Here is a 72,089-nt window from a genome sequence, read left to right as displayed (position 1 = left end):
ACGCTCGCGCATCTCTCCCTAGGAGGAGATCGATCCCGCGGACAAGTTCAGGAGCCACGAGCGCGCGCCATCTTTGAGGGCCATGGGAAACCAGTTCGCCATGACCTTCTCGTCGCCGTTGGCTACCTCGATGCTTAGCTTGTAGAGCTGCAAGAACTCAGTAGGGTCGGGGGTGCCGTCATAGCACGGAGGTAGGTCGGGCTTGAACTTGCCGGGCCAGACGACGCTGCGTAGCTCGGGAGTGAAGGCACGACAGCCTGCTGTGGTCACTGGAGCCCGTCGCGGAGGAGGAGCTTGATCCTGATATCCCATGCCGCCGCCGCAGGCGGCACGCGGTCTTGACGCAGTGGTGCTGGGAGTGCAGGAGCGTTTTCTTGCGGCCTAGGGACTTCTTGGCAGCTTCCTTCTTCATGCGCGGGCGCCCTGCGCGGCGGGTCGCGCCGCAGGGCTGCGCGTCTTGGTGCGAGGGCGGCGTCTTGATGTGGAGGTGGTGGAGGCGCTCCGTGGGCTACGTCGCCCGCGGCTGGAGGTGGGCAAGGTAGCGAGAGGGACGGTGCAGGAGAGCCCCCAGCGGCGCTGACGAGCTCGGCGATGCGGTCCAGCCAGTCGTCGTAGAGGTCGTCGACCGGGCGGTAACGTAAGAGCTTGCTGCTCGTTCCCTGCCGGGCCAGTGGTGGCGTTGGCAGCGGGTGATGGGGAACAGCGGGGAGGTCCGCCAATGGGCGCCGTCTGAGCGATGCGGGCGACGAGGGTGGCCCGGCGCTCAGCACGGGCTCGGCAAGCGTCAGCCATGGATACGATGGAGCAGTGGAGCGTGGATCGATGGAAGAAAGGCTTTAGCGCACCCCTACCTGGCGCGCCAAATGTCGGATTACGGGTTTCGGCAAACCCTTGAGGTTGGAACTCTAGGGTGCACACAAAGATCTCTCTCTCTTCCTAGCTCGCTCTCGCAACGATCTCAAGGCATAGCTCGACGAACCCAAAGAACAAGAGACGCGAGGGGTTATACTGGTTCGGGCCACCGTTGTGGTGTAATACCCTACTCCAGTGTGGTGTGGTGGATTGCCTTATGGACTAAGGATGAACCAGTACAGTGGATGAACAACCTCCTGAGGAGAGGTGTTCTTGCGCTCGATGAGCTGGTGAGATGGCTTTGGTGGAATGGATCCGATCCCTGACTATGGTGGTGGCTAGTCCTATTTATAGAGGCCCTGGTCCCCTTCCCAAATGTTAGGCGGGAAGGGATCCCACAACGGACAATTTCAAAGGGAGACAACTAGTACAAGTTATCCTGACAAAAGGTGGTCTTCGCCTGCCAAAGGCTCTAGTGGTGATGCAATTGTGGGCTCCGCGGCGACTTCCATCCTGCCGTCCTGCTGGTCTTGGTCTTGTTGCACCGATATGGAAACCTTTGCCTGATGTCTCAGGACTCCTCGCCTGCTCCTGCCTCTTTAGCACCAAAGAGGAAACTGGCACTCTGCGCCCGCTGGTGCCCGCCTGGCTTCGGTCGTCACAGCTCACGTCACGCGAACCTCCCGAGGTGCCCCCTGCCTTGATATCTCCGCTCCTCAGGAGCCAGCCTAGCGAGGCTGCCCCTGAGGAGGTCTTGTGTCGTCCGCCTCGCGAGGCTTGGCCCCTCGCGAGGGTCTTGAGTGGTTGCTGATGAAGATGGGCCGTACCAGGCCGCCGGTAGAGCCACGGCGTGGGCCGCAGGCAGGCAAGTCTGGGTACCCCCGTTCCAAGGACGCCGACAGATACAAATTCACTCGGCATACCGAGGCAAATGGATAAAGCTTAATTTTTTTTTCTCACGCATTAGTGGGACTGGACGGCTCGACGAAGGTGTCCAGATCGATGTCGTCTGCAATCCGAGTGGCCGCCTTGATGAATGTCTCCGTGAAGTCTTCAAACTTGATCTTCTTCATGTTGGCGACTTGGAGGGACTTCAGCTTTTCCTCCTTAGCATCCTTGTAGTGGACACGGACAAGGGAGATCGCCACATCAGCCGCGCAATGGGTGGCGTACTTCGTTCATGCTTGCACTCGGCGGGGAATCTTGTTAAGGAAAGCCATCATCGTCTCCAGATCATTCTGGAGCGTTTCTTCTGGCCACAGCTCCTTGTCGATTCTTCCCATCGTGTCCCGCAGACGGATGATATACCCCAGAGCACCGTCAAGGCGAGCTTCGAGCCACAGAATGCCCAGGGTTGCCTTGTCCCTGACGAGCGACCTGGTGGAATTCAAGTCCCTCTCAATCCTATCAGTCTCCAACTCGAAGTCGGGGCAATATTCTGCAAACAAACATAAGACCAGAGTCAGCATATGCAAAGTTCAGTTGGAAATAAGAAAGAGTTCACCCGGACAGCAAAGGTACCTGCGAGTTTGGTGTACATCTCCTCCGTGGAGTCTTCTATGTATTGCTCCAGAGAGTCCCTTTTCTGAGTGATCTCAACGACCCTCTCGCTCAAAGTTTTCTTCTCTTGCTCAAAAGCACTCGCCTGGGTCTTGAGCCTATTGACCTATTCGGCTTGTTGTTTTTTGAGCTCGGAAATCTCCGCCTTCACTTCCTCAGCAGCAGACCTCAGTGATTTGTTCTCCTCTTCAAGTTTTGCGACTGAAGCCAACTTCTCTTTAGCGGCCTTGGTCTTCTCCCTCTCCACCTTCTACGCTCCAGCCAGTTCATTGTCCTTGTCAACGAGTGCCTGCTTCATAGTTTCTAAAGAAATAGAGGTCCTGAGCCGCACTTGGAGTTGATAGTTTTCACTATGCACATCTGTTCAAGTGAAGTCACTCGGTTCAAAGAAGGGAAGAAAGTGAAAGCAAAATGCTCGGTTGCCGAGACTTACCTCCCATGGTCTTCAATTCCGCTTGCGCGCGAGCTGTGTTCCTCTTCTCCGTGTCCAGATCCAGTCAAAGCTAGTTCGTCTCCTTATCCAGCGACACGTACTGAGCCTTGAGCTCACAAGTTTTCTAGTGCACGGGAAAAGGAAATGAGTCAGTCGAGGATAAAAAGTACGTCGAGTGTATGAAGACTAGCACTCCCGGGAGGAACAAGATCGATTAGTGCCAGATCCTGAAGTACCTTCTAACCCCCAACTCAGCAAGGAATCCCAAGTACCCTAGGATCAACACCCCCGGAAGGAACAAGCTCGATCAGTACCAGATCCTGAAATACCCTCTAACACGAGTTGCTAGTGCAACCCACTCAGCAAGCCGAGGAAAGCAAAGTTCTATCAAACTCCCGTCGACTGCCTGCAGTCGGTTGCAGTCTCGGGGACTACACCCAGCGGGTGCACTCAGCATGCCCCCACTGGAAAGTGACTCATGTTGAGGAACAAAAAAAAATGCATGTGTGTTCTATAAGACTCCCACCGATTGCCTTCAATCGACCACAGTCTCGGGGACTACACCCAGTGGGTGCACTTAGCGTGCCCCCACTGGAAAGGTATCCACTCAGAATGGTCCGCCTAATTCGAGTGACGACCAAAACTGGAAATGCAAGAAGCTCTAAGACTCCCGCGGATTGCGAGCAATCGACGACAGTCTCGAGGCCTACACCCTGTGGGTGCACTCCGCGTGCCCCCACAGGACACGCACCCCCAGTGGGTGTACCGAAAATCTACCGACCGAAACTCTTACAACAGACGAATCACACTTATGATAGCACTTAATCGAATATTCGCTTGGAGAGCTACACTGGCATCATACGCCATCTTGCTGGTATCGCACACCTCCTTTAGACGTTGGGTCATCAACTCTGCTTGGATCATCGCCTCTTTGCTGGCTCCAGTTTGGTCCTCTAGCACTCTATGCAGATTGAATATATTGACGGGAGGAGTCGGTGTCGAGGCCGGGGCAGTCGACGCAGCCACGACAAGGTCAGCACCGGCCTGGGAAGAGCCTTGCCCCGGAGGCGCGGTAGCGTCGGACACAGGTGGAGCCCGAGGTGTCTTTCTTGGTGGCGTCTTCTGAGCAGTGGCCCGTGAGGCAGTCGGAGCTTTGCTCCCCTTCTTGGCATCCCTCCGCCGTGGTTCTTCGTTGTCGTCCGCGATGTGGATGATCTCTGCAGGCACTGCGTTCACCCGACATTGTCAGCCACAGTTCACAATTTAGTCGAATCATAGAAAAAAGGCAAAAAGAAACCGTCAATACCTTTCTGGGAGGTGGCCGCATCCGCTGACTCAGCCTCGGCATGGTCTCCGTCAACCTGCATGGGTGACATCGTCGAAGTAGCGGCCCTGGTTCATAGATTCACTCGGTCGGAAGAGTCAAAAAGTTCACAGAGACAAAAGGAAAAGGTGCAACACTCACGTCGATGTGATGGGCACGGTGACCTTGATCTTGGGCAGAGCTTTCCGAGGCTTGGGTGAGGCAACCTTGAGCTGCTTGGCGGTCTTCTCCATCGGCTCCAACGTCGATGTCCGAGTGCGCTTTGAGTTCCTAGCACTCGAGACCGCAGTCTTGCTCTGGCAGGCACTCGGGTCTTGTGTCTGCTTGGAACGGCGTTCCGCACGCACCTCTGCAGAAGGAGAAGACTCAGCCTCATCACTCCCCTCTGAGTCATCGCTTTCCTCCTCACTGTCTTTCGCATAGCTGTCCTCAACACTACCATGGCCACTCTCCACATTCCCGACGAGGTGGCCTCCGTTTGGCACAAGCGAGAACAACCTCTACAACTCCTGTAAAGCACAAAGAACAAAGACAATCGGATCAGTCAGTTCAGTCAGATAATTTGCACGGAAATGATTCACTCGAAAATGCATATCACACCTCCATTGGCGGGTGCGCGTCGTCGAAGGGCGGGATCCGCCTCGATCCTCGAAGATTGTCGTGAGCGCTAGTGATACCTCTGAGCCAGTGCTCTACAGTCTCCTCGTCGACGTCCTCCAGGTGTACTCGAGTCGAGTCACTAGCCTCGGCGTACTGCCACATGGGGTGAGCCCGCTCCTGCAGCGGCTCGCCGACTGAGGAAGACCTCCAGCAGATTCAGGCTTGTCACTCCGCCCTGAATCAGACCGACTACAGAAGCTACAAGAATCCCCTCTTCCGTCTTTTCCTCCTTGTCCACCATCAGCGATGGAGGTGCATTGACCCTCTCGGGCATGTAAGGAGGGAGGCCAGTCGGTGAACCAGCACAAGGAATGTCATCGCAGTAGAACCAAGTTGACTGCCAACCTCTAACCGACTCGGGAAAGGTCATTATAGGTAGAGCGCTCCTACCCCTCATCTGGATGCATAAGCCACCACACAATTGGATAACATGGATTTTTCCCCCTCAGGGTCAGCCTTTTTGACCGACTGGGAACGACATGTGAAGATGTGTTTGAATAGCCCCCAGTGCGGTTGGCAACCTAAGAAGTTTTCGCACATGGAAATGAGCGCACCAAGGTATGATATGGCATTCGGAGGGAGATGGTGAAGTCGGGCACCAAAAAAGTCCAAGAAACCATGGAGGAAAGGATGGGGCGGCATAGAAAAACCTCTCTCCACGTGAGTGACGAGGAGCACGCGCTCCGCCAGACGCAGCGCAGGCTTAATCTCCCCCTCCTCCGGTAGCCTCCAGCTCCCTTCCTGCACCTGTCCGTCGATGACGAGCCCGCCAATGTCCTCCACCGTGGTGGTCGGCAGGAGCTTGACCCTGGAACTCGACACCTTCTTCGCCTTCTTCACCCTCTCCAGCTTCATTTTCTTGGCCTTTGCCATCGCGGCGGAGTGCTCTGGCATCGAGCAGACTCGCGCGGAGTGGAGGCAGAGAGAAATATTGGAAGACTGAAGGCAAGGGAGAAAAGGGGATCTGGCTCTCTCTCTCCCTCACCGACGCGACAACCTTCTTATACTACTTCCCTCTCCCCCTGCCGATCCTCACTGCTGGATTACGGGCCCCCAAATCTCTATATTTCGCTGGCGGATATCCGGAGATGTGTGGCGAAAAGTGGGGCGAAAATCAAGGCGTCATGCCCCACTTCCCCCACTCACCACGTCGCAACCGTTCGCGCGCGCATCTTTGATTTCAAATCCCGCAAAATCCGAAATCGGGAAATCCGAAATTGGGAAATCCGATTGCTCGCTCTTTAAAATCCTTCCAAAAATGCTCGAGTCTGGTCTACCACCCGATGCACGAAGACACGTTTCACTCGGAAAGAGACATCCCTCGTCTGACTTAGGACTGTAACGCAGATCTCACTCGGGAGTCGCATGATCCAGAATTTGTCAAGGCATCGTGCGAAGATGAGGTCGTCGAATGACCAACGGGAGCTCTTGAGTGCCTCTGTAGTACTCAGCTCGCTTGGAGATTCGTTCCGACTCGGCCTGACTAACCTTGACCGATTCGGGGGCTAATGATGGGGACATGTGATGTCTACTATGCAACTTTATCCTTGTAGACGTTGTTGGGCCTCCAAGTGCAGAGTTTTGTAGGACAGTAGCAAATTTCCCTCAAGTGGATGACCTAAGGTTTACCAATCCGTGGGAGGCGTAGGATGAAGATGGTCTCTCTCAAACAACCCTGCAACCAAATAACAAAGAGTCTCTTGTGTCCCCAACACACCCAAATACAATGGTAAATTATATAGGTGCACTAGTTCGGTGAAGAGATGGTGATACAAATGCAATATGGATGGTAGATATAGGTTGTTGTAATCTGAAAATATAAAAACAGCAAGGTAGCAAGTGATAAAAGTGAGCGAAAACGGTATTGCAATACTTAGAAACAAGGCCTAGGGTTCATACTTTCACTAGTGCAAGTTCTCTCAACAATGATAACATAATTAGATCATATAACAATCCCTCAACGTGCAACAAAGAGTCACTCCAAAGTTACTAATAGCGGAGAACAAACGAAGAGATTATTGTATGGTACGAAACATCCTCAAAGTTATTCTTTCTGATCGATCTATTCGGCTATTCCTATAAGTGTCACAAACAGCCCTAGAGTTCGTACTAAAATAACACCTTAAGATACATATCAACCAAAACCTTAATGTCACCTAGATACTCCAATGTCACCACAAGTATCCGCGGGTTTGATTATATGATATGCATCACACAATCTCAGATTCATCTATTCAAACCAACACAAAGAACTTCAAAGAGTGCCCCAAAGTTTCTACCGGAGAGTCAAGACGAAAACGTGTGCCAACCCCTATGCATAAGTTCACAAGGTCACAAAACCCTCAAGTTGATCACCAAAACATACATCAAGTAGATCACGTGAATATCCCATTGTCACCACAGATAAGCACATGCAAGACATACATCAAGTGTTCTCAAATCCTTAAAGACTCAATCCGATAAGATAACTTCAAAGGGAAAACTCAATCCATTACAAGAAGGTAGAGAGGGGAGAAACATCATAAATCCAACTATAATAGCAAAGCTCGCAGTACATCAAGATCGTGCCAAATCAAGAACACGAGAGAGAGAGAGATCAAACACATAGCTGCCCGAGGTTGAACTACTCCCTCCTCGTTATGGAGAGCGCCGGGATGATGAAGATGGCCATCGGTGATGATTCCCCCCTCTGGCAGGGTGCCGGAATAGGGTCCCGATTGGTTTTTGGTGGCTACAGGGGCTTGCGGCGGCGGAACTCCCGATCTGGGTTTATTTCTGTTTTTTATATTTATAGGAATTTTTGGCGTCGAGAACAAGTCAAGGGGTCCACGAGGAGCCCACAAGGATGGAGGGCGTGCCCAGGGGGGTAGGGCGCGCCCTCCACCCTTGTGGAGGCCTCGTGGCTCTTCTGGCCCAACTCTTTTGCTCCGGGGGCTTCTTTTGGTCCATAAAAAATCACCGTAGTTTTTCAGCTCATTTGGACTCCGCTTGATATTCCTTTTCTGCGAAACTCAAAAACAAGGAAAAAAACAAAAAATGGGTAGGTTAATAGGTTAGTCCCAAAAATCATATAAAATAGCATATAAATGCATATAAAACATCCAAGATGGATAATATAATAGCATGGAACAATAAAAAATTATAGATACATTGGAGACGTATCAAGCATCCCCAAGCTTAATTCCTGCTCGTCCTCGAGTAGGTAAATGATAAAAGCATAATTTTTGATGTGGAATTCTACCTAACATATTTATCCATGTAATTTTCTTTATTGTGGCAACAATATTCAGATCCATAAGATTCGAAACAAAAGTTTAATATTGACATAAAAACAATAATACTTCAAGCATACTAATAAAGCAATCATGTCTTCTTAAAATATCATGGCCAAAGAAAGTTATCCCTACAAAATCATATAGTATGGCTATGCTCCATCTTCATCACACAAAATATTCAAATCATGCACAACCCCGATGACAAGCCAAGCAATTGTTTCATACTTTTGATGTTCTCAAACCTTTTCAACTTTCATGCAATATATGAGCGTGAGCCATCGACATAGCACCATAGGAGGAATAGACGGTGGTTGTGGAGAAGACAAAAAGAAGGAGATAGTCTCACATCAACTAGGCGTATTAATGGGCTATGGAGATACCCATCAATAGATATCAATGTGGCTGAGTAGGGATTGCCATGCAACGGATGCACTAGAGCTATAAGTTTATGAAAACTCAAAAAGAAACTAAGTGGGTGTGCATCCAACTCGCTTGCTCACGAAGACCTAGGGCAATTTGAGGAAGCCCATCATTGGAATATACAAGCCAAGTTCTATAATGAAAAATTCCCACTAGTACATGAAAGTGACAACATAGGAGACTCTCTATCATGAAGATCATGGTGCTACTTTGAAGCACAAGTGTGGTAAAAGGATAGTAGCATTGCCCCTTCTCTCTTTTTCTCTCATTTTTTTTTTTGTTTTTTGGGCCCTCTCTTTTTTGGCCTCCTTTTTTATTTTTTTTCGTCCAGAGTCTCATCCCGACTTGTGGGGGAATCATAGTCTCCATCATCCTTTCCTCACATGGGACAATACTCTAATAATGAAGATCATCACACTTTTATTTACTTACAACTCAAGAATTACAACTCGATACTTAGAACACAATATGACTCTATATGAATGCCTCCGGCGGTGTACCGGGATGTGCAATGAATCAAGAGTGACATGTATGAAAGAATTATGAACGATGGCTTTGCCACAAATACGATGTCAACTACATGATCATGCAAAGCAATATGACAATGATGGAACATGTCATAGTAAACGGAACGGTGGAAAGTTGCATGGCAATATATCTCGAAATGGCTATGGAAATGCCATAATAGGTAGGTATGGTGGCTGTTTTGAGGAAGGTAAATGGTGGGTTTATGGTACCGGCGAAAGTTGCGCGGCACAAGAGAGGCTAGAAATGGTGGAAGGGTGAGAGTGCGTATAATCCATAGACTCAACATTAGTCATAAAGAACTCACATACTTATTGCAAAAGTCTATTAGTTATCAAAACGAAGTACTACGCGCATGCTCCTAGGGGATAGATTGGTAGGAAAAGACCATCACTCGTCCCCGACCGCCACTCATAAGGAAGACAATCAATAAATAAATCATACTCTGACTTCATCACATAACGGTTCACCATACGTGCATGCTACGGGAATCACAAACTTCAACACAAGTATTTCTACAATCCACAATTACTCACTAGCATGACTCTAATATCATCATCCTCATATCTCAAAACAATCATAAGGAATCAAACTTCTCATAGTATTCAATGCACTTTATATGGAAGTTTTTATTATATCCCTCTTGGATGCCCATCATATTAGGACTAAATTCATAACCGAAGCAAAGTACCATGTTGTTTAAATACTCTCAAAATAATATAAGTGAAGCATGAGAGTTCATCAATTTCTTCAAAATAAAACTATCGCCGTGCTCTAAAAAGATATGAGTGAAGCACTAGAGCAAACAACAAACTACTCCAAAATATATAAGTGAAGATCAATGAGTAGTCGAATAATTATGTAACTATGTGAAGACTCCTTCTCATAAATAAAATTTTAGATCTTAAGTAATTTATTCAAACAGCAAGCGAAACAAAATAAAATGACATTGCAAGGATAGCACATATCATGTGAAGAAGCAAAAAAACTTAGGCTCAACCAAAACTGACCGATAGTTGTTGAAGAAGAAAGGTGGGATGCCAACCGGGGCATCCCCAAGCTTAGATGCTTGAGACTTCTTGAAATATTGACTAGGGATGCCTTGGGCATCCCCAAGCTTGAGCTTTTGTGTCTCATCATGGTTTCCCTAATTCTTAAAAACTTCATCCACACAAAACTCAACAAGAACTCGTGAGATAGGTTAGCATAAATCCATGCAAAACTTTATCATTCTCTACTGTAGAAAATCACTAAAATTATAATTTGACATTGCATACTAAATGCCTTTGCATATTTAAAACTCCTATCCTCAAATAGAATTAAACAAGCAAACATATGCAATCAATGCAAACATAACAACAATCTGTCTAAACAGGATAGTCTGTAAAGAATGCAAGAGGAATCATACTTTCCTAACTCCAAAAATTCTGAAAAATTACCACACTGTAGAGAATTTGTTGTTACTCATTGTGTAAAAATTTCAAGATTTTATCATGTTCTGAATATTCACAAATATTCAAAACATAACAGCACACTTTCCGTTTTTAAAACAGCAACATATGGACTTGCAAAATAAGCATGGTAAAGGCTATACTTGACCTTATTATAGAACTAAAAGATGCAAAACATTATTACAAATAACAGCAAGCAAATCCTAGTAAAAAAATGATGCTCCAAGCAAAACTCATATCATGTGGTGAATAAAAATATAGCTCCAAGTAAGGTTACCGATGAACAAAGACGAAAGAGGGGATGCCATCCGGGGCATCCCCAAGCTTAGATGCTTGGTTGTCCTTGAATATTACCTTGGGGTGCCTTGGGCATCCCCAAGCTTAGGCTCTTGCCACTCCTTATTCCGTAGTCCATCAAAACTTTACCCAAAACTTGAAAACTTCACAACACAAAACTCAACAGAAAATTTGTAAGCTCCGTTAGTATAAGAAAGCAAATCACCACTTAGGTACTGTCAAGACAAGATTCATATTTTTTTCTCACATGATGCCTACTGTACCTATCATTTCTACAATTTATATTAAGCAATATAAGCCATAGAAACTAGAAAACAAGCAAACCATGCATCGAAAACAGAATCTGTTAAAAACAGAACAGTCTGTAGTAATTTGTAACTCTCGAATACTTCTGTAACTCCAAAAATTCCGAAAAATTAGGACAACCTGAGCAATTTGTTTATTAATCTTCTACAAAAATAATCAATATTTTATCACACTTCTGCTAAAAATGAGAATTGTTTTCCTGAGCGCAAAAGTTCCTGTTTTTCAGCAAGATCAAATCAACTATCACCATAGATCATCCCAAAGGTCTTACTTGGCACTTTATTGAAACAAAAGATATAAAAATGATTAATACAGTACCATAATCATGTGAACACACAAAAACAGTAGGTATAAATGTTGGGTTGTCTCCCAACAAGTGCTTTTCTTTAATGCCTTTTCAGCTAGGCATGATGATTTCAATGGTGCTCATATCAAAGATAAGAATTGAAACATAACGGGAGCATCATGAAGCATATGACAAGCACATTTAAGTCTAACCCACTTCCTATGCATAGGGATTTTGTGAGCAAACAACTTATGGGAACAAGAATCAACTAGTATAAGAAGGTAAAACAAGCATAACTTCAAGATTTTCAACACATAGAGAGGAAACTTGATATTATTGCAACTCCTACAAGCATATATTCCTCCCTCATAATAATTTTCAGTAGCATCATGAATGAATTCAACAATATAACCATCACATAAAGCATTCTTTTCATGATCTACAAGCATAGAAATTTTACTACTCTCCACATAAGCAAAATTCTTCTTATTCATAGTAGTGGGAGCAAACTCAATAAAATAACTATCATGTGAGGCATAATCCAATTAAAAATTAAAATCATGATGACAAGCTTCATGGTTATCATTATTCTTTATAGCATACATGTCATCATAATAATCATCATAAATAGGAGGCATGCTTTCATCATAATAAATTCGCTCATCAAAACTTGGGGGACAAAAAATATCATCTTCATCAAACATAGCATCCCCAAGCTTGTGGCTTTGCATATCATTAGCATCATTGATATTCAAAGAATTAATACTAACAACATTCCAATCATGCTCATCATTCAAAGATTTAGTGCCAAACATTTTAATGCATTCTTCTTGTAACACTTCGGCACAATTATCGGAATCCTTATTTTCACGAAAGACATTAAAAAGATGAAGCATATGAGGCAACCTCAATTACATTTTTTTGTAGTTTTCTTTTATAGACTAAACTAGTGATAAAACAAGAAACTAAAAGATTCTATTACAAGATCTAAAGATATACCTTGAAGCGCTAACCTCCCCGGCAACGGCGCCAGAAAAGAGCTTGATGTCTACTACGCAACTTTATCCTTGTAGACGTTGTTGGGCCTCCAAGTGCAGAGTTTTGTAGGACAGTAGAAAATTTCCCTCAAGTGGATGACCTAAGGTTTACCAATCCGTGGGAGGCGTAGGATGAATATGGTCTCTCTCAAACAACCCTGCAACCAAATAACAAAGAGTCTCTTGTGTCCCCAACACACCCAAATACAATGGTAAATTATATAGGTGCACTAGTTCGGTGAAGAGATGGTGATACAAATGCAATATGGATGGTAGATATAGGTTTTTGTAATCTGAAAATATAAAAACAGCAAGGTAGCAAGTGATAAAAGTGAGCGAAAACGGTATTGCAATGCTTAGAAACAAGGCCTAGGGTTCATACTTTCACTAGTGCAAGTTCTCTCAACAATGATAATATAATTAGATCATATAACAATCCCTCAACGTGCAACAAAGAGTCACTCCAAAGTTACTAATAGCGGAGAACAAACGAAGAGATTTGTGACGCCCCCGATTTGACCGTACACTAATCATGCACGCAAATGTGTACGATCAAGATCAGGGACTCACGGGAAGATATCACAACACAACTCTACAACATAAATAAGTCATACAAGCATCATAATACAAGCCAGGGGCCTCGAGGGCTCGAATACAAGTGCTCGATCATAGAAGAGTCAGCGGAAGCAACAATATCTGAGTATAGACATAAGTTAAACAAGTTTGCCTTAAGAAGGCTAGCACAAAAGTAGCAACGATCGAAAAGGCCGTTTTGTTTGAATGAGGACGACTCCATTGCTAAGGTTCTTACTGCAACTGACCCTTCCATGATTTTAAGTCTACCTCTCTTGACCCAGGCGAGAGAAGAAATCAAAGAGATCCAAGAGGGGTTGCCACAAAACCGGCTGGCCGCCGGTAACTGTGATGTCTGGGAATGCTTGCTCGGGCGTTTTTCGTCCAAGAAGTTCTATAATCACTGCTACAAACAGGTTGTGGCAGATGAGGCGTTTGGATGGCTCTGGAAAGCTAAAAGCCCGATCAAGTTCAAGATGTTTGGGTGGCTACTCCTAGTTGATCGTCTGAATACCAGGAATATGCTCAAACGCAGGCACTTTGTTGTCGTGGGGGGCAACTATGGATGCATGTTCTGTCAAAACCCTCCAGAGGAAACGGTGGAACATCTGTTCTTCAATTGCCCCTTTAGTCAACACTGTTGGGATGTAGTTGGAGTGACATGGCCGATAGCTGACAACAGACTGGCTCTTTTGCATGGAGGTAGGGGTAATTGGAGACAACCTCTCTTCATGGATATCTTTCTCTTGGCTGCTTGGAGTCTGTGGATGGAGAGAAACAATCAACACTTTAGAGGGATTCAGCACTCCCATGGAGCATGGCTAGCTAGATTCAAACATCTCTTGGAGCTGCTATCACATAACTGCCGGGAGGATCTTCATCCTTTCCTGTCTAATTACATTGTAAACTTGGGTCGCTAAGACCATGGATAGCTAGCATGGCCGGGGGGCCACAAAACCCTTTGTAACACCTATGTAATTGTTCCTTTGTGAGTAATACAAAGTCAGTGGGAGCCTCTCCCACTGTCGTTCTCCCTAAAAAACGATCGAAAAGGCAAGGCCTCCTGCTTGGGACCTCCTAACTACTCCTCGAAGCCGAACTCCATGTAGAATCATCCTCGGGATCTCTAGCTCCTGGACTCCAGCATCTGGTTGCGGCAATCCGGTATAGAAAAGGGGAAAAGAGGGAGAAAAGCAACCGTGAGTACTCATCCAAAGTACTCGCAAGCAAGGAGCTACACTACATATGCATGGGTATATGTGTAAAGGGCCATATCAGTGGACTGAACTGCAGAATGCCAGAATAAAAGGGGGATAGCTAGTCCTGTCGAAGACTACGCTTCTGGACATCTCCATCTTGCAGCATGTAGAAGAGAGTAGATTGAAGTCCTCCAAGTAGCATCGCATAGCATAATCCTACCCGGCGATCCCCTCCTCGTCGCCCTGTTAGAGAGCGATCACCGGGTTGTATCTGGCACTTGGAAGGGTGTATTTTATTCAGTATCCGGTTCTAGTTGTCATAAGGTCAAGGTACAACTCCGGGTCGTCCTTTTACCGAGGGACACGGCTATTCGAATAGATAAACTTCCCTGCAGGGGTGCACCACATAACCCAACACGCTCGATCCCATTTGGCCGGACACATTTTTCTGGGTCATGCCCGGCCTCGTAAGATCAACACGTCGCAACCCCACCTAGGCTCAACAGAGAGGTCAGCACGCCGGTCTAAACCTATGCGCACAGGGGTCTGGGCCCATCGCCCTATGCACACCTGCACGTTGCGTACGCGGCCGGAAGCAGACCTAGCCCCCTTAATACAAGCGCGAGCTTACGGTCCAATGCGGCGCGCGCCACTTAGTTGCTGACGTCAAAAGAGCTTCGGCTGATACCACGACGTCGGGATACCCATAACTACTCCCACGTAGATGGTTAGTGCGTATAGACCAAATGGCCAGACTCAGATCAAATACCAAGATCTCGTTAAGCGTGTTAAGTAACCGCGAACGCCGACCAGGGCCAGGCCCACCTCTCACCTAGGTGGTCTCAACCTGCCCTGTCGCCCCGCCATAAAGTAACAGTCGGGTGCCGTCAGGAACCCAGGCCCACCTCTACCGGGATGGAGCCACCTGTCCTTTCAGCCCCCTCATCAGAATCACTTGCGGGTACTCAACGAGCCGACCCGACTTTAGTCACCACATGTGTCATGTATATAATGTATATAGTATATACCCGTGATCACCTCCCGAAGTGATCACGGCCCAGTAGTATAGCATGGCAGACGGACAAGAGTGTAGGGCCACTGATGGAACACTAGCATCCTATACTAAGCAGTAGGATAGCAGGTAAGGGTAACAATTGTAGTAACAAAGACAGGCTATGCATCAGGATAGGATTAACGGAAAGCAGTAACATGCTACACTACTCTAATGCAAGCAGTATAGAGAAGAATAGGCGATATCTGGTGATCAAGGGGGGGGGCTTGCCTGGTTGCTCTGGCAAGTAGGAGGGGTCGTCAACTCCGTAGTCGAACTGGGCAGCAGCAGTGTCGGTCTCGTAGTCTACCGGAGAGAAGAGGGGGAAGAAACAGTAAATACAATGCAAACATAAACATGACGATGCGTGACATGACAATGAGCAGTGCGAGGTGTGTCCTAACGCGACAGTAGGTGGTACCGGCGAAGGGGGGGAACATCCGGAAAAGTATCCCCGGTGTTTCGCGTTTTCGGACAGATGGACCGGAGGGGGAAAGTTGCGAGTTCGATAGGTTAGGGAGGTGTGGTGGACGAACGGACTGCGTATCCGGATTCGTCTCGTCGTTCTGGGCAACTTTCATGTAGAAAGTATTTTCATCTGAGCTACGGTTTATTTTATATGATTTTCTAAAGTTTTAAATCATTTTAGAATTTATTTAATTAATTTAATTCAACATTATCCAGAATAGTATTTGCTGACGTCATCATGACGTCAGCACGACATCAGCAGCCAACAGAGGTGTTGACTGGGTCGCTGACGTGTGGGTCCCACTGGTCATTGACTTAGTTAACTAAACAGGTTTAGTTAAATTAATTAAAGTGATTAGGTTAATTTATTAGTCTTATTTAGATTAATTAACAGGATTAATTAATTAATTCAATTATTTTAATTTTTTTTATTCATTTCATTTTTTTAACGTTCTTGGCTGCGGGCCCCGGCTGTCATTGGCCAATGGGCCACTGGAACGGGCGCGCTGGTTCGGGCAGAACCGGGTGACGGGCGCCAGCCCATCGGGGCTCTTGCCAAGGGCAGCAGCAGGGCGCCGACGGCAAAGGGCGGCGCTAGGCGAGGCCGCGACCGGTGCGAGGAGTAGGGCAGGCGCGGCGGTTGCCGAGGTCGGGCGCGGGTGGAGGGGGCCGCGGACGGCCGTGGCGGAGCGGCAAGCACGCATCGGGGCGGCGGGGGTCGCGCAGGCGCAGGTGGGCGCACGCGGGGTGCAGCGGGACGATGGTGGTCGTGTGCGAGCGACGTAGAGGCTGGGGCGCGAGGCACCCGTGGGCGCGGCCTGCGGTGCGGGTGGCCGCGGAGGGGTCTGCGCGGGCGAGGACTTGGCGCGGGCGGGGCGCGGGTGAGCGCGCACCAGCGCGGTGTACGACGAAGCGCGACCGGAGCGAGGTGAACCGGACGGGGCGGCAGGGGCGCGTGTGCAAGGGAGGCACAGAGGAGGAGAGGGGGAGGTTCGCTCACCCCCGTTGCAGGGGTACTCTGGCGAGGCTCGATGCAGCCGACGAGGTAGCGGTGGGGAGGCGAGGCGACGGCGGCGGGCCACGTCGGGGATGTGCGCCGGCGCCGGGGGGAGGGGGGGCAGGGCGTCGATTGCCCCCGGCCGGATCCACGCAGAAGGGAGGGTTGAGGAGGCGGGCGATGCGGGGCAGCACCGGGCGGCGTCGGCGAGGTGGCGGCGTGGTCAGCGCGGCGGGGTGGCCTAGCGAGCGGCGACGAGGCGCCTGCGCCCGATCCAGAACGAGGGGAGGCAGAGGGGGAGTGGGGGCGAGCGACGTGGGAGTGGGTGGACCGATCTAGGTCACCGGGGGAGTGGGGTGGGTTGTAGGCGCGGTTGGGCCGGGGGAGGGAGTTGGGTCGGCCTGGCTGGGCCATGGCCCAGTTGGGCCGAGCGGGAGTTCTTTCTATTTTTTGGTTTTTGTTGTTTTTTTTAATTATTTCTTTTCTATTATATTTTGTTCCTCCTATTATTTTAGTTTTATAAAATGCCAAATGAGCACCTAAATTAGTATTACTAATTAGTCCACTGCCACAATTAACTTGGCACCTAAAATAAAATACTTTGTAAGTTTTTTAGTATTTAAAGTATTTAAATAATAGTTTTGCTACTGTTTTATTACCATTTGAATATTTGAACATTTTATAAAAGTGTGGTTCTCCACCATAATTACCTGCGCATTATTTGACACAACCCGAACATTTTAGTTTTAAAGTTTGAAAACTTTTGTTTGTTTGCCTTTTATTAAATTTTGAATTTGAATTGGTTTTTGAACTAACGCGTGATTATCAACACTAACAGAGGTGACGTGGCATCATCAACGTAGGTTTACTGTAGCATAATTATCCGGGCGTCACAAGATTATTGTATGGTACGAAACCACCTCAAAGTTATTCTTTCTGATCGATCTATTCGGCTATTCCTATAAGTGTCACAAACAGCCCTAGAGTTCATACTAAAATAACACCTTAAGATACATATCAACCAAAACCTTAATGTCACCTAGATACTCCAATGTCACCACAAGTATCCGCGGGTTTGATTATACGACATGCTTCACACAATCTCAGATTCATCTATTCAAACCAACACAAAGAACTTCAAAGAGTGCCCCAAAGTTTCTACCGGAGAGTCAAGACGAAAACGTGTGCCAACCCCTATGCATAAGTTCACAAGGTCACAGAACCCGCAAGTTGATCACCAAAACATACATCAAGTTGATCACGTGAATATCCCATTGTCACCATAGATAAGCACATGCAAGACATACATCAAGTGTTCTCAAATCCTTAAAGACTCAATCTGATAAGATAACTTCAAAGGGAAAACTCAATCCATTACAAGAAGGTAGAGGGGTAGAGGGGGGAGAAACATCATAAGATCCAACTATAATAGCAAAGATCGCAGTACATCAAGATCGTGCCAAATCAAGAACACGAGAGAAAGAGAGAGAGATCAAACACATAGCTATTGGTACATACCCTCAGCCCCCGAGGGTGAACTACTCCCTCCTCATCATGGAGAGCACCGGGATGATGAAGATGGCCATCGGTGATGATTCCCCCCTCCAACAGGGTGCCGGAATAGGGTCCCGATTGGTTTTTGGTGGCTACAAAGGCTTGCGGCGGAACTCCCGATCTAGGTTTATTTCTGGGGGTTTCTATATTTATAGGAATTTTTGGCATCGAGAACAAGTCAGGGGGTCCACGAGGAGCCCACAAGGACGGAGGGCGCGCCCAGGGGGGGTAGGGCGCGCCCTCCACCCGTGTGGAGGCCTCGTGGCTCTTCTGGCCCAACTCTTTTGCTTCGTGAGCTTCTTTTGGTCCATAAAAAATCGCCGTAATTTTTTAGCTCATTTGGACTTCGTTTGATATTCCTTTTCTGCGAAACTCAAAATCAAGGAAAAACAGAAACTGGCACTGGGCTCTAGGTTAATAGGTTAGTCCCAAAAATCATATAAAATAACATATAAATGCACATTAAACATCCAAGATGGATAATATAATAGCATGGAACAATAAAAAATTATAGATACGTTGGAGACGTATCAACATGTACTAAGGGTAGGGTAACAGGCCTGACCTACAGACCCTACCCTAGGACACCACACACCTTACACTGGGCCCCAGGGCCAAACCAGCATTCAAATACTCTGCAACCTGACGGTCACTGGAAGTCACTAATCACTCGGAAGATAGCACTCCACTCGACCGGACCACTTCACTTGGAGAACCTGTCAACACTCGGATAGAGAAGACCAGGAGGCTCCCCGGGATCATAACGGTCAGGACGTGCGTCTGCCCTCATCAAATGTATTTAGTGCGCCCATTACCAGTAACTGGCGCCCTTAAACTCCTCCTTAAACCCTTGGTAACGACAACATTCATGGGCGAGGGCGAACTCTATATAAGCCTCCCCCTGCTCCGTGACAAGGGTTCACATCTTCTGTAAACCATACACTGCATCAAAACAGCTCTAGAGCACCGAGACGTAGGGCTATTACCTACACATGAGGGGCCTGAACTCGTAAATCCGAGTGTAACAACTGCACCCTAGCTAGGCTCTGCCCTCTAATTCGTACCCCTATACACTATTGTCAGACTTACACCCATGACAGTCGCGCCGCCGCTCCGGTTAATGGCGGTTTAACGCCGCAACCCACCACTTTCCGTGCCATAATGGTGGGTCTTTGCTCAATTCTGAGAACTTTTATTTTCGCACAAAAAACAACACCATGATAATTCTGCTGAAAACAGCAAGTGTCCTATAGCGAGTGTCCTATACCCCGTGCTACTACTATTAATTTCAAAAAAAAAATCTCGACCCCGTGCGTGCTGTCAATGGCGGCAATGGTTCGATCTAGCGACGACAGGGGTCGCCGAAGGCGCAGACGGGTAGTGGCAGACTAGATCCGGCGGTGGCTGTCGGAGCCCGGATCCAGGGCAGAGTAAGGCGGCGGTGTGGGGCTCCTCTTCGCGGCCAAGGCAGAGAGCTCCTGGTCGTCCATGGCGACGACTTGCACGAGCATGGACATGGGAGGGTGAGTCAAACCAGAGGAAGATAGAGAAAAAGAGAAATGAGGGGGAGAGGGAGGAGATGGAGGGAGCAGCGGGGATGATCGCCGGTGGTGAGGTGCTCCGGCGTGGCGGCATGGAGACGCAGGGGAAGACCGACGAGCTCCTGGACGCCGGCGGCGCGAGGCGGAGGCCTCCTTCGGCGCCATGGAGGAGGAGGCGCGCATGGGCAGGAGCCCCATGGGAGAGCCTATGGAGAGAGGAGGGATTCGGGGGGAGATGGGAGATTTCAGGGCTGTTAAAAAACCTTGTACTTAGTAGCAACGCGGGGTTTATACCCCTCGCTACTACTATGGCCTGTCCGAGGGGCACGATGGAGACCACTCAGTAGCAGCGTGGGTTTATAACCCGCGCTACTGCTATCAACTTAGTAGTAGCGCGGGGTTTATTCCCCTTGCTACTACTATGCACCAAAAACCTCGGGTTCCACGGGGTAAATCCATTAAAAAGGGACAGGATGTCCCGAGGGGTATGGTGGAGACCACTTAGTAGCAGCGTGGGTTTACGCCCCGCGCTACTACTATCAACTTAGTAGTAGAGGGGTGTAGACCCCATACTACTACTAATTAGCAGCAGCGCGGCCCATATACCCCTCGCTACTGCTAAGCATCTATCTATAATGTATTTTCTAGTAGTGGAGCTTGGAACATTCCAAATGCTCTCTCCACATCCTTCCTAGCCGCCTCTTGCATTATTGTAAAGCGGTTTTGTTCGTTACCTTCAGGATCAGATACGGTCTTCACAAATGCCGCCCACTGAGAATATATACCATCGGTAAGGTAGCACCCCATGGTGTAGTTGTTTCCGTTGATGGTGTAGTTGCATGGTGAAGCTTCCCCATCATAATGTTTCTTGAACAAAGGAGATCGTTGGAGCATAATGATGCCATTATATGAATCTGGCATGCCAAAGAGAGCATGTCAGATCTATGAGTTCTTCGATGCCACTGCTTCAAGCTTGATAATGACTTCTTTAAAATCGGACCCTAGCGATGAGTCAAACAACAAGCGCTGTACGTATCATATCTGCCCTAGATATGAACCGATTATAAGAAGTGCCGGTCAGTTCAAACGTTTGGATCGAATACTCCCTCCGTCTGATGAAAAGTGTACATATAGAAATTTTAGGATAAATTATGAAGTGGAGTAAAAAATGCATTGAAAAGATGCAAGCCACCATCCCTCTCCTCTTTAATTATCCAACCCCAATGAGCTAAGTTCATGTAGAAATTAAGAAAACCAAGTGTAGAATGTTATTGGTCTTGATCACCGTGTTATGAGAGAAAATCATTTTTTCTCCTTTAAAAGTGTATTGAGAAGATAGAAGTACACTTTTTTCTGGACAAATTCAAAAGGCAAACGTACACTTTTCATCGGACGAAGGAAGTAGAGCGTTCAATTGGACATCAATTTTTTGTCCGGACGCAGCCCTCCGGGGCTTTTGGGGTCCGGTTGTAGACACAGGGGCGGAACCGCGGAAGGGCATATGCTGATACCCCGTTATTTTTCTTCCATTTCGTTTTTTCTTCCTTGAGGCGCCGCCTTTCTCTAGAGACTCCGGAGTCTCGAGACTCGAGGGCACCAACGGCGTCTTCTCCGAGAGCCAAAGCTCCCGATTCCTTGACCCACCGACACCCCCTGCCACCCGCACCCGCAACCCTCGTCTCGGCCACCCCTGACTCCTCTTCCCTAAGATTCCGCGATCCGCTAGGACGCAGGTTTGAAGAGGGCACCCCCAGCCGCCGCCGCGGCCGCCGAGCACCGGACGACGACGTTCGCGGGCACGCGAAGTGGAATGCGATGTGTGGTGAGCATATCCCGTCAATTTGATACCCATTATTCAGGATTGGGATAGTAGGATTCCATTCTTAAGAGCATCTGTGGGGCATCGCGTACTAATCTGTATCTGTAGCAATTTGTTTTCACTTTTTCTGCTCCTTATGAGGCTGCGCAGTTCTATATAGCAAATCTCAAACCAATGTGTGTGTGTATGCATAGTTTGTTTCCATAGTAGCATCCATATATGGCTGTATGTTTTAGATTTCTTAGCAGTTGCGTGCTGCCTTCTTTAGGTAAGAAGAGCCGAGAAGCAGCACGTAGATACATGATTAGCCACTGCCACGAGGATTTGCAAGATTCATCTTCTCTTGAATTAAGCTGGATTTAAAATTTCAGGAAACACATAAAAATGCATTCTCAAACGCAAGCATATCTTACAATTTGGTACTTGTACTGTCGTTATCATATCCCTTTTTATGTTCATATTTGACTGTCTCTTTCTGTCAGAGTGATCAATGTGCAGTGCATTAAATGGCACGGAAGTGACATCTAGCTGAAAAATGCAACGTTTTGTATATATCAACGATGAGTCCTGCCGGGATTCCTACCGTGACAATCGGGTTTCCAATACCAAATACACCTTGTGGAATTTTCTCCCTAAGAATTTATTGGAACAATTCAGGTCAGGTTCTCAGTTATTTTATACTGTTTTGGTATTTTTGCACACTCTACCATTCAAGTTAGGTACTCTGACCTGCAACGTACATGAGACCCATCATCTTTTTTAGCACTTTGTCAAAAACCCGACAAAACCATCCTGTTTCCTTTTCTAGTGAATTTATTCCGTCACTATTTCTGCATTAAATTACATTTCTTCCATGTTCACTTCTCTAAATATTTCAGGCGTTTCATGAATCAGTATTTTCTGCTAATCGCCTGCCTTCAGTTGTGGCCCACTATTACTCCTGTAAGTCCTGCAACTACATGGGGCCCGCTTGCCATAATCTTCATTGTTTCTGCTTCAAAAGAGGCTTGGGATGATTACAATAGGTATCTTTCCGACAAGAAAGTAAATGAAAGGAGAATCTGGGTGGTAAAGGATGGCATCCGTAGACAGGTTTTCCCCCCTTTCTCTACCAACATTTATTCAACATCCTCCTTAGCCTGTTACAAGTTGTGTCAATATTTGCGTTCATCATCACTTCTGTTTGTCAGCCATAATCTGATATCAATTGTTCAGTTTGGCAGTCGGCACCACAAATTGTTTCAAAGTATAAAGCCTAAAGCTTGAAGTTTCTTGCACTCACTTGTAATTTGCTTAGCTATTGCTTGTGCTGGAACTTGTATGTCCATCTGTGTACTGTAAAGACCTAACAGTGCATTGTTACGTGTGCCTTATGGATCATCGATATCAGCGAGAGTGAACGGATTATAGGAGTTGTCACTTGTCAGTGTATCTTTCATGTTTGGCTAAATGGATGAAGTTGTATTTCTTAGGAAAATTTAACTCTGGGACACTGCAAAAGTATGATGTTTGCTGAGGACACTGAACAATTGATTATTTTGTAATCAACATTTCAGAATCAATAATCATGGTCATTTGACAGAACATGCCATGTCCCTTGAAAAACAGATACTATTCTGAGATTTAGGAGAGAGCAGGGATGAGGAAAAATCTTATTTGTCAAATACTCTAATCAAAGGCTTAATAGTTGATTATAGATGGTCGAATTATCAGATTTGATGGCTAATTGTTAGGAGTTCTTTCAATATTTGGACGTATCGAACTGAATAAGATCTAAGATTGACATCCTACACATCTTCTCTTCACTAGATTTGGAACCAACAATATTTTACTGGGCCTTCTATAGTAAATGACCATATTTTTTTGTAGAGTCTTCAGTGAATTGTTGATTTTAGATTGACGTTCAGCAACCACCACACATTTGTGTTGTCGTAGAACAATTCTGCCTATTTCAAATGGTTCTACTTAGGGCTACTTGGGTTTAGATTGATGAATATTTGATTGTACAATACTAATTTGTATTTTCAGATCAAAGCAAGGGGGATACATGTCGGAAATATAGTGTGGCTCCATGAGAATGATGAGATCCCATGTGATCTTGTTCTCATTGGAACTTCTGATCCTCAAGGCATCTGTTATGTTGAGGTAAATGATTCTACTAACAAACATTAGATAATATGTTTATTTGGTATTCCTGCTACATGATATGTGTGATAGGACTCACTTGGGTGGCCATGGCCTTGCTTAGGTGCATATTAAATTCATCTGAAATGCCTTGACATGTCAATTCAACAGGATATGCTGGAGGTCATATTTGTCTAATGAATGTTGATTCTGATGCTACCCTTCTGATGGCCCGATTATTACATTTTAATGTTTGCAGAATCTGAAATCTGAACATCGAAATTCTCTTTTCCCAGTTTATAAAACCAAGTTTCCTAATATGTGATGAGAAATTTTAGTGACTATACAGTAATAATATTTGGAAACAGGAAGGTGAAAAATGCAAGCTGGTAGTAGTGAGCATTTTTATTTTTGTAGACACTCTGCTAGTACGAGTTAATTAACAAATTTATGGAGTTATATGGCATGGTTGTTTAACCTAGAAGAAATTAACCTTCAGAATCCTTTTAGTAGTTGGCTTGGCTAGAAGGTAAACCAATTACTGGGATATTGGAATTAAGCTGAGTATTGGGGACCAGGAATTGTGCCTCTCAGTAATACCAGTTGTTTGGATCATAATGAAATCGGAATAGCATTTGGGACCCACCTCCATGGATTTTGGTTGACAACTAGGAATCCTGCCCAGTACCAAGCTCAGGTCCTTCGAATTGCATGGAAATGTTTGCCCTCACAGTTCTCGACTCTGATGATACCAAATCGCCCCCATCAATACATCGTTTTTGCAAGATTCCGTTGACCTGCTGTGTCGCCGTCGCTGGTGAAATCCACTTGTGTCGTCCTGTTCTGCCATATGGCCGGATCACCTCCTGTTCTTTACATCCTGTTGTTTGGCCCCATGGCAGTGCTGCCTGCTGTGGTCTGTCCCGTTGCAGGCTTTGCCTCTTATGTTCTACCCCATCTCAGGCACCACCTTCTGCCCTCCTGTGTTATACCCTGTCGCAGGCACCGCTTCCACTTCCTTATCTGTGCGGGCGCAGTTGTTTGTGCAGAGCCATGAACTGTGACCACTACAAATCTGGGCCTTGCTGAATATGTTAACTAATAACAACCACTTCTCCGGAGCCATGTAAAAAGTGTTTTGTAATCATAAATATATATCTAAGTAGATTCCACACCTTGAACTCAAGCATATATCTGTAGCTAAACCAGTATAAAGGCACAAGTTATCTGAGCCATCCGAAATCTTTGATCCTATCTCATAATCATCCATCCAGTGGTTGTGGACAATGCCATATCTCCCTTAGCCACTCGTATGCTTATAGGCTCTTCATTTTACTTATCATCTCCTAGTTAATTACTATCTAATTTCATTTGTCGTGCTTACAATTTTGTTTCTATTTTATATTTTTGTATATGAAATTCATTTATTTGCTCTCAAGATGTGCATGTTATCTGATTCTTTTTCTTGAATGTTATCTGAAACTTCTTGAATCAATGTTTTCAAGTTAACATGGAACTCTACAATCATTTCTATATGTGGGCTTAAAATTTTCCTGTGCTTGCAATACGCTATCCTGCACATGCAGTGTAGATCCCTCGCAGGATATAATGTAACAACTGAACTAACCACTGACAGATGGTTGAAGAATGATATAAGGCTGAAAAAACAACTCTTCCAAAATTCTTGCGGATGATTATTAATTTTGTCCAAATTAAACATGTTGTTGATGAAACATAGGAAAGGGTACGAGGCGGTGAAACTGGAGGGAGATAGCGAAACAGAGGCAGTGTTTGAGAGATTTTAATTTTCACAGTTAAAACAAAACAAAAATACTGAACATGAGGTTATCTGGTCGTTTTGTAGTGATGATTAATGGACTAAGGCTGTGTTTGGTTGAGCTGTAGATTCTGAAAAAGCTGTTGTGGAATAGCTGCTGTAGAAAAGCTGATGTGAAAATGCTGCTGTGGAAAAGCTGGAAGCTGTTTGGTAAAACAGCTGTGAAATTGTAGATTTGACCGTGAATTTTCTATATTGCCCATGGGGCATGTAACACCCATGATGCGGCTATATCTCCCACGTGTCGAGGCACGACTTAGAGGCATAACCGCATTGCAGGTATTGTCGCAAGAAGGGTCATCTTCACACAATCCCATGTAATGAACAAGAATGGGATAAAGAGAGTTGGCTTACAATCGTCATTTCACACAATACATAAATTAATTCATACATCAACCAAAATACACACATAGACCGACTACAGTCAAATCCAAAAGAAAAGAAGATAACCCCAAATGCTAGTTCCCCGATCGTCCCAACTGGGCTCCACTACTGATCATCAGGAAACAAAACATAGTAATGACCAAGTTCCTCGTCGAACTCCCACTTGAGCTCGGTTGTGTCACCTGCACTGGTATCGTCGGCACCTGCAATTGTTTTGGTAGAATCTGTGAGTCACGAGGACTCAGCAATCTCACACCCGCGAGATCAAGAGTATTTAAGCTTATAGGAAAGGATGGGGTAATGAGGTGGAACTGCAGCAAGCACTAAGCATATGGTGGCTAACATACGCAAATGAGAGCGAGAAGAGAAGCAACGCAACGGTCGCGAAGCTAGAGGTGATCAAGAAGTGATCCTGAAACTGCTTACGTTCATACATAACCCAAGCCGTGTTCACTTCCCGGACTCCGCCGAAAAGAGACCATCACGGCTACACACACGGTTGATGTATTTTAATTAAGTCAAGTGTCAAGTTCTCTACAACCGGACATTAACAAATTTCCATCTGCCTCATAACCGCGGGCACGACTTCCGAAAGATAATACCCTGCAGGGGTGTCCCAACTTAGCCCATTATAAGCTCTCACGGTCAACGAAGGATATTCCTTCTCCCGGGAAGACCCGATCAGTCTCGGAATCCCGGTTTACAAGACATTTCGACAATGGTAAAACAAGACCAGCAAAGCCGCCCGAATGTGCCGACAAATCCTGATAGGAGCTGCACATATCTCGTTCTCAGGGCACACCGGATGAACACTACGTACAACTAAAACCAGCCCTCGAGCTTCCCCGAGGTGGCGCTGCAAGTGGCTCTAGTTTGTGTTAGGAATAAGCAACTTGTATTCCCATGAGGCCATAGGCCGATATATATACATGTACAGGTGTGGAACATATGCAGGAAATCCCTTATACAACGGGATAAATACAAAGGGGTACATGACCTATATTATAACTCTAACACCCCCCCTCAAACTCATGGTGGAGGAACAACACTGAGTTTGGAGAGATAAAAGCCATGTTGTGCTCTAGTCTGGGCCTTCGTCAGGAAATCCGCCAACTGTAACTCGGAAGGCACATACTGAAGAGCAATAACCTGATCCTGCACAGCAGCGCGCACATAGAAAGCATCAACACCAATATGCTTGGTGAGCTCATGCTTCACAGGATCGCGCGCAATGCTAATAGCACCTGTACTGTCAGATAAGAGCAGAGTCGGTGTAGTGACAGAAACACCAAAATCCTGAAGTAACCACCGTAACCAAGTCACCTCTGCCGTCAAAAGAGCCATGGCTCGCAACTCAGCCTCAGCACTCGAACGGGAAACTGCAATCTGTTTCTTCGTCTTCCAGGCAATGAGAGAACCGCCAAGAAAAACACAGTAAGCAGAAAGTGAACGGCGATCAGAAGGATCACTAGCCCACCGCATCCGAATAGGCCTGAAGCTGTAAAGAACTGGAGCTAGGAAAGAATAGACGGCGAGAGATCGTGCCCCGAAGATATCGGAGAACACGAAGGAGATGACTATAGTGAATCGATGTGGGAGCAGAGACAAACTGACTCGGAATATGAACCGGATAAGAGATGTCCGGACGAGTGACAACTAGATAGACAAGACTGCCAACGAGATGACGATAACGCGTCGGGTCAGGGAGAGGATCACCATCAGTAGCACGGAGGTGAACATTGAGCTCCATAGGAGTCTCAACAATGCGCTCGTCAGTAAGAGCAGCACGAGCAAGAAGATCCTGGATATACTTTTCCTGGGATATAAAAAAGCCATCAGAGGTAGAAGAGACTTCAATCCCAAGAAAGTAGCGAAGAGGTCCAAGATCAGACATAAGAAACTGCTCACTAAGACGGGCCTTTACAAAGGCAATATACTCGGGGTCATCCCCAGTGATGACCATGTCATCAACATAGAGAAGAAGAAGAGTCCGGCCACGAGGAGAAAGGTGAATAAACAATGCTGGATCATGAGCACTTGCTGAAAAACCAGCAGTAGTGACCACAGAGGCAAAACGCTCAAACCAGGCGCGAGGGGCTTGCTTAAGGCCATAGAGAGAGCGACGAAGACGACATACCATGCCATCAGGAACAGAATACCCAGGTGGTGGCTGCATGTACACCTCCTCACGCAGCTCACCATTAAGAAAGGCATTCTTAACATCAAGCTGAGATATAGACCAGTGGCGTGCAGAGGCAACGGCAAGAAGTGTACGAATAGTGGTCATATGGGCCACAGGAGCAAAAGTCTCGTCATAATCACGACCATGCTCCTGCTGAAAACCACGAGCCACGAGACGAGCTTTGTGACGCTCAAGAGAACCATCAGAGCGAGTCTTAACCTTGTAGACCCACTTACAAGTGATGGGACGGACTCCGGGAGGAAGAGAAACAAGATCCCAGGTACCAGTGCGTTCAAGAGCAGCAATCTCCTCTGCCATCGCAAACTGCCATTCAGGATGAACAACAGCCTGACAGTAAGAAGTCGGCTCAAGAACAGCAGCACCAGCGGTGGGAAATCCAAAGCGATCAATAGGCGGACGAGGACGAGAATGCAAGCCATAAGTAGGCTGAGAGGAAGAGGACGACTCATCCAAGGAAGCATCCACAGGTCGTGAACGACGAGTGTAATGCTGAGGAAAAGATGGAACAATAGAAGGAGGAATTGCCAAGGTAGAATCGGGGGGTGGCGACGAAGAAGTCACCGGAGATGAAGGTGTAGAATCCGGTGACATGCTAGGTGAGGAGACCGGGGAAGATGGTGGCTGCAAATCGACGAGGGGTGGAGAAGCAGAGGGAGTGGAACGAATAGGCACAGGCGCGACGGGGGTGATAGGTGAGTCAGGAAAAGTGAGGAAAGAGATATCCTCCACTGAAAAAATCGAGGAAGATGGGCGTGGGTAGAAAGGACGAGACTCATCAAAAGTCACGTCTCGAGAGATACGCATCCGACGACCGATAGGATCCCAACAACGATAGCCCTTATGCTCATCACTGTAGCCTAAGAAGACACACTCAACAGACCGAGCGGTCAGTTTGGTGCGTTCGCGAGGGGCAAGAAGAACATAGCAAACACAACCAAACAAGCGAAGCATCGAATAATCGGGAGAACTATCAAAAAGACGCTCAAAAGGAACACCACCCTGCAAAGCAGCGGACGGCTGAAGGTTGATGAGATAGGCGGAAGTGGAGATAGCCTCGGCCCAAAAATGAGGCGGAAGAGAGGCGGCGATCATCATCGCACGAGCCGTCTCAAGAAGGTGACGATGCTTGCGCTCAGACACGCCATTCTGAGCATGAGCACCAGGACAAGAGAACTGGGCAAGAGTACCCTGCTCAGCAAGGACACCACGCAACATCTTAGAGATATACTCGCCAGCGGAGTCAGCACGAAAAACACGAATGGGTGAAGAGAACTGAGTATGAACCATGGCAGCAAAACGCTTATAAATAGACAACACCTCACTATGAGAAGTCATGAAATAAAGCCATGTGTAACGAGAAAAATCATCGATGAAAATAATATAGTATTTATGACCACCTTTCGAAGCGAAAGGAGCCGGACCCCATACATCAGAATGGACTAAATCGAAAGGACGCTTAGACACTGACTCACTATGTGAATATGGTAACTGAATCTGCTTGCCAAGACGACAACCCTGACACTCTAAAGAGACATCTCCTGAGACAGACCCCAGAAGACCTCGACGAACTAAAGACGATAACCGAGAACCACACAGATGACCAAGTCGATGATGCCACTGCTTGAAGGAACCAGTAACAGAGGCGACAGCAGCGGAGGGACTGGCGATGGTGGTGGCAGTGGAAGGAACATGAAGCCAGTCCAACTCCCAAAGACCCTGAGAATCACGGCGGCGAGGGCCAGCCCCAACCAGAGTGTGCGTGCGACGATCCTGGACAGAACAAGAGTCAACGTCAAGGATGACACGACAACCAGAATCAGTAAGTTGACCGGCAGAAAACAGATTCATGGTAAGTCGAGGAACATGAGCAACATCAGGAACAGAATAAGGAGTGGAAAGATGGCCTCTACTAGCAACAGAAAGTGGAGTACCATCAGCAGTGAAGACATGAACAGGAGAATCCAGCGATCGAAGAGAGGACAAAGTGGAAGAATGAGAAGACATACGAAAAGAAGCTCCAGAGTCCAGAACCCATGGGGATGTACCTGACTGTGTAGAGGGCGGGTGCTCAGTGCGGGAAGCATCAGTCACAGAACCAGCAGTACCCGTCGAGGAAGAACCTGAAGCCGCGAGCAGACGCTTAAGTCTCAGAATATCCTGCTCGGTCAAAGCAATGGCTGAAGCTGGCGAGGGAGATGACGAAGTCCCTGAGGAGGATGATCGCGCCTTGCGCAGGTGTTTCCGCTTTGTGTAGCACTGGGACTCAATATGACCATCATTGTTGCAGTAGTCATAATGTGGACGGGGGCGACCTGAGCCTCCAGAAGGAGTGGGCAAGAGCGGCGGAGCACTCGAGCGAGAATGGGGCGGTGCAGCAGGTGGAGTGGAAGAAGCCCGAGTAGCGAGCACAGAGGGAACCTCCAGCAAACCAGCACCACGTAAGCGAGTCTCCTCAGCACGAATCTCTGAAAGCGCCTCCATGAGAGAAATACGGCCACGAGCAAACAACTGAGCACGCCGGGGTTCAAACTCCTTACGGAGCCGAGACAGGAACTCATAGACGCGATGAAACTCCAAATTGGCCTGGACAGCCTGGCAGCAGGGGCAAGTACGACAACCAGCACTGCGGAGAGAATCAAGCTGGCGCCAGATAGCAGAACTCTGTGCATAAAAGTCATCAACAGTAGAGTCACCCTACTGAAGAGCATGCTCCTGGCGAACCACAGAAAGGTACAAGGCATCACCAGAGGGCTCATAGCGCTGACGAGACAGGTCCACATCTGGAAGACAGTAGGAAGACCCAGAAACTCATAAGCAAACTGAGGCAGAACACTAGCAGTGAGAACAGCTGCAGCACGAGCATCATCATCAAGCCACTGGGTGTAAACAGACAAAGCACCATGATACGTCTGAAGAGCCTCCTCATAAGCCAAAACCCTCTCATCATAGGCACGATCAGCAGCCTCATCAGCAAGCTTAGCCGCATCCTTGGCGGCCTGATTAGCATCCGTAGGAAGAACCAGTGGAGTCGGCGGAGTAGGGGCCACCGGAGGAACCGGACGTGGCGGACAGCAGACCTCGCCAGAAAGAACACCCCAGAGACGGATGCCACGCATGTGAATGCGCATGAAGCCAGCGAACTCGGTGTAGTTAGTACCATCAAAGATCACCGGACAGCGAGGGACAGAAACATAGCCCGATGCAGCAGACATGTTTTTTTTTAATCTGCGCGAGGGAAAGCGGAGACGAGAAGGAGTCGCACGGCGGTTCCACGAACGGCGGCCGCGGGAAGTGGAGCTGGGGCTCACGAGGAGCCGCACACTGAGCGGATGCTGCCGCCGCCCTCGCGTGACTGCGTGCGCCTTGAAGGTCCGCAGGTAACGGGAGCCCGACGGATACCGGCGGCCGCAGTATGTGGAGGAAGGAGAGCGCAGCAACGGCGCCTGGCGGGAGTGGCGGACGTGGCTGGGAGGACCGGCGCGACCGCGTTCCGCCCTGGCACCTGGGAGCAGGAGGCGCAGCAGCGGCGCCGAGGCGAGAGTGGCGGACGGCGTGGAGCAGCCGGAGAGAGAAAACGCGGCGGCGGCGGGATGGGATCGTAGCACGAGTTGCGCGTGCGAAAAAAGAAACCTAAAGCTCTAATACCATGTTAGGAATAAGCAACTTGTATTCCCATGAGGCCATAGGCCGATATATATACATGTACAGGTGTGGAACATATGCAGGAAACCCCTTATACAACGGGATAAATACAAAGGGGTACATGACCTATATTATAACTCTAACAGTTTGGACCAGCACTCGGAGGAGCACCGGACTCCGCCGAAAAGAGACCATCACGGCTACACACACGGTTGATGTATTTTAATTAAGTCAAGTGTCAAGTTCTCTACAACCGGACATTAACAAATTCCCATCTGCCTCATAACCGCGGGCACGACTTTCGAAAGATAATACCCTGCAGGGGTGTCCCAACTTAGCCCATTATAAGCTCTCACGGTCAACGAAGGATATTCCTTCTCCCGGGAAGACCCGATCAGTCTCGGAATCTCGGTTTACAAGACATTTCGACAATGGTAAAACAAGACCAGCAAAGCCGCCCGAATGTGCCGACAAATCCTGATAGGAGCTGCACATATCTCGTTCTCAGGGCACACCGGATGAACACTACGTACAACTAAAACCAGCCCTCGAGCTTCCCCGAGGTGGCGCTGCAAGTGGCTCTAGTTTGGACCAGCACTCAGAGGAGCACTGGCCCGGGGGTTTAAATAAAGATGACCCTCGGGCTCGCGAAAACCCAAGGGAAAAAGGCTTAGGTAGGCAAATGTAAAACCAAGGTTGGGCTTTGCTGGAGGAGTTTTATTCAAGGCGAACTGTCAAGGGGGTCCCATAAATCACCCAACCGTGTAAGGAACGCAAAATCAAGGAACATAACACCGGTATGACGGAAACTAGGGCGGCAAGAGTGGAACAAAACACCAGGCATAAGGCTGAGCCTTCCACCCTTTACCAAATATATAGATGCATTGATTAAATAAGAGATATTGTGATATGCCAAAATATCCATGTTTCAACATGGAACCAACTTCAACTTCACCTGCAACTAGCAACGCTATAAGAAGGACTGAGCAAAAGCGGTAACTTAGCCAAACAACGGTTTGCTAGGGAAGGATGGTTAGAGGCTTGACATGGCAATATGGGAGGCATGATATAGCAAGTGGTAGGTAGAGCAGCATAGCGATAGAGCGAACAACTAGCAAAGCAAAGATAGAAGTGATTTCGAGGGTATGGTCATCTTGCCTGCAAGGTTCTCAGAGTTGTCGAAAGCTTGATCCTCGTAAGCGTTCTCAACAGGTTCCTCGTAAGCGTACTCGTCTCCCGGCTCTACCCAAAGCAAGAACACAAGCAAAGGACTAACAATCAATCACGGGAAATGCACAAGCAACATGATGCAATACATGGCATGATATGCGAGATGTGATATGCAATGCATATGCGTGCTCCGGAAGGGAAAAGATGAACAAGGCATCAACTTGGCAAACCAAGTATGCCGCTGGAAAGATGAGATGATTTCGGTCGAAATCGATATAAAGGTCACCGGAAATGGATGCACGGTTTGCAAATGGCAAGCAAAACAAGAATGACACAATTCTGCGATTAACAGCATGATAGCACTTAGAATACATCAAGTAACTATGCTACAGCACCCCGACATAGCAACAAAGCATATGACAGTGATCTACAAGAGATGCTTGACAAAAGATGAACACTGAGCTACGGCTAGATCACAATATAACAGGTTCAAACAAGCATGGCAAAAGTGCAAAAGATATCAGCTTCACAAACTTAGTGAAAATACTGAACATGGCTTAAACAACATCAGGTAGCAATGGTCAGAGCAAGCAATCAACATGCTACAGGAACTTGTCATAGCAAAACAAGGCATGGCATGAATTTACTAAATGCATAGAACAAAAGTCCTTTACTGATCATGAGCTAAAAAGGCACAGAAGATATGATGGCACCCATGTAAACATAGCAAGTTTCGTTAACAGGTTTCAGACTTAGCAGAAAACAGAGCATGGCATTAACAGAATTATGAAGGCATCTTTGTGAGCTCGATTCACTCATCACAAAGCATTGCATGACAAAACAAGCATACCAACAGCAAGATGGCATGTTCATGAAGCTAACCATGGCAAGAACAAGTCCATTGCATGCATGGATCAACTACAACAACCTTGGCAAGATTGAATAGCATGTTAACATTCTGCCAGAAACATTTTATAGCAAAAGTAGAGTAAGATTGAGACATGCTAGGGCACTCCATAATTGCAAACAGGGGCATGGATGGATAGAGCATATCTATATGTCCAAAATATTCTTACTGAACATACTCAAAAGAAGCATGGATCTCACTGTAGCCACATGGATACATGGCATCAAAATAACAGCAGGAAAAGACTTAGCAAAATCCTAAGTCCCTGAAAACAGAAACATCACGAAGCCTAGTTTGCATGCTTGTGCTAGTCACCACATAGATCACAAAAATACATGGCATACACCCCTGTAAAGATGGCATGACCTAGATCAAAACACATGTAGAGCTCATGCCCATAAGATGCACACATCAAATGCAACAAAAATGACAAAACATCAAGTTCTGTTAACAGACAGCAGTAAACATCATATAGCACTCTTGCAACGATGATTTAGGCATCAAGATGAACTCAAACAAGCATGGCATAATGGAACAAAATGAAGAGCATCTCATGGTGAACATTTTGACATATTATATGCACAAATCGGAGCACCAAGCATGATGATATGATGTGATGAACATGGCATGAAAATAACACAGTAAAAGACTTAGAGAAGAAAAATGAGGTCAACCGTGGATCTGGATCTAGATCTGGCGCGCGGTTCGAGGTTCACCGGAGCTCGTCCCGCGGTGGCCGGAGCGGGGAGGAGATGGCCGGAGAGGGGAGCTTGCCGGAGGGATGGGGCCGGCCGGCGAGGTGCGGGCCGCGGGGTCGGCGCTCGCCGGCGGCGCGGGCGGCGACCTGCGTGAGGAGGCGGAGGACGGGCGCGGGGTCGGCGGGGCCACGCCGGCGGCGGTCGGCGCGGAGACGGAGGCGCGCTCGGGCGCGGTCGCGGGGAGACGGAGGGGCGGCCCGCGCGCGGTGGCGGCGGTTGGGCTCGGGGGGCCCGCGCGGGTCTGGCGGGCCGGCGGCAGCGGGCGGTGGCGGAGGCCACGTGGCGGCGCCTGACTGGTGCGGGCGCGGCGGCGGTTTCCCGAGCCGGACGTGTCCGGCGGCGGAGAGGGGTGAGGCTAGGGTTTGGACTGCGCGAAAAATCCGGAGGGGATCACATATTTATAAGTAGAGGGAGCTAGGAGACTCCAAATGAGGTGCGGTTTTCGCCCACACGATCGTGATCGAACGACCGAGGGCATGGAGGGGGCTTAGATGGGTTATTGGGCTGTTTGGAGGGGTGTTTGGCTGCAACACACAAAAGGCCTTTGCGGTTACCCGGTTAACCGTTGGAGCATCAAATGACCTCCAAATGGAACGAAACTTGACAGGTGGCCTACCGGTGGTGTACCAAGGCCACTTGGCAAACCTCGGTCCATTCCGAGAACGTCTAACACCCGCTCACGAAAAGAGACAAGAGGGGTGCGCCGGTGCATGTGGGAGTGTCGGATTGCAAAACGGACAACGGGGAAAAAGCTCGGATGCATGAGACGAACACGTATGCAAATGAGATGCACATGATGACATGATATGAAATGCATGACATGAACAAAATGCAAAACGAGAGACAAAACCCGACCACGAAGGGAATATCATAACACATAGCCGAAAATGACAAGAGTTGGAGTTACAAATATGGAAAGTCACATCCGGGGCGTTACAGGGCATGAGTTCATATTTCCGTATACTTATTGACCGTAAGGCAATGATACCTACATTTGTAGGTAATTGAACGATCATTTTTCAAATGAAAATTATGACAATGTAGGCGATTCATAACTAACACATGGGCAATACAACGACTGTACTTTGATGTTGCATACATTTAAATAGATAGTAATCCCATAATATTATTACAAAACACATGCACCATACAAAACACATATGGTTCACATGGTGATGACCTCCATAGACATAGCTAAACATCAAGAATATGCTACAATACTATCAAAATTTCTTCGACTTTACATCAATATACAACGATATGACAAGCAACATATCAAAATGTCATCCACTTTACATGAATATACAACAATATGACAAGCTATATGCATCAATATATCAAAAATCATCCATTGTTCATCACTTCACATGAATTCAGTCACTACCAACAGAGCAAAAAAAAAAACCCTACTTGGTACAGGACATGGGAGGGGGGACAAGGGCAGTGGGAGGAAAGGGGTGCAGCTACATGGCAGAATGGATGGAGGAGGTCGCAGCGGGGCTGCGGGAGGCGGCGGGGTGCGCGGCGGCCCTAGCTGCTCCGGTGGTGTAGGCCGGTAGTTGAGGAGGCCGCGCCGGGCAGTGGAGAACGAAGGAGGCCTCCGCGGGGAGGCGGACGGCGAACACGGGAGGCAGCGCCGACGGCTGGGCGCGCGGCGGCGAATGGGCGGCGCCGGCGCCGGCGGCTAGGAACCCTAGCTGTCGCTCAGGTCAATGGGGAACGAGCAGGTTTTCTTTTCTCTCGTGGTGGATGCGTCGCTCGGGAGGAATTGGACCCAATCGTTTTTCACTTGCTAGTGGCAAACGTGGGTAAATACAATGAAACTTTCAGGGGACAGCTAAAACTGCATCACTGAAGTTGGGGGTTCACCTGCTGCGAAAATTACACTGCGGGGAAGCTGTAGATTTTGCAACTTCTGCTTCTCATTTTACCCCTTTGGTTAGATTGTAGCTTTGAAAAGCCAGAAGCTGGCTGCAAAAGTTCAACCAAACACAGCCTAATTAACACTAGTTGCAATATAAACAACTGAAACTTATCGGCATTGCAAGAAAAGTTCCACTCATTCTGTTGATCACGTTTGATGGATTGTTAAAAGGTGATTAGTATCTCAATACAACTCATACTTATAGATAATATAGATAATTTTTTTAAGTTTGTGATTTAAGATTTCAGTCTTTCGTCAAAAGCATGCAAAATTTCATGTTTTTATATCTTTCCTTTCACATTAACAATATTGAGAGTAAGAAAACAAGTCAACAGAACTGTATCTATTTCATTTATTTTTGTGTTCGAATTTGGTTACTTGAACCTGCTTTGCACGTGAAGGGCTGCTAATCGTGTGCAGCAGTCTTGTTTTATTACTCTCGAGTATATGAGAACTTTGCATAGATGAACCTGTGCGTATTTATTGGTACGCAGAAGGAAATTGTGCTAGAATGCTCTCTTTTATTGTGCACACCATATAGTCTTCTCAATTTCAGTAGGCTCCTTTTGTACTCTCCTTCTATATCTGGGAATAGATCTGTTTCGCTTTTGTGATTGGTTTATGATGATTTACAGAAATATTGTGCAGCTTGAAAGCCACCATGTTACCTACTGTTACAATAATCTAAATAGAAAATTTACTTTGGCTGTTGTCAGTACTGATAGTGCCAAATTTTTTTCACTTTTACTTCAGACCGCAGCTTTAGATGGTGAAACTGATTTGAAAACCAGAATTATCCCTTCAATTTGTGCTGACCTGTCATCGGAGCAATTGGGGAAAATCAAGGTGAGCCTTTCTGTACTTGTACATTCTTGGCCTTTTCTCATGCCTTCTCTGATTGCCTGTCTCTGGATTGAGCAGGGTGTAGTCGAGTGCCCCAACCCAGATAATGACATAAGAAGATTTGATGCTAACATGCGCTTGTTCCCTCCTATCATTGATAATGAGAAATGTCCTTTAACTATCAACAATACACTTCTTCAGTCATGTTACTTACGGTACACGGAATGGGCATGTGGAGTTGCAATTTACACAGGTAGAGATAGCTATATCAAACTTCATTTAGCCTATTCTTGATTTACTACCCCAAAGATGCATGTTTGAGGCATTTGGTGTGCACTTAACTGACCAAACAAAATGTCATTTGTGTCAGGCAATGAAACCAAATCAGGAATGAGCAGGGGAACTGCGGAGCCCAAGCTTACCGCTGCTGATTCAATGATAGACAAACTCACCGTTGCAATATTTATTTTCCAAATTGCTGTTGTTCTTTTGCTGGGTCTTGCTGGCAATATCTGGAAGGACAGCCATGGTTGTAAGGTGATCTTTATCTCCGACGAAAGCAGTGTCCTTAAGTAGCAAATTCAGTAGTACTTTCATTCGATGCATGTTTTTATACTTTCTGTAGGTAAAAAACTACTTGGCCCCTCAACTACTGACATGGTTTGCGGGGCAACAAAGCAATTATTGCGACAGTTCAATTTGCAGCCCCAGTTTCAGTACCCTTTAGTACCTTACTCTGAATAATGGTGCAGATACCCCCCTAGCCAAATACTTGCAAACCACCTGTCCCATCCCCACCTAAAACAGAAATAAACCATCTCCCGAACATGCATCAAATGCGTATCTTTTGTATTAGGTGAAGGCACCAAGATGGCTCAAAATTTACAGCGAACGGAAAAAACTAAGGCAAAGGCAAAAAGCAAAAGCAAAATAAAACCAGATGGCTGTACATCCATCCTAGGTTTACGAGTCGACAAGTCGACGAGTCGTTCTGAGGTTGAGACTCATAGACTAATCATGACTAATCGTGACAAGTCAACACTGAAGTTGCGACTCATAGACTAGTCGACACTGAAGTGTAGTCGGCCCTGGAGTTGCGACTCATAGACTAGTCTTCTTGACTAGTCCTTGGACTCATAATCTACATGCTAGGGACCCAACATTGGGAAGGCGCGTGTAGAAATAAACCATCATAAATCTGTTTAACCCCACCTGTCAACCCCTTGTACCTCTTCTTTGTCTTCTCTTGTCTTCCTTCCCTTCCTACTTCTATCTCCCCCCCTCGCCTTCAGGTTCATGGCCAAGTTTATGTTGAGGATGTCTGAAGCGGGAACCTCACGACCTGGTTAGCTGTCGTGCTCAGCAGTTGGCACCACTGGGAATCTGCCTCATCATGAATGGGTGTCAACAATGGAGCTGTCTAGGAAGCCAGGGCATGGTAATGTCGCTGCGATCATTTTGCTCCTTTGTTTCTACTGTTATGGACACAAGCTTGTCCAGATGTGATGAAGTGGAGAAGGATGCCATGGACCATGGTCATGCTTGCCTATGACTGAAGTGTCCTAGTGTGTGATGCTTCTCTATTGGTGGCGGCCAGCCAGCCACAGCCAGTTCCAGCTCCAATACCATATCCTCCATCCATACCGAAATCCTTAGGAGCCTTCGGTTATCCAGCGCTAGATCGTGCAGCTGCAGAGACCATGTGGGATCCAGATGCTACTCTCCTGCTATCAGAGCCAAAGAGGCCAGGGTCCCAAAACCCTATGTGAGACCATTTTGGGCACTAATCCAGGCAGGCAACCTCTCCTCGAGTGCTCGCCAGAGGCTGGGATTGGGTGGCTGGAGGGAGGAAAAATATAGAGAAATGGGGGAGGATAGAGAAAGGAGAAAAAGAGTCGTTTTTACAGTTTTCTTATCTCTGACGTGTAGGGCCTACTGTCCAGGTAGGATTGATGATCTGACAGCCATGCCATCCAAAAATGCGTATGAAATCGGTCTTGGGACCTAATATAAACGGTTTCGGTAGGTGCAAATTATATGGTTTTAAAGTTCCGGGTGTAAATTAAACTGAACCAGTAGTTGAGGGGCTAACTGTAGACTTTCTCCTACTCTTAAATCTAGATCTGCAAGGGATTGAATGAACTTTATTCTATTTTTTCTTTGATCTGATTATTAGTTTACTTTGTGTCCTTTTGTGTAGCTATGGTATCTCATGTATCCTGCTGAAAGACCATGGTACGATTTCTTGGTTATCCCGTTGCGCTTTGAACTACTGTGTTCAATAATGATTCCGATTTCCATAAAGGTATGATTATAAGTTGATTTTTTCCCTTCTTGTGCTGTTTGTTTGAGGTACTCCAGCTTGCAAATTTGAATGCACAAAGCTCTGATTTTGAAACTTTATTTGTAAAAGAATTTGCAAGAGGATTTTTTTGTTGATCCTTCACATTCATGATAGTGTATGGAAAATAGTACTAAGATTTTTTGTGCAAATGCCAGTTCACCATTCTTGATTGAACATATAGAGTTGATGGCCTTAGCCCAGCACCTCCCCTTGGATTTTCTTTCCTAGTTCCATCCTGGGCTTTGCTCATTGCTTGGAAGCCCAGTTTGCAAAACCTTAAGCCTGAAAAAATTAGCCATCAACTCTAATTTTGAATGATTGAGATTGCATGACATTGGTACACGCTGCCGAGATCAGGCTCGCGCTATTGCTCATATTATTGCCTTTTGAAGTTCACATCTTCGAAACTAACCCCCTTGACATGATAAGCAAGTGACACTTATTTTTCCAAGTGCATTCCCAGTATAGTAGTATTTCTTTCTTCACGTGCATTATTGTAAAAAATATATTTCAAATGTATGTTCCAGTGTAGTATTTCTTTGGTTTCCGAATGAATGTTTTAATTCGAATAATTAGTTTCAAGGTGCCGCCATCACATGTCATCAGGATCAATCATAACCTGCAGATTTTTAGCTTTGAGTTGTAATTTTTCTTACCAATTGAACTATTCCTTTTCTTTTTGTAAGAGAAACTGTCAATTGAACTATTCTCTCTCAGCGAACAAACCTACACCGCCACCATCATGGTAACCATTGGCTTGTTCATGCTTACACAAAAATTCTCTGTAGATGTTTGATTGCAAACTTTATTGATTCTTTCTGTGAGGAAAACCTCATTTATGAGGTACCATCTTTTTTAATTCTACTTACTAGTGCATTTCATATTTTGTTCATTGATGTTTTAATTGCCTGATCTTTCAACTGTAGAGTGTTCCACTGTTAGAGTTGTCTACTAACTATATTATGGTTTCTTCTGCTTAGTGTTAAATAAAGTTCCATTGCCTAACTTTGTTAGTGTTTCTAGGTTACTCTTGATTTGGCTAAAGGTGTATACGCAAAATTTATTGATTGTGATGATCAAATGTTTGATCCGGAAACAAATACACCTGCCCACTCAGCTAAGTATGTGATATAGTTTATTCATCTGTATAAATTAGGTGTTCATCAGACCTGTTTTCTTTATATCTTAGATCTTATATAAGTGCCTCTTTCAGCACAGCTATTAGCGAAGACCTTGGGCAGGTTGAATATATATTAAGCGACAAAACTGGGACATTGACAGAGAATAGAATGATTTTCAGAAGATGTTACATAAGTGGTGTTCTATATGGAGATAAAACTGGAGATGCTTTAAAAGGTATCAAACTTGTTCTCGATGTTCGTCCCATCCTGGCAGGCGTATTTTTAGCTTATCTAGTAGGGCTTGATATGAAACATGGTGTTCTTTTGCATGAAGTACGAGCTGTACCTGAAGCTCTTCATTGACTGCCAAATGTTTCATGCAATTGGAGGCAAAGCACATGCATGTTCATTTGTTGACTAAGTACTCCCTCCATCAACGTATTTAAGGCCCTCACGCATTTTGAGGTCATCAGTCTAACTGGGGAAATAGCTTATATGTCATTGGTCAAATTGATGACCTCAAAATGTGTGCGGGCCTTGCAAACTTCAAAGCCAGTGTTGTCCATTCTCGAAGTTCTAAGTAATTAATTGGATGCGCCAACCAATTCACCCAAAAGTCTGAACTGATTGAGGGCAATATATTTCAACACTCCCTCTCAATTCTAGGCTCCATCAGTATTTAGACGCGGGATAGATGTAGACCTCATATATTTTTATTAAATACTGTATTAGTTGCATCTAGAACTTGAGGCCTCTTGGCTCTGGTACAATATTGAATCGGATGCACCAACCAGTTCACCCAAAAGTTCGAACTGACCTTAGGACAGCGGGCAATATGTTTCAACACTAAATACCACATAACTTCTACTGATCTTCTGTTTCTTCATCACTACATACGTGCGGACGCCAAGAGTTGGTCACGGTTGCTTTGCAGAGATTGTGTTATATTGTTATATGCGAGCAATGGTAATTTATACCCTTCTTTTGTAAAGAGTAGGCGAATACCTTTATTTCAGAAACTAAGAGGTGAAATACCCACCTTATATCTATATAAGGCACGTGCACAGTTCGAGGGTGATGATGGAGCTGAATTATGTCATCTTTAGGATCAATAATCTTAAATTTCAGACTTCTCTTTGCGATTTTAATGTAGGCAAGTTGATGTGTGGGTATTAAGAACTGTACTGGGCATTCTTCTCACGGATTTGTTGAACATTCCATTTATTGTATTATCATTCATATGCCAAAAATATTTTTCTGAAAACAAACTATAGCTGTCTTTTGTCCTGTAAGATGTATTATTTCCTCTAATTAGATGCCAGACTTCTAAATGCTGTCTCAAGTAACGATCCGGATGTAGTCAAATTTCTGATGGTGATGGCTCTTTGCAACACAGTTGTTCCTATCAAAAGGCAAGTAAATCACTATTTTTAAGGACAAACAATTCTGAATTGTCATGCCTATTTGAGATTTGCATTGTTCCTTATACCTTTCATAATTTTAGCAATGATGGCACTATTTCATACAAAGCACAGTCACAAGACGAGGAAGCTTTGGTCAATGCTGCATCAAACCTGAATATGTTGCTTACAAGTAAAGACAGCAGCGGCATTGCTGGTTAGTAAATGCTTGATAGTCTGTTAAGATGGTAAACTTCTTACTCTGTTTAGGTTTTCTGTTACTTGTCTGCTTGATCAATTTTTGTCTGATATTCTGCAGAGATTTGTTTCAATGGTTCTAAATTTTATTATGAGGTGTTGGATGTTTTGGAGTTCACTTCTGATCGCAAAAGAATGTCTATTGTGGTAAAGGAGGTCAAGAGTGGGAAGTTTCTTCTTCTCACTAAAGGTGCTGATGAAGCTATTTTCCCACGTTCTTGTCCAGGTACATGGTTTATCAGCACGAAGCTCCCAAATATTGTATTTCCTCTATTATACTTCAAATTTTCATACACTCTTGCATGCCTTCATTTGTTAGTTTAATTGTACGAAGGCGAGCACTGAAGTTTGGGCTACTTCCAAACCTGTTTTCTGCTAGATTAAAGTGCCTCTCAGAACTTTGTTTCTTCAGAAAAAGCAAAACTTTGTGTTCTCGATGCATTGCTAGATAGAAAATGTAATACTTACAAGCGTACGAGTAGTCCGCTCCTGGAAAATATGCCTATCATGTGATTGACTGGAGCACAACCTGAAGCTTCGTGTTGGTTTAGCATCCGAACATTAGGCATCTCAGCGTTGAAGACGTAAGCATTGCGGTGTTCCTGATCAACCATGCGGTGAGCATGATGATCGATGACAGCACTGTTGGGCATTTCTTTCTTCTTTTGGCACCAAGTTGTCTTCCTTGACTGATTTGTTATTAAGTTGTGTCCAGTTTTTCCTTGAAGCAGGAGGCAGAGGTTTTTGGGCTTTTCTACTCTCTGTGTGTTTTTTCTTCGATGAACCGTGTGTGTCTACTCTATTTTAAACATGTCAATATATGCTATGCAATCACCCATTTGGGTTCACTCCTTCAATGAACATATGGCTTGGGCACCAATTGATACCAAAATGGTTTGCATAGCAATAAAGCATGGTATTTGAGGGAATGCATCAAATGATTAAACACCTGGCTTTTGTTATATAAGATAATCAATTTTCTAGCACATAAATGACAGGAGAACAAACAAAGACCTATCTTGAGGCAGTAGAAATGTATTCTCATTTGGGTCTGCGGACATTATGTTTGGGATGCCGTGACTTAGAAGAAGATGAATATAAAGAATGGTCCAAAAAATTTCAAGATGCTAGCTGCTCACTGGACAACAGGGAGGTAAATCACTCCCGACCTTACCAGTTCATAATGGTTCACTTAGTTTGTAGCTTTTTATATTTTTGAGGTATATTACGAGCTTCATAATATACAGCATAAAATTGCCGAAGTCTGTAACAGCTTAGAGCAAGGTATTCACATTCTTGGCATCACTGCCATAGAGGACCGTCTCCAGGTATTATTTGTTAATTGTTTTTTCTAATAATCAGTGGAATTACTTGTGCAATTGCATGCTTGCTGTTCTCCTTCTCATAGATTGTTGTGACCTGGTAGGATGGTGTGCCTGAAACTATTAAATTGCTAAGGAAGGCTGGAATCAATGTGTGGATGCTAACTGGTGATAAGCAAACTACAGCAATCCAGATTGGACTTCTCTGTAACCTCATAACACCTGGTACTGTATTATCACTAGAAATAGATTATCTGGCAAATGTTCTGTGACACTTGTCCTGTTGTGACGAATTATCTTAGAGCAGGAGGAATAATCCACCAAGCCTCTTTCATCTTTTATTATTTCATTGGTGCTTTTATCGGTTGGTTACTATTACTAGTTACTAGTATTTCACTCGTCTGTTCAAGCATTGAAAGTTCTTGCGTGGTTCGTCTACCATCTTTTAATCTCTTTCCAGTATAAGATCTTAGTTCGTTCTTGCCAATAAGCGTGGTGTGGTTGGTTCTAAGTTACGACTAGAAGATGGTTACTAGGAGTTCATGGACAGTTAACTGTCAGAAAATGGTCATCCTATTTGTACCGCCAGACTGAGAAGTTGTATTTGTCAAAACAGAATTATGTATTAAAATGGCAACTTACTGCAGGCATCTCAGAAATAAAAACCACACATTAAAACAGATTTAGAGTAGGTGTAGGACATTTATTGCATGACTGTTCCAGAGGGCCCAAATCCTCAATAGCCTTTGCACAACCATATTGCCAGTATTACACTCATTTGTGGTATAGACAGGAATGCATTTGTGGTATAAACAGGAAAAGCATCTCAAGAACACAATTTTGCCATTAAGCTATTTTCTTTCGTCTGCACCCTCTGGTAATCACCTACTTTATAAAATAAATTTATACTTTACCGTGTGGTCAGTACTGCAGATCATTGATCATAGACAACACTATTTTGTATCCATCAATCTGTTGCCAAAATCATCACTGCAACCTTGTATCTCCTGCAGAGTCCAAAGGTCAATTGTTGTCCATCAATGGAAAAACTGAAGATGACATATTACAGAGCTTAGAGAGGGCACTGACAATTATGAAGACTGCGTTGGAAAGAAAGGTATTTTTTCTGGATTCCATATTGTACCTTACACGGGTGTATCAAATCTTATATGTGGCAAATATCTTCTGTACCCCATTTTTATAGCAGAAATGGTATACATGAGAAAATGACATTAGTCTTATGTCAGTACATTAGATGCTCAGACAATAAGTTACATTAGCTGCAATGCCTTTAGGTCATACTCCCTCCGTTCCTTTATCTGAGCTGTATTATTTTTGGCACAATGACCAAGGAACGGAATTATGGAGCATTTCGGACAAAATTACCCTCGATTAGTTTGGTGGTTAGCAGCAGGTATATCAATTATGGACCTCATCCAGTGATTTGAGGGTGCGTGCAGATCGCCCGCTCCCCTTGCATGGCCCATGCAACGGCATATCCCAAGGAATCAGCAGCGCATGCAAACCAATCAATTGGGAGTATATTTTTCAACCAAATCATTGGGAGGTTGGCTCGTGTTAGGGAGGTTGCTTGATTTTAACATGAGGACGTGAGGTTTCCATGTATGTGGTGGAGGGGTAAAAACGGGATTATGTGGGATTACAACAAATGCACCTTACATTGTGGAATTTTAGTACTGAACTAAAACCACGACACTTCTTTTGGATCGGAGGGAGTACGAAACTAGTAAGATGCAGATGCTACGCTACGGAACCAGATGAAAGTAGAGGCAAAAATAGTTTATCCTCGTTCGGTTATTCAAAAGATCCAATCAAGCTCTTCTAAAGTTACACAAGAAACAACTGGTTATTTATTTTCTTATCATACGTATTAATGGACATTTCTGCTAATGCTACTATACATAGCATTGTTCTACTTTGCAAGGTAAGCCAAAACACTAACGATGTGTTTGCTTGTTGCATATCAGATCATCATTCTATCTATGTCCTATTTTTTGAAACGCGGTCCCTTAGGGCCCGATTCATTAAAAGAGATCGAAGAGAATTGCCCAGTTAATTAATGGAAAACCGGGCAAAAACCGTCACATCACACCCGCGAAAACAAGGCACACATGGCGACCTGCCAACCTACACAAGAACGCACACACGCCGCCAAGGAGAAAAGCGCCTTTGAGGTTGCAGCCCGGCGTCATCGTCATCATTCCTCCTCGAGAGCGATTCTGACTCCACCATCGACGACCACCGATGTAGCCCTCACCGCAATCAAGCGCCGAGGCTTGCGCCTGCTGATGCCAAACAGTTAGCCGCTCGCGCCAGCTACCAGGCAGCTCTGACTCTGTTGACAAGCATTGGAGGATAAAAGCGCTGGGCTTGCGTCGAGCCAGCGCTGAAACCGACCACCTGTGCATGTCATCGTCACCGCAAGGGCCTATCCTCAGCAGCTCCAACTTCGGAAAGACAAAGTGAGGCACGGCGACCCCTTGAACACGCTGGAAGAGACTACCAAGACCCAGCAGCAAACCAACTCTGCTTGAAGCCTACATTGTCGCCACACAAGAAGCCGCACAGAAAACACATCGCCGGGCCACATCGCCGGGCGGACACCTGCCAAGCCGCACAGAGAACACATCGCCGGGCGGACACCTGCCGACCGCAATGTCACGAACGTCTAGCCCATGGAGCGTGCGAACGGGACAAAGTTCTTCAAGGCAACACCCCAAAGAGGGAAGCAACGATGTCGACGCAGTTGCCAGACCCGACCGGGCCTTAGGCTTTCACCTGAAGAACTGGAACCGTGGATGTGCAGGGGGTGGACTCCACGCCGGCGCCTCCAAGGAAGTGAAACGACGTCCGCGGACGCCGACGTCGTCAGCCGGCAAGAGCCCGACAAGCTTTCACCCAAAGCACCGCCCAACAACACACCCTCACGCTCCGCACCTCCATTGACCCGCACGCCCCTGGCGTCGTGGCAGCGCCACCACCACACTGGAGCCATCCACCTCACCACCGGTACGCCGACAAGTCAGACCCTGCTAGCACCAGCCAGATCCAGCGCCCAGACACCTATGTCGCACGAAGGAGACAACACCCACTTCGCCATTGATCTGCAACCAGCCCGCGATCAACCAGCCCACGCAGGGAGGGGCCGCCACCCCACTCCATCTCGCCAGATCGGGACTCCACGTCCATGTCTCGCTGCAGCCCCAGCACCAGCCGTTGGCTAGCACTGCACGGCTGCCAGATCAAAGCCTTCGGGACGCCACCACCAGACTCGCCGGTGCACACAGGCAGAAGGGCCGAGCCTCCCATAGCTGAGGACGCGCGCTGCAGCCGCCCCAGCTCCCAAACCTCCGAGCCGGATGTGCCAGATCCGCGCCGCTCAAAGGCCACCGCGCCGGCCTAGCAACGGCGCCACCACTGCAGCCATCCGCTACTGGAGAGAGAGAGCTCGGGGACCGCCCCCCGGCGCCCAGCCTCGCATCGCACACCAAGCCGTGCAGGGCTAGCCACAACGCGCCACCAAGCGAGGGAATCCCGCCGCCGTCGGCTGCTGCACGGGTTTTGCCCAGCGGTGTCGCGGGCGGGTGGTGAGAGGGGGGTGGCGGCGGGTTAGGTTTCGCTCGAGCCGCCCCCCTGGAGAGCGATGCGAGGGATCTATGTCCTATGTTTCTAATGCCAAAGTTCAGGACTGTAGTACGTTCAATAGGTTAGCACAATTCAACATTTGAGATCTCTCCACATTTTAGTATCCCACTTAATATTGTATGCCCCGTTAACAACATTCTTAAAAAGTCTACGCTTATAGATTTGAGCAAACTTGAAATCAACATGAGCTAGCCTACCATGCATGCATGATATATATTCAACATGGCAGTAGGAAGTTTCAAAGAATCAAAATTGTGATGATTGCAAATATGATTTTGTGTGTGTGGGGGGGGGGGGGGGGGGGGGTATTCAACGCAGGCCTGCAGAAGCTCCAATGCATAGCGGAGGGCTAAAGCGTGCTGATATGTCAAGAGAGGTCGGGGCTGGAGTCCCTAAAGAGAGATCTGAAGGATTGGAGTATATCACCAAAGAACTAGCCATGGACAGGGGTGTGTGGAAGCTTGCTATCCATGTGCAAGAACCATGAGTTGGTCGCGAGATCCTATGGGTTTCACCCCTAGCCTACCCCAACTTGTTTGAGATTAAAGGCTTTGTTGTTGCAGAGACCGTGGCCCCGCCAAGGGAAAACCCCAAGCGCTGGGACACCCAATTCTCATACAGCCTACAGCCCAACGATATAGTCTTCGACGTGGTCACTGTCTCGGCCGCAGAGCTAAAGCTGCAGTGGATCCTCACCACACCCACGGCCGCTGGCAAGAAGATCGACAGGAAGGAAACCTTGGGCAGCGCCATCAGTGCGGGTGCGCTGCCAACGACCAAGTTGCGGCGGCGGCTCCACGTGGACCTAAGAAGGGGCGGTAGGGGAGGCTAGCGGATTTGCAACTCCTGGCAGTGACCAGACCCTAGAGGTGCCGCACCGGGCGGCAGCGCTGGCTGTAGTAACCGCCTTTGCTGGTAGGTCATCGGTGGAGGACATGGGGGAAGATGAGGTTGATGCAATCGGCGTCTGACGGTGTGGAAGGGGGTCAGCACCGTGGCTGTCGGTGCATAATACAGGCAAACCCCATGATAGGGTTGCTCATGGGGCGGAGTACGCATAGAGGATCAGAATGGTGTGCACATGAGATGAACGATTTTACCCAGGTTCAGGCCCTCGCGGTGGAGGTAATACCCTACATCCTGCATGTCTGATTGTATTGATTGGCTCGCGGTGGAGGTAATACCCTACATCCTGCATGTCTGATTGTATTGATTGGTGTCTCGTATGAGAGATCTTGACATAGATTGGATGCCGACTTGGGAGCCCTCTATCTCCCCTTATATATGTGAACGAGGGGTAGGGTTACATGCGAGGCCTGCAGAAGCTCCAATGCATAGCGGAGGGCTAAAGCGTGCTGATATGTCAAGAGAGGTCGGGGCTGGAGTCCCTAAAGAGAGATCTGAAGGATTGGAGTATATCACCAAAGAACTAGCCATGGACAGGGGTGTGTGGAAGCTTGCTATCCATGTGCAAGAACCATGAGTTGGTCGCGAGATCCTATGGGTTTCACCCCTAGCCTACCCCAACTTGTTTGAGATTAAAGGCTTTGTTGTTGCAGAGACCGTGGCCCCGCCAAGGGAAAACCCCAAGCGCTGGGACACCCAATTCTCATACAGCCTACAGCCCAACGATATAGTCTTCGACGTGGTCACTGTCTCGGCCGCAGAGCTAAAGCTGCAGTGGATCCTCACCACACCCACGGCCGCTGGCAAGAAGATCGACAGGAAGGAAACCTTGGGCAGCGCCATCAGTGCGGGTGCGCTGCCAACGACCAAGTTGCGGCGGCGGCTCCACGTGGACCTAAGAAGGGGTGGTAGGGGAGGCTAGCGGATTTGCAACTCCTGGCAGTGACCAGACCCTAGAGGTGCCGCACCGGGCGGCAGCGCTGGCTGTAGTAACCGCCTTTGCTGGTAGATCATCGGTGGAGGACATGGGGGAAGATGAGGTTGATGCAATCGGCGTCTGACGGTGTGGAAGGGGGTCAGCACCGTGGCTGTCGGTGCATAATACAGGCAAACCCCATGATAGGGTTGCTCATGGGGCGGAGTACGCATAGAGGATCAGAATGGTGTGCACATGAGATGAACGATTTTACCCAGGTTCAGGCCCTCGCGGTGGAGGTAATACCCTACATCCTGCATGTCTGATTGTATTGATTGGCTCGCGGTGGAGGTAATACCCTACATCCTGCATGTCTGATTGTATTGATTGGTGTCTCGTATGAGAGATCTTGACATAGATTGGATGCCGACTTGGGAGCCCTCTATCTCCCCTTATATATGTGAACGAGGGGTAGGGTTACATGCGAGGCCTGCAGAAGCTCCAATGCATAGCGGAGGGCTAAAGCGTGCTGATATGTCAAGAGAGGTCGGGGCTGGAGTCCCTAAAGAGAGATCTGAAGGATTGGAGTATATCACCAAAGAACTAGCCATGGACAGGGGTGTGTGGAAGCTTGCTATCCATGTGCAAGAACCATGAGTTGGTCGCGAGATCCTATGGGTTTCACCCCTAGCCTACCCCAACTTGTTTGAGATTAAAGGCTTTGTTGTTGCAGAGACCGTGGCCCCGCCAAGGGAAAACCCCAAGCGCTGGGACACCCAATTCTCATACAGCCTACAGCCCAACGATATAGTCTTCGACGTGGTCACTGTCTCGGCCGCAGAGCTAAAGCTGCAGTGGATCCTCACCACACCCACGGCCGCTGGCAAGAAGATCGACAGGAAGGAAACCTTGGGCAGCGCCATCAGTGCGGGTGCGCTGCCAACGACCAAGTTGCGGCGGCGGCTCCACGTGGACCTAAGAAGGGGCGGTAGGGGAGGCTAGCGGATTTGCAACTCCTGGCAGTGACCAGACCCTAGAGGTGCCGCACCGGGCGGCAGCGCTGGCTGTAGTAACCGCCTTTGCTGGTAGGTCATCGGTGGAGGACATGGGGGAAGATGAGGTTGATGCAATCGGCGTCTGACGGTGTGGAAGGGGGTCAGCACCGTGGCTGTCGGTGCATAATACAGGCAAACCCCATGATAGGGTTGCTCATGGGGCGGAGTACGCATAGAGGATCAGAATGGTGTGCACATGAGATGAACGATTTTACCCAGGTTCAGGCCCTCGCGGTGGAGGTAATACCCTACATCCTGCATGTCTGATTGTATTGATTGGCTCGCGGTGGAGGTAATACCCTACATCCTGCATGTCTGATTGTATTGATTGGTGTCTCGTATGAGAGATCTTGACATAGATTGGATGCCGACTTGGGAGCCCTCTATCTCCCCTTATATATGTGAACGAGGGGTAGGGTTACATGCGAGGCCTGCAGAAGCTCCAATGCATAGCGGAGGGCTAAAGCGTGCTGATATGTCAAGAGAGGTCGGGGCTGGAGTCCCTAAAGAGAGATCTGAAGGATTGGAGTATATCACCAAAGAACTAGCCATGGACAGGGGTGTGTGGAAGCTTGCTATCCATGTGCAAGAACCATGAGTTGGTCGCGAGATCCTATGGGTTTCACCCCTAGCCTACCCCAACTTGTTTGAGATTAAAGGCTTTGTTGTTGCAGAGACCGTGGCCCCGCCAAGGGAAAACCCCAAGCGCTGGGACACCCAATTCTCATACAGCCTACAGCCCAACGATATAGTCTTCGACGTGGTCACTGTCTCGGCCGCAGAGCTAAAGCTGCAGTGGATCCTCACCACACCCACGGCCGCTGGCAAGAAGATCGACAGGAAGGAAACCTTGGGCAGCGCCATCAGTGCGGGTGCGCTGCCAACGACCAAGTTGCGGCGGCGGCTCCACGTGGACCTAAGAAGGGGTGGTAGGGGAGGCTAGCGGATTTGCAACTCCTGGCAGTGACCAGACCCTAGAGGTGCCGCACCGGGCGGCAGCGCTGGCTGTAGTAACCGCCTTTGCTGGTAGATCATCGGTGGAGGACATGGGGGAAGATGAGGTTGATGCAATCGGCGTCTGACGGTGTGGAAGGGGGTCAGCACCGTGGCTGTCGGTGCATAATACAGGCAAACCCCATGATAGGGTTGCTCATGGGGCGGAGTACGCATAGAGGATCAGAATGGTGTGCACATGAGATGAACGATTTTACCCAGGTTCAGGCCCTCGCGGTGGAGGTAATACCCTACATCCTGCATGTCTGATTGTATTGATTGGCTCGCGGTGGAGGTAATACCCTACATCCTGCATGTCTGATTGTATTGATTGGTGTCTCGTATGAGAGATCTTGACATAGATTGGATGCCGACTTGGGAGCCCTCTATCTCCCCTTATATATGTGAACGAGGGGTAGGGTTACATGAGCCCAAGTCGGTTTACATAGTAGAGTCCTATCAGATCTACTGATACATGTATGTTGGAGTACAAGTTAAGGTCGCCCCTGGTGGGCCAACAGTCGGCTTGCTGGGCTGGTCTTCTTGGGAGGCCTGCTGGCAGGGCGAGGGGCTTGGCCTATAGCTGCGCCCTAAGGCCGATCTGGCAACCGACTTCCCCGGAGGTTGGATACCCCTGTTACTGTGTACCGTCAGTAGCCCTTGAGTCCGTCATGAGCTTGGCTACATCTGGGTCGATGTTGAACTGAATGCGCCATCTTGGTATGCTTGGCGTGGTCTTGATGGAGTCCTGAGTATCCTTGGAAGGAAAAGTGATCTTCGCCTTGAAGAGGTTGGAGATAACACGATTTGTCGGGCTCGTCAGGAGGAAATCGAGGAAAACCGTGCATGGTGAGCAAGGTGTCCTACCTCCCTATCTTTGTTGTTGGAGACATCCGGTTTCACAAAAACCATCTTAAAAAATGTTGATATGAGTGAAGCATGAACAGGGCGGTTTTCTTGCCCTTTGTAGATATTGGGCGCCCGATAGTGCACCTGGTGGGTGTAGCCCCTGGCCGACTTGCGGAGTTGGGCGAAGGATCTTCCTTAACTTCTCAAACGCAAGCCATGCGCCGGCTCGATCGCGGGGCGGGAACTGTCGTGATCTGTTGGGCTTGGATGCCCGAAGGGGAAACCGAAGCCATCGGGTAAGGGGTGCTCAGAGTTGCAAGTTGCAACGACCAGATCGCACCTGATCTGGAAGCACCCGTCCTTGTTTCGGCGTCCGCATCAGAATCCCTGCGCCGCTTCCACCGCTCACCTGCTGCCCCTACGCCCAAGCGCTTCCTGGGCCGCGGCTTGTTGTGGATGAGTGTGTCAGCCAAGGTCGAGCCGCACCGCACAGTGTCCATCGAGGAACTTGCGCTGCCCTAGATGTGCGATCATGACAGACCTCAGGCCGCCTCCAGGCCATCTCGTGCGACTACCCATTGAGCAGCGCATGGAGAAGGGGATCGAGAGTAATTGCTGACGAATTCAGGAGGAGGGGATGGATCAGGGGAGTCGGATGGAGCGGGTGTCGTGCCACATGTGGTGGTATGTCGGCCGTCGGCATGGTCAGCCACGGCAACGGCGACGCCATCGCCATGTATGTGTTCCTGTGTGCGGCTGGGATCAGACGATATGTAGCCGCACATCTTGTGGTGGTCACCGTACGTCGACGATGACAACAGATGTGCTAGGTATATCTTGGGCGACATCGCTTATCCTGTCGTTCGTGTGGTTGTATGTAGGCACAGGTGGGGTGATCGTGGCCGGGTCGGTCCTGTGCAGTGATGGATTCGATACTACTGGGAGGGAATGACATATGTAAAAACCACCGTATGGGAGGGGATGATGTACGAAACAAATAGGGAAGAAACAATCCTCCTTTGGTCCTTTTAATATTTGGTATGGATCCAGTGGGTCCCATGGGTAGGAGGAAGAGTGAATGGGTGAGTGAACTCACTACCAACTCAAATCTTTAGAAGCAGGAGAAAGCAAATACACTTTAAGATAAAGGAACGGAGGGAGTATATGTTAAATCTTCAGGATTTTTTTTTCGTTTTGTATATTCAGTTTGAACTATCATATCATATTTGCTATTATATTCTTTAGTGTGTTTGTCAAACTTAAACTATGTTACTTCTGAATGGGTTCATAGTTTGTTTTGGTTGACTGGAGTACTTCATGTCAAATCTGTTTATGCAGGATCTTGCATTCGTTTTGGATGGTTGGGCACTCGAAATAATTCTGAAGCGTTCACTGGAATCTTTCACTAAGCTGGCCATGATGTCAAGAACAGCAATATGCTGTCGGATGACACCTTTGCAGAAAGCACAGGTTTCCCTTTGGCTGTTCCTACCAACAGTTTTCTTACCTTTTGACATGTAAATTTGTTTTTAAAAAAACTGAATGGGATGAGTATATGTCGTCTTTGGTACCAAAGATCCTCATGTTGGGCAAGATCGTTTACAATTTTGATTTATTTTTCATGATTCTACTAATGACATCCCATACTATTATAATCCACCTCGATGCAAATGGAGCCGTAGCGTTCAACTGGACTTACTGGACTTTATCTCTATCTCTACTCTTATAAAAAACGAGCTGGTGATGATGGTGTGCCTGCCATCCTGCAATATAGACCGTCCGATCTATATCCGACGGATAGAAAGCAAACTATGGCAATTTTGCAAAAAGATACCCGCACCTCTCTCCACATTTGCATATAAGGCCTTCCCTCGTTCATCCTTATCTCACATAAGCTCATTGTTGAGCAATTAAAAAAGGAAGCCTCTGGAACAATCTGGCATGGTGGCCGCTGCCGGCGTCGTCCATCCCCATGCCTCCGCTCAGTCCGACCACCTACCACCACCACGCACCACTCCTCCTCACCTTATCTCTCCTCTTTCTCGGCTCCCCCACTCCGCTCAGTCTGAGCTGTTGGGACACGGATGGCGCCATCGACGTGCTTGCGGAGGTCAGTGTCGGAGAGGATCTGCATCAGCGGTGTACGTGCTGAGTTATGTAAACCTGCAGATGCCGTTAGTTTTTACACATAAGATTACTCCCTCATGGGTCAATCGCAACAGATTTTTTGTAAAATAAATGCATCTTGGTGTTCCGTGCAATGCACGGGCATCTTGCTAGTGTTAATAAATTACTTAATGAGGGACAATGTAGATCCTGATGGAGAGCAAGAGTCTGAAATATTGATGCAGTTATCGTGATGCTACTCAATAACATATCATGCGCTGCTGCTATTTAGCTGGTCACTTGAAAACTAACTTTATTTTGCATTTGTGCAGCTTGTTGGGATCCTGAAATCCTCTGGTTCTTTAACTCTAGCAATTGGTGATGGTGGTAATGATGTAAGAATGATTCAAGAGGCTAACGTTGGAGTAGGGATTAGTGGTAGGGAGGGACTGCAAGCTGCAAGAGCTGCTGATTATAGCATTGGAAGTATGCATCTTTTATTAATTTTACAGAGTTTCCTGATTTTACATTTACCTTGTAATGTGTATGTCAGTGCTGCCTTTGTATTGTTGAGCTCAGAGGTGTTCTTATGCTTGCATTATTTTAAGTTGGACACAATGTTAAACATTATGTGGTCGTCTAGAACTTTTGAAGGCTGATTTAATCGTCTTTCTAGCTGAAGCCAGGTCCTAGAAACCCACTCCATGTCTGGCTCTGGTTTTGACCATCCAGTCTTCTGAACCCTGTATAGAGATTCCAAACTAGTGTAGGCAGAGATTGTGAACTTTCGACCTTTGTTTATCCATATGAACTGGTATCATTTTTTCATCTGAAAAAGAAAATGTCCAATGGATCATGTCTTTGTACTGAGAATCCCTACCATCTTATCCTTTTGTTGAACTCTACCTCCAAGTTCCATGTACTTTTACCAAGTCTAAGTATGTATGTTTTCCAATTGTTTTGCAGAGTTCAAGTTTCTCAGAAGGTTGATACTTGTCCATGGTCGATATTCATACAATCGCACAGCATTTATTTCGCAGTACTCCTTCTACAAGTCACTGTTGATTTGCTTTATACAGATTCTGTGAGTCTAGCCTCCTAATGCTCTTTCCATTAGCAGTACCTCTGATTATACTGGGAAGCCACTACGTACGTACTGCTGACCTGGGTCCTATGTTAGTTTTTCCTTTTCGTCAGGGCTTTCTGGAACTAGTATCTTCAACTCGATTAGCCTGATGGCCTACAATGTTTTCTACACAAGTCTTCCGGTTATGACAATAATTTTTGACAAGGATATCTCTGAAGCAACAGTTCTGCGATATCCCCAGATTTTACTTTATTCTCAAGCTGGGAGGTACAAATAGAATTTTTTTGTCCTTCATTTTTATTTGTTGAGGCTTCTTGTAAGTGTGCTATGTAGCTGTTTTGTGGCATGACTAATATGAGTAGTTTCATTGTGTTTCCAGGCTCTTGAATCGCAGTACATTTGCTGAATGGTTTGGGCGATCGCTGTACCATGTAAAATAAACATTACTCTTTCATTCTTTTTATGTTGTACTCATCTGGGTTTCGGTATCTTGAAGAATATATTGAAGTGTAGTGGATGCAGTGGTTGGGACGTGGGTAGTAGTGAAGGTTCTGTTCAAGTATCTCTTGCTCTGTTAATGCAATCTATTGTGGACAACAAACCACTTGTTAACGAGCAGCTTGTGAGATTTTTCAGTAGGCCTGAATATGCAGCGAATAACACATACACCTATCAGTCAGTGTGCTAACCAAATGCAGTGTGCACAATTAGTACATGAAGTCAATGATTTTTCTCTGTCTTGATTTATTTCCTGTATGTAAATGAGTACCTAATCATGGCTCACACATAATCCTTTACATCCACCATGCTTTAGCTGCACGTGAAAATCTAATCTCCATAACGAGATTTTGATCTTTTGTGGTTTCAGGCATTTGTTGTTTTCCTAATTACCATCAACGCATATGCTGATGAGAAAAGTGACATGGAGGAACTCTCCATGGTTGCCCTGTCTGGATGCATTTGGTTGCAGGCTTTTGTGGTGACCCTGGATACTAAGTAAGTTCTTACGGTTGGTTGCTACAAGCACATCATAGCGTACTTCACTTACACTGTCTTCTGTCTTCTGTCTTCAGCTCATTCACTTGTCCACAAATCACCCTCATATGGGGGAACTTTGTAGCCTTCTACATGATCAACCTAATACTCAGTGCGGTACCAACCCTTCAGATGCACACTGTCATGTGGCATCTGTGTAATCAACCTTCATACTGGATCACCATGGCCGTAAGTCTACTGTTGTTGGTTGTATATACTCTTTTATAGCTATGACTGTGGCCTGACCGTTATGTATGGTGAAAATATATTTTTCCCAGCTGATTGTTGCCGCAGGAATGGGCCCAGTGCTGGCTCTCAGATACTTGAGGAACGTGTACCGACCTAGTGCCATCGATGTTCTCCAGCAAATTGAGCAAACCGACGGACACGCCCAAGCCCCAGGGAATTTGGAGTCGTCGACTGGGACCTATCTCGATTATTTACTAACTGACTTGCGTAGGAACAAGAGTTCCATCCATCAACCATTGCTTTCGGATTCTGCATCTAGCAGATGATGATATGTTGGGTCATCAGCGGTTCAGTTCAACCTTGGCAGCTATAGCACCTAGCATTCACCGGTGCACAAGTCATGCACTAGCAGCGAGGCAATGACGGCCTTAGGAAATTGCACCAGCTAACAGTAATAGGATTATGATCATATGTTTGTTCGGGTAGTTTCAGCTCACAGGAGATGCGTTTTTTTTTGTGAGTAAGCTAGACATGTGATATCAGAAAAATAGTTTTACTTCGTCGTAACTGGAGGTTACCGTTTTCTTACTGAGAGCTGTACAGTTCTGTAGCCTTTTTGTTGTCCAAATTTAAGGGTTATTTCTGCTCCGAAAGATAAGTTGCATGATGAGCCGGGTGCATGTGACAAGAATTGCACCTTTTGGGCTGGATGTGGTGAAACGGCTAGCCTCAGAAAACCGCACTTTTTTTCGCATTGATCTGGCAAAGCTGGTCTCATCGTGCACAGACGCATACTCCTTCCACTCGTTGATAGATGGGGTGTAAGACAGAAACGGAAAAGAAAATAGACAAAACTATAATTGTTGGAGATAATGTTGAGATACAATGTGTTGTATAACATGTTCGTTTGGCTTTTCTACATGACATGGAATATAAGAGAAGACCGTCTTATTGACCATTTTCCATGCCCTTATCGATCAACTTAATTTCATTGCACATTTTAGAAGAGTGACTATGTAACCTCCGGGGGCACCTGTTGTAGATCCAACGGTTAGGGAGTAAGCTCCTGCAAATTTGCATAAAGCCCATCAGTAGTCCTCTAATTGTGTGTACACCCTGGGATTCTCACTGCCAGGGTGCCTCGGGAGCACTGTCACATTTTGTAGCATCGAGGAGAGTGTGTGGGCACGACGGTTGAGGCGGGAGTTAGCGGGGAGAGTTGTGCAGCTGGGGAGCAAGCGCGGGCACGCGGGATGGCCGAAGCTTCACCATGATAACTTTCCAGCGAAGGGCGGCGCTATGCGGGCATCAAAGTAGACACACCGGGAGGCTTGGCAAGAGGGGATACACAACAAGGGGCTTACCTAGAGCATGTAAGCCTCCTCGGACGCGGCGGGAATCATCGGAGCAATGATTGTGGGCAACGGAGAACGGGATCATGACGGGTGAGCTCGAGGGTGAGGGGCTGCTCAGGTAGGACACACGAGACTTCAGTAGCACCACATCGAGCTTAGGAAAGCCAACAAGGAGAACCGGAGCTTGCTGGAGGAGATCGCGATGTGGTGGTGGTCACCAAAGCCGGAGAAGACGATTTGGGTGTCCGACGATTTAGGGCCTCCTGCATCGGTTCCTTCTATGTGGTTTACTACGACAACAAGGTGGAGCGCCTGCAAATGGTGGTTTAGCTCGTCAAGGTTGTTGGTCGTGTGCAGAAGAGACGACGCCAACGACGACATGAAACAAGCATCACTCGTGTTTTCTCTATACAAGATGAGAGAGTGATCGAGTCTCGGGGGAGAAGCAACGCACAATGATTAGAATCGAATGGCACATGGAGGAGAAGCTGAGGAGGGCTATGTCGGCGGCAAGGTCCGGCGCGACGGCCGGGCCTGATGTGCTCCGACGATGATTTCGTACTCGATTGCATGAATCGTAGCGCTAGGTGCAAGGGTGGAATGGGGAGGGGGGTGTCCTAGCGATCACGTTAGAGTGAGAAGAGAGGCAAAAGATCGACAACTAGCTGATGGGGGTGAGGTAAAAGAGAAGGGTGAGATGGACGATGATGCGGCGAGGTATAGTCAAAATCATGTCAGCACTTCAGCAAAAAATAATAAAAAAATCATGTCAACACAAAAGCATTCAGATTTACTCGAGTGATGAAAAAAATTCGGTATCAATAATTGAGGGACGGGTTTTAAAGTTGAGAGATCATTTATGTATAGACTGTCGAGGTTCGATGACGAAAATTATACTTTTTTTTTCTTGAGAGAAAAAGTTACGCTCGTACGGCGCGGCGTCGTTCCGGCAGCCGGGCAGTTCCCCAAGGGCAATTCCTGAGCTACTCGCCGGCGTCACCTCTCTCCTTTCGACCCGTTTTCGGGGCACGGCCCTATTCTGCCATTCCTTACCCACCAGTACCACGCCATCTCGCCACCACGCAGCGCCCTCCAAGCCTCCGCGAGACTACTGCATGCTCTCCAGGTCCAGACCTTTCGCCTTGCGCAGACCAAGACCACCGGCTACCCCCGCAACCGCAAGCAGGCTCTCACCGCGGCACTCGTCGACCCAGCCTGACGAAAATGCGGCCGTCACCGCGCAGAATATGCGGCTCACGGCTCTGCTCAGTAGCGGCGACACCGTGGCCGCGCGCAGGCTGTTCGACGGAATGCCGCGCCGGACTGTGGTCACCTGGAACGCCATGGTCGCGGGCCACGCGCGGCGCGGGAGCGTACTGGACGCGCTCGACGCTGCCACGCGCATGCACCGCTCGGGGGTCAGCCCCAGCGAGGCCACCTTCGCGTCGGTGCTTGGCGCCTGTGCCCGCGGCCGCCTCCTTCGAGTCGGGGCACAGGTGCACTGCCAGGTGATCAAGTCCGGGTCTGAGAGCCTCGAGGTCGTGGGGCCCTCTCTTCTCGACTTCTACTCCTCGTGCTTCGATCTGCGCGCATCTCACACGCTCTTCGATTCCCTTCATCCGAGGAATGAGCGAATGTGGAGCCCGATGGTCGTCGCGCTTGTGAGGTTCAACCTGCCGGGTGACGCCCTGGATCTTCTCGAGAGGATGCCTGCGCCTCGTGACGTGTTTGCGTGGACCGCTGTTATATCGGGCCATGCACGAGGAGCGGGTGAGTGCTGTCGCAAGGCGATTTGGTTATTTGTTCAGATGTTGGCCGATGATGGAGTGAGGCCGAATGAATTCACTTTCGACAGTGTTTTGAGGGCATGCGTAAAGATGGGAGCGTTGGATTTTGGGAGATCGGTTCATAGCTGTTTGATTCGAAGTGGGTTTGATACCGACAAGTTAATCACCAGTGCTCTTGTGGATCTTTACTGCAGTTCTGATGCTGTGGGTGATGCCTTGCTGGTTTACAGTGACCTGGAAAACCCGTCCTTGATCACATCCAATGCATTGATCGGGGGGCTTATATCAATGCACAGGACGGAGGAAGCAAAGATAGTTTTCTTGAAGATGTCAGAGCACGATTCGGGTTCGTACAATCTGATGATTAAACTGTATGGTATTGAAGGGAGACTAGATGATTGTCAGAGGATGTTTGAAAAGATGCCTCGGAGAAATATCGTGACCTTAAACTCCATGATGTCAGTTCTTCTACAGAATGGGAAGTTGGAGGATGGACTGAAGCTATTTGAGCAAATTAAGGATGAAGGAAACACGATAACATGGAATTCTATGATTTCTGGTTACGTTCAGAATGATCATCCTTCAGGAGCTCTAAAACTATTTGTGGTCATGTGTCGATTGCCAATTGTATGCAGCCCGTCAACATTCCCTGCTCTATTGCACGCCTGTGCTGCTGTTGGAACCATTGAGCAAGGCAAAATGGTTCATGCTCACCTCTGCAAGACTCCATTCGAGTCCAATAGTTATGTTGGGACAGCTCTTGTGGATATGTACTTGAAATGTGGGTGTGTCGGTGATGCACGTAGCGCATTTTGTTGCATTGCGTCACCAAATGTCGCTTCTTGGACATCGCTCATCAATGGGCTTGCGCAGAATGGTCAATGGCTGGAAGCTGTAGTAGAATTTGGGAGGATGTTGAAGCATCATATCAATCCCAATGAAATCACTTTTTTGGGCCTCCTTATGGCTAGTGCTCGTGCTGGTTTAGTTAACAAGGGGATGAGGTTCTTCCACTCTATGGAGAGCTATGGACTAGTACCAACTGTCGAGCATTATACCTGTGCTGTCGATCTTCTCGGTCGGACTGGACGCATCAGAGAAGCTGAGAAGTTCATCTCTGAAATGCCTGTACCAGCAGATAAGGTGGTATGGGGAGCCCTACTCACTGCCTGCTGGTATTCAATGGACCTGGAGATGGGTGAGAAAGTTGCTGAAAAGTTGCTTTGCATGGGCACAGAGCATATATCTGCCTATGTTGCCATGTCTAATATCTATGCTAAATTGGGGAAGTGGGAAGATGTTGTGAAGGTAAGAACAAGATTGAGAAGTCTCGATGTGAAAAAGGAACCAGGGTGCAGTTGGATTGAACTGAAAGATATAGTTCATGTATTCCTCGTGGAAGACCGGAATCATCCAGAGAGAGATGAATTATACGTGATGCTAGAGAATTTAGTTTATAATATATCGTTGCATTCTGAACCTGATGAAGATTTATATTGGTTATCTGGAGCTTGAATTACTAAACTCCCCTTCGCCTCATGAAATACTCAGCGATAGGTTAGAGGATTGTGTTCGTACATTTGTGTGCGCCAATTTTGATGGCCAAGCACCTTGAATGCGCATGTGTGACAACATTGCTACTGATTTTAAAATTCCTGGATGCACGTATCTTATCTGCTAATGAAGAAAAAAATCGCAATAATAATAATAATGAAGAATTTAAAACACTTTTTTGTGTAGTAGTATTAAACAATTGGCTTGTATGCTTAAACCTTTCTAATTTGGTCATACTTCAAGCACATTTTCTTTTGAAGCAATTACCTACTAGTAATACCATATCATATACTGCATCCTATCGGTTGGACTCAGATCAAATTGTGTTTGGATGTCAAAGATTTCTTACCATACCCTATAAAACCAGATTTGGAAACAATTTCGATCGGAAACTATCCTAACCACTTTAACGATTGGAGGTAACAATGAGATCTGAGCACACTTCTCAGTCTCCTAGCACTCCGTCAACCCCAACGGTGCCACAACCTGGCATAGTGGGTGGGTATGACGTGAGCCCAGAGAGTTCAGTGCTGGACCACAAGGTTACCGCAACATTCAGGAATGAGCTCTGCAGACGATTTTTGGACGACAAGCCTACCAAGCCGTCCATGCATGGCACCAAACAGCTGCGCACCGCAGGATGGGGCATCGTGCAATGGTCGTGCATATCATTCATAGTGTGCAGAGTAGTTCCGTTCAGGAATTTGCTGGATAACACGTCTCCCTCTGAGCTAGACCTCGAATATGACAATTTGTGTATGCTGGGAATAGAGGAGCCTACAACTCTAGATGAAACAAAGAAAGAAGCATTTTGGCAAAGAGCCATGGATGCAGAGATGTTGGTCTCAAATTGATCATGGTTGACCCTCCAGCAGATTAGAAGGCTGTTGGTCTCAAATGGGAATTGAAAGTAATGAAATAGATGGGTTTGGTGAAATGAGTAGAACAAAAAAGGAGTACCCTGAAGATTACATCAATGAAAACTGCCTTATTGCTGGACTTTCCACCATGACTGCAAGAAATCAATGGCAACAGGAAAGCAATCCCTGGAACCATATGGATTCAAATGAGGCCGATGTGCACTGTGTAATACTCCCTTCGTTCATATTTTTCTGAATCAAATGTATATAGACACGTTTTAATGTGTTTGTTCACTCATTTTAGTCCGTATGTAATCCATATTGAAATATGTAGAACATCTTATATTTGTGAACAGAGGGAATAGTAGAGTGAAAACAATCTCAATGTGTACTGTGCAACAATACAGTAGCTGGTGTTCTTGTAGGAGAAATGACATTCTCACGTCTTTGTTTACAATAGTGAAAAAAAGAATATAAACCCCCGGTGGGGACCTCTGTTAAGTGTTCTATAAAAAAGCTGGCCTTTGCCTTTTCTCAAAAGAAAAAGAAGAAGATTACAAATTCTCCTGTCTAATTAGGAAATAGGGAATGTGCAGATTGAAACCAAAATTATCTTCCTCTATACGACGAAGCTGCAAAAATAAAACTGGATGGAACTGGGGATTTTCCCTTTGATTCAAAAAGAAAACATAATATGTTCATAAGATCCAAATGGCATCTTTTCATTGTATCATATTCTAGTTTGAACATCAGAAAGCCTAAAAGAGCAGTTTAAAAGTCCTCCCATGATAAAAATAACAAACATCTGAAGTTCATTTAACTGGATGTTATTCAAGCTCAAGCAATTTAAAATGCAAAATCAAGTGTATTCAGATCATGAAATCAGACAGACAGTCAAAGTGAATTTTTATGGAATTAATAACACGCTTCATAGTTTCTGACCTAAAATCCTGAACAATTCAAGAGAATTAAAGCGTGGAGACCATGGTATAACATAAGGGATGAGTACTGTAAAGACAATGAAACTTGCACTTAGTGAAACATCACAAAAATCTTTTTCTCTGGTATCCATTAACTTGGGTCATAGACCTCTTTTTACTGTTCTTCCAAAATTCATCCTTCTTTTCCTTCCTATGTTTTAAGCTAGATTTTCCTTTTACAACTCCTGCAATGGCACTCTTATCCTTTATGTTTTCCCTTGCAGATTTCACATCCAAGGTATTCAACAGCTTTCTGTATGACTTAGCATCAGGCAGTTGTCCATTTCGAACCATCTGCTTGTGGTAATAGAATGCTCTCGAAAAGTCGCGGACGCGAGCATATGCGTATATCATTGTAGAATATGTAACTGAATCTGGTTTTAGTTCCAGAGTAGACATCTCTTTCAGGAGTTGGGGCAATTTGTAATGCTGTCCTCCCTTTGCATAAGCATTCATCAATATGTTGTAGGTCATCACCGTAGGAGGTAAACCTATGTTTCCAAACTCACATATTACATCTCTTGCCTGAACATACAACCCATGTTTCGCCAAACCATCAAGTACCATGTGAAATGTGACTCTAGTGCATCCAACCTTTTCATCGGTCATTGATTTCCATGTCTCCATTAACTTCTCTATGTTACCAGCCCTCCTAAACATGTCAAGCAAAGCTGTATATGTTTCTAAGGAAGGTTTAAGCCCTTCTCTTTTCATATCGAAATATGCAGTGTGGGCTTTTTCATGCTGTCCACTCACTGCATATGCACAAATCAGTGATGTGTACGAAGAAGATGTTGGCTTGATGCCACCTTTCTTCATCCTCAGGAAAGCATATTCAGCCTTTTCGCTCATTTTTTTCTGCCGCCCATAGGCACTTATGAGGCAGCTGTATGACCTAGCATTTGGCTGAAATCCCAAATCGTGCATTTCCAGAAGTAACGATTCAACAACTTCTGGCTGCAATCTTCTACTGTAAGCATCCATAAGGATATTATAAGTCACCCTTGTTGGTTTTAAGCCTTTGTCTTTCATCTCAGCAAAGAGGCCCTCAGCTTCTTCAATTTGACTGCATTTGCAATATACATTCATTATTGCGTTATAAATGCTCGTGTTTGACAGAATTCCTCTCTTCTCCATTTCTGATTGGAAGATAAGTGCTTCTTTCTTCAGCCCCTCATCACAAAATATCTTAATTAGAGAAGCAGAGACACCCAAGCTCCACTTGACACCTTTTCTGTTCATTCGTTGGAAGGACTCCCATGAATCCTTGGCTGATGCTTTGCGCCTCTTCATTACCATTAACATGATTGAGGATGTTATGTGGTCAGGTTGGACATTGTTCTTCTCCATACTCTCAAATATTTTCCAGGCATCATCATATCTGGAGCGAGTAGAAAAATGTTCATCACACCAAATAATACATAGCTTACCACAGAAGAAATGTAGCATGTTAGAATCTCCATTGGTGTTCATGCTTAGTTAGGACAGAGCAAAAATCATAAGACATGAAACTATGCAAACCTATCAATAAACAATTCTCATGCTAGCACAGTCTATTATAAATATGTTGCTCCGTAGTTTTCTTAATTTGCATCCCAAGATAACAATGAAGTTCATACCAAAGAATTTACAGATAGTGGAGCAAATCAAACTTACTTGGATCCTCTGTTGATCAACAACTAACAATATGCTTAATCCTTTTTTCTTTTGTATTGTACGAAAAGGTTAATGGAAATGCCATTTAGAAATAGGGAAGTAGATAAAAGTCACTTCGATCTAAGTCGGTCAATAAGTAACTACAAACTCCTAATTAATCTTGCAAAAGTGATAGCATGAATGAAATTAATATGATCACTCATCACTCTGTCAGACCAATCAAGACAGTGCTCACCTTCCACAGTAGGCAACACCAGACATTGCAGCATTGTACAGAACCGCCTCACGAAATCCCCTCTCCCTTCCCAGAATCTCCAAGATTTCATCAGCCATCCGTGCCCGTCCAAGCACCACGAGAGCCACCAACCATGCCTGCGGCGACAACGAAATCGGCCGCTCCTCAAGCGCCCGCATCCACCGGAACAAGTGGAGGCACCCCAACGCCAGGCGCTCCTCACCCATCCTCCTCATCAACTCCACGCACTCGTCCTCGCCGAGTGCACCGCGGCTGTAACCAGCCAAGAACCCAGCGAGCCCAGGGCCGTCCGCCGCCACTGGACTCCTCGCAAAGGCGAGAATTTCCTCCATAGCCGCAGTGGTGTTGGTGCTTGCCCCTTCTTGACTTCGCAAGTAGCTCGGGTCCAGCCACGGGCAGTCCCCGCCGTCTTCTTCTTCTTCCTCTTCCTCCTCCTCATCTTGTCGATGCTGTTCCTGGGCCTGCGCTCGGGACGGGCTGGCAGGTGGATCCCACTCACCCACCTCGTATTCTTGGAGCTGCTCTCCCTCCTCTGCGCCGTCGCCATTGGGTGGACCCCATCCATGGCCGCCCTTTTCGTCATCCAAGGTGTCGACGAGGTGGGCTCTCGGGGGGCTGGTAGCCGGGCTCCACATATCCTCTTCTCCGTCATGCTCGTCGTCGTCTGGCTGGCGGGCGACTGGTTGGTGACGCCGCCGCGGGGAATGGAGGAAGCATTTGGAGGTGGAGGATTTCAGAGGGCGGCGAAGGAGTCGAAGGATTGGATGGTTCGGGGAGGCGACGGAGAAGGAGCAAGAGAGCAGCGGATGAGATGCCACAGCCATATGCGACGCCGTGTCTCACCGGGAGCCAAAATCCTTCCTCAGCCGACGAACAGAGGACGCCGTTTCTCACTCTCAAATCACCAAATTCCTGCCCAATCTCCAATTTCTTTCCCTAAAACTCTTGGATCTAGGTCCCAAGTTTTTTTTTTGGACAGCAAATCTAGGTCCCAAGTTGGTTGAGGTAATCTCCTCCTATTCCCCTTTTCTTAATCTTGTTATTTCGGTTGCATTTTTAGCTTAAGTTTTCGTCGACGGTGTTTTTCAGTTTTTTTACATCAAAGTACTCTTTATTGTAAGGTGATCATCATATTATCTTTTATAAAAGTATTTTTTAATTTTTTACAAAAATATCAACAATCTCTACGGGTGGATCTTTCATCCACCCCACACACACCTTATTTCTAACTAGTTTGGCTAAATCATGGGCAGCACAGTTATAGTTAGAACGAACAAAAGAAATTACAAGTGCACGTTAACATGTGAAAGGAGGTAGACCGGCACAAGAAGGCGACCCCTTTTTCTATCAGACTCCCAAGCCGGTGAGTTCAAAGCGTCAAATCGTCGATGATGAGACGTAGGGTGATGGAGTTATGTTGGTCAAGCTGGTTGAAGGCTAGGACATTTCTTGACACCCAAATCTTCCGTAATGCGATTATAACACATTTGATCAAATATTCTCATATATACCTACCGACATTGTGCATTCCTACAAGTTAGTGATGGACATGGGGGGAGGACGCCAATCTTTTGACATGTCCTATCGATGAGCGAGCACTGGATGAAGATGTGCAAGGCATCCTTGAGGTCATGCCCACACCTTGGGCACGAGGCGTCGTCGGATATGTTCTTGTGATGAAGGTTGGCCTTGAAGTTGAGTCTATCCCAAAATAAAATCCATGCGAAGGTCTTGACACGGTTTGGGACCCTTGAAGACCAGATAGCCTTAGCATGGTGTCTTCATATGCTTCGAGAATGGTTAGGTCGTGTGTGGTCCGCGTGGAGAAGATGTTACCCCCGACGAGGAAACATATGTCATGGGCAGAGAAGGGCCGGAAATCCTACAGCAAGGACGAAAGAGTAGCCATTTCTATGGCGACAATATTAGTAAGCAGTTTTGCAAGCACGATTCTAAACCAAAATTAAGTATGGTCGCCACTTTGATGAACTATTTGGTAGCATGGGAGAAAAAGTTTAGAAAAACATTACCTAATTGTTGCTGATGAACCAAGTATCAAACAAAGAGTAGGTATTAGTGCCAGAACTTGTTAAAACAACAGAAATATTCAGTAGGGTGGACATTCGCTTGTTGACTTGTGTAAACGAAGGAGTTCTTGTTTCGTGAAGCAATAAAAGCATTTGGATGTTGTAAATGGAGCTAGTCAAGCCAAGGTGAAGTATCTGGTGATAGAGATTTTACTGTGAATTTCAAGAGAATGCAATTATTTTGTTGGTGTTTTTTAATCCTAGACGACTAAACTTTTTTGGTTTACACATATTATTCAAAGCGATTAAGCACTGAGCACCAGTACACGTTTCTTTCGCATCTCAATTAAAAGGCACGGCGAAAAGCATAAATAGTTTCGAGGACATTTTCTGGGATTTGAAAAACAAACACAAAATAAGTTGCTAGTCAATCAGTAACTCATGAGAGAAGGATTACTCGGTCTCCAGAGAGTAGCTTAGCTCGCCACCTCGAGAAGAAGTTTTTGGATCTTTGGATTGTGGGAGAAAGGCATTGGGTGGTAGTCGAATTGACAAGATGGGTAGACATAGGTAAATATATTGGAAAACGGACACCTGGCAGTGCAATATGTGGGCAATGTCATTCGCCAGTGCGGGCGTTGCGTGCATGGCGACAAAAGTAGTTTTGGAGAAGTTTAAATTCAACCCTGTAGCTAAGGAAAAGTCATTTCACACAGATTTTAAGTGTAGGACCGCAAGCGGGAATGCACGTGCGATGATGAGTGTATCAACGACATATTAGAGAGTTGTGGGTGAAGATGAGGTGGTGCAAGTTATGAAGGTAAGTATTTTCTTGATCTTTTGTTGGACCAAGTCAGCTACAATGATATAGAGATAAGATGAGAGGGGTATCGTTGCCTGAGACCATTTTGGCAGTTTATCCAGTCTTTTGGAATCCATTTAGAATGATTGCTGTGTAGGTTGACAATATTGAAGGAAATATGCCCTAGAGGCAATAATTAAGTTGTTATTTATATTTCCTTATATCATGATAAATGTTTATTATTCATGCTAGAACTGTATTAACCGGAAACTTAGTACATGTGTGAATACATAGACAAAACAGAGTGTCCCTAGTATGCCTCTACTTGACTAGCTCATTAATCAAAGATGGTTATGTTTCCTGACCATAGACATGTGTTGTCATTTGATGAACGGGGTCACATCATTAAAGAATGATGTGATGGACAAGATCCATCCGTTAGCTTAGCATAATGATCGTTAAGTTTTATTGCTATTGCTTTCTTCATGACTTATACATATTCCTCTAACTATGAGATTATGCAACTCCCGAATACCGGAGGAACACCTTGTGTGCTATCAAATGTCACAACGTAAATGGGTGATTATAAAGATGCTCTACAGGTGTCTCCGAAGGTGTTTGTTGGGTTGGCATAGATTGAGATTAGGATTTGTCACTCCGACTATCAGAGAGGTATCTCTGGGCCCTCTCGGTAAAGCACATCACTATAAGCCTACAGGCAATGTGACTAATGAGTTAGTGAAAGGATCGATATAGTTGACTAGAGGGGGGGTGAATAGGCAACTAACAATTTTTAGCTTTTCTTTACCAATTTAAACTTTGCACCAAAGTAGGTTGCCTAGATATGCAACTAGGTGAGCAACCTATATGATGCAACAACAACAACAACAACAAGCACACAAGCAAGCAACAATATAACACAAATAAGCTTGCACAAGTAAAGGCACGAGATAACCAAGAGTGGAGCCGGTGAAGACGAGGATGTGTTACCGAAGTTCCTTCCTTTTGAGGGGAAGTACGTCTCCGTTGGAGCGGTGTGGAGGCACAATGCTCCCCAAGAAGCCACTAGGGCCACCGTATTCTCCACACGCCCTCACACAATGCGAGATGCCGTGATTCCACTATTGGTGCCCTTGGAGGCGGCGACCGGACCTTTACAAACAAGGTTGGGGCAATCTCCACAACTTAATTGGAGGCTCCCAACGACACCACGAAGCTTCACCACAATGGAATATGGCTCCGCGGTGACCTCAACCGTCTAGGGTGCTCAAACACCCAAGAGTAACAAGATCCGCAAAGGATTAGTGGGGGGGATCAAATTTCTCTTTGGTGGAAGTGTGGATCGGGGCCTTCTCAATCAATCCCTAAAGAATCAACAAGTTTGATTGGCCAGGGAGAGAGATCGGGCGAAAATGGAGCTTAGAGCAACAATGGAGCTTGGGGATGGAAGAGGTAGTCAACTCGGAGAAGAAGACACCCCTTATATAGTGAAAGAACAAATCCAACTGTTATCCACTTAACCAGCCCGCGACCTGCGGTACTACCGCACCAAACAAGCGGTACCACCGCAAGGACTCACGGTACTACCGCGGCGAACCACGGTACTACCGCTGCCACGACCGGGCCTAAGACCAGTCCTGAAGTGCTAAGGCAAGGAGCGGTAGAACCGCTGGCGCGGTACTACCGCGCCTCCTTGCGGTACTACCGCAAGGCAGGAATGGACTAGGCCGGGAAGGCACGGACATATAAAAATACATCCGTGACAACTTCCGCTGAGTTTTGATCCATGCAAAAATCCGACACGGTACTATCGCAAACCTGGAGCGGTACTACCGCGTAGGGCGCGGATGTAAAAAATTATATCCGCCCCTACTACCGCTTATGCTGCTGAGCCTGGCCAGAGCGCACAGTACTACCACGCCCATCGAGTGGTACTACCGCGTAGGGCGCGGATGTAAAAAATTACATCCGCCCCTACTATTGCACTAGCAGCAGCGCCTGGCCTGAGGCCACGGTACTACCGCTCCCAAGGTGCGGTACTACCGTGAGCACTTGCGGTACTACCGCGCCAGAGGCCGGTACTACCGCAAGGGCCTGCGGTACTACCGCCCCGAAGAGAAGTACTACCGCATGCCCCAGTTCAGCAACATTAGGAGTCCTTCATTTTGCATAGACAAGGAGAGACGGAGGATGCTCCAAAGAGCCAAAGGAAAGGTGGTGCAAAAGGAGTAGACGTGTACGTGATGATTCCACCCAAACCTTTCAAAAGCGGACCCCCTCTTAATAGTACGGCTTTCCTACGACTCAAGTCCACCGAAAAGAAACGTAGAGAAACGCCGTCTTCAATAAGCTCCGAGGGGCACCAAATCATCTTGTGCTTAGACATGGTATATCTGAAATGCTCACTACACACGATTAATCCGCAAAAGCATTGTCATCAATCACCAAAACTACTAAGGGATAAATATGCCCTTACAATCTCCCCCTTTTTGGTGGATTGATGACAATACGGGATTTGCACAAAGGGATATAAACTGAAACAATGGCAATCCCACCATCTATAAAATATAGACGGGCTCCTCCTAGATGTGTGCACACTAGAGAAGTGCTTTGGACTGCACGTCACACATACTAGGATCAACACTCCCCCTATATTTTATAGACAAGGCATATCTTGCAATAATGAACCTAACACTAAGCAAGCAGGCAAGATAATAACTGTGAGCATAAAGAACCAGGCACAAGATAGCATACGCTCACGGGATACTAAGCATGAAAGACAATAAGATACGCTAGAGTGCATATGTCTTACACCATATGATAGAAACTCTGGACTCACAAGCACAAACCAAACCAAAACAAACGAGGTTCAACGGACCGAAATCAAAGCGACAAGACGAAACACGACACACGGCTCGCAAATCCTACACTCTCTCCCCCTTTGGCATCGAGACACCAAAAAGGCAGAGAGGACACCTACGACATAGGTGGTAGCTCAGGCTGAGACGATCACTCGTCGCGCTCCTCATCGGTCTCGGCAGTGGGAATGGTCTCCTCCTGCTCATCCTCAGAATCAGTCCACTTGTAGCCCTGCTTTGCCATCCAAGCTGCCTCTAGGGTGATGTGCTTCTCGGACCCGCTGGATACCTCCTCACCAAATGTCCTCAAGATCCTCTTGTCGTGCCGGCGACTCTCCTTCTGAGCAACATGAGACCTGTACTGCCCCTTGGCCTGCATGCAGAACAGAGCCTTCATCTTGTTCTTCAGCTTCTTAGCCCAAGAAGGCTCAGAAGATGAAGGTGAGTAGCTAGCAGAGTTGTCCTCATCAGCGTCCTCCTCCTCGATCTCATCCTCATCCACATCCATCTGAGCAGCTGCTGCCTCAGCACGGGTAGTGGTGTTGGCCCACTGGGGCTTGATGCGGAGTTTGACGGGCTCATGACGAGTCCAGTCAGGGGCAAGAAACTCATCATCGGGATAGAGCTTCTCCCAAGTCTTCGTGATCAACAGAAACGGGTAAGGTCCATAGATGGGTACCTTACGGCTGAACACCGCAAACCGAAGCTCGCACCACATGATATGTGAGACATCAAGTGGTTGCGTCTGAGAATGATGCGCCTCCTCACAAATGAGCATCATATCCACGAGATAGGCATGCACCTTGTCCTTGTCACCAATGCGTGGAAAGAGGGAGTTGCGGAAGATCCGGTGCATGATGTCAAGGAATGGGTTCAGCACCCACGTCTTCTTGTCATTGGGAAGCTTCTTCTCAACAAGATACTATTGGAGCTTGTTTTTGTTAGCGGACTCGGGGTTGGCATGCGGGCAAACACCAACGGGTGTGTTGAGCCCCTCATCAGGCACCTGTAGCAAAGCCATGAACTCCTTCCACTTAGCAGTCATCTATTGTCCATTGGTCATCCAGGTCATGGGCCGTTCCTCATTAGTATGGAAGTGGACCGAGGCAAAAAACTGGGCCACAATCTCAGGGTCATAATCCAGATGGAAAGAGATCACATGCTCAATGCCAAACTGCTCCACGAGGTCCAAAGCCTCCCCAAAGTAGTCACGGTGCTTAGCCTCCCTCATGTGATTCATGTCAATCCAGTGCACATCCACGTAGATGTTCTTCTTGGCCTTGATCA

At 46.7% G+C, this 72,089-nt stretch overlaps 2 protein-coding genes across 2 annotated transcripts; one reads left to right on the top strand and one right to left on the bottom strand.

Annotated features, from left to right (window-relative positions):
• Positions 1-21,335: 21,335 nt before the first annotated feature.
• Positions 21,336-57,352, top strand: LOC123053091 (phospholipid-transporting ATPase 2). Its single transcript, XM_044476485.1, has 25 exons — positions 21,336-21,631; positions 22,111-22,285; positions 22,507-22,720; positions 23,657-23,773; positions 37,331-37,423; positions 37,499-37,673; positions 37,791-37,957; positions 39,621-39,725; positions 40,788-40,885; positions 40,978-41,120; positions 42,201-42,297; positions 42,390-42,502; positions 42,605-42,769; positions 43,542-43,696; positions 43,791-43,871; positions 43,970-44,090; positions 44,879-44,982; positions 53,589-53,720; positions 54,689-54,842; positions 55,323-55,440; positions 55,537-55,710; positions 55,823-55,874; positions 56,312-56,439; positions 56,517-56,667; positions 56,757-57,352. Exons 2-25 carry the CDS (start codon positions 22,164-22,166, stop codon positions 56,991-56,993), a joined length of 3,216 nt encoding a protein of 1,071 aa, XP_044332420.1. The 5' UTR covers positions 21,336-21,631; positions 22,111-22,163; the 3' UTR covers positions 56,994-57,352.
• A 5,765-nt stretch (positions 57,353-63,117) lies between these two features.
• LOC123053090 (pentatricopeptide repeat-containing protein At5g50280, chloroplastic) lies at positions 63,118-66,079 on the bottom strand. The gene is made up of 2 exons (XM_044476484.1): positions 65,095-66,079; positions 63,118-64,584 (listed from the first exon to the last, which is right to left on the bottom strand). The coding sequence occupies exons 1-2, from the start codon at positions 65,937-65,939 to the stop codon at positions 63,267-63,269; spliced, it is 2,163 nt and encodes a 720-aa protein (XP_044332419.1). The 5' UTR covers positions 65,940-66,079; the 3' UTR covers positions 63,118-63,266.
• Between the last annotated feature and the right edge of the window lie 6,010 nt (positions 66,080-72,089).

This window comes from Triticum aestivum, chromosome 2D (assembly GCF_018294505.1).
Source record: "Triticum aestivum cultivar Chinese Spring chromosome 2D, IWGSC CS RefSeq v2.1, whole genome shotgun sequence".
NCBI classification, from domain to species: Eukaryota; Viridiplantae; Streptophyta; class Magnoliopsida; order Poales; family Poaceae; genus Triticum; species Triticum aestivum.
This window is presented reverse-complemented; position numbering and strand designations above follow the sequence as displayed.

Bases quoted from the DNA above. Each gene is read 5' to 3' on its own strand.
- LOC123053091 (XM_044476485.1), top strand. From the start codon at position 22,164: ATGCAACGTTTTGTATATATCAACGATGAGTCCTGCCGGGATTCCTAC. The intron at 41,121-42,200 runs GTATCAAACTTG...TCCTCTAATTAG, and splicing joins AACTGGAGATGCTTTAAAAG to ATGCCAGACTTCTAAATGCT. The intron at 56,668-56,756 runs GTAAGTCTACTG...TATTTTTCCCAG, and splicing joins CATACTGGATCACCATGGCC to CTGATTGTTGCCGCAGGAAT.
- LOC123053090 (XM_044476484.1), bottom strand. From the start codon at position 65,939: ATGGCTGTGGCATCTCATCCGCTGCTCTCTTGCTCCTTCTCCGTCGCC. The intron at 64,585-65,094 runs GTGAGCACTGTC...TACTCGCTCCAG, and splicing joins GGTGTTGCCTACTGTGGAAG to ATATGATGATGCCTGGAAAA.